General features: G+C 42.8%; 1 protein-coding gene across 1 annotated transcript; it reads left to right on the top strand.

Annotated features, from left to right (window-relative positions):
- Window positions 1–70446: 70446 nt before the first annotated feature.
- hs3st1 (heparan sulfate (glucosamine) 3-O-sulfotransferase 1) lies at window positions 70447–71394 on the top strand (the record flags this gene model as incomplete). The annotated part of the gene is made up of 1 exon (XM_080745778.1): window positions 70447–71394. The coding sequence occupies exon 1, from the start codon at window positions 70474–70476 to the stop codon at window positions 71392–71394; it is 921 nt and encodes a 306-aa protein (XP_080601904.1). The 5' UTR covers window positions 70447–70473.
- Between the last annotated feature and the right edge of the window lie 695 nt (window positions 71395–72089).

The following is a 72089-nucleotide window of genomic DNA, read 5'->3' as shown; positions in this document are numbered from 1 at the left end:
GGTTTTACACAGTGATACAAACCTTATCGCTGATCTGTCATTTCCACAAATGTATCATCTCAGCAACCCCAAACGGCCTCAGTGGTGGTGTCGGTTTTGACAAGATGAAGGATGAGTGTGATATCAGTCCTCCTTGCTGGCCCCAAAATGATTTGGACACTTTCAGGAAGATTTGCACTAGAAATAGATTTTTTTTTATATAGCAGCAGCCTGGCGTTTCAATCTTTAATTAGCAGTATTAGCCAAGTAAGGAATACAAAAAACAACTCCTTACCATAAAGCCATGGATCATATGGAAAGATGCTTCTGGTTGGGGCTAGTCCCAGTTGGGCGGTGTCCCAGTTGGGCGAACAGACTGTAAAGCAAGCGATTTTCATCCCATTCATGCGTTTATCGTGCGCATAAATATAACGATTGCATTCACCACGGCTTCGTAACTCGCGCGGCGCTCCGCCGGACGCGCGGCCCTGGCCAAGGTCCGCTGGCCTTCGCGCCGCTTGCAATGTCGTGGACAATAATTACAGTCTGTTCGCCCAACTGGGACACCGCCCAACTGGGATTTTCCCCTTCTGGTGATGGTGTCGACCAGCCTATTTAAATGAATAAACAGGGATTTAATATAGCTCAATGAAATAAACTCAGGTTTTTATTCAGCCTTGAGACACTTTTATGAGATAAAAATACAATTTGTTGTTTCAAAAGGCTTTAATGTACTATGAGATAGAATAAGCTAACTTGCATTACATCAGTACAATTACTAGCCTAGATAATTTATTTTTTCGTCAGATTAGTTAGTTTCACTCTCTGCCTCCAACTTGTTCAGAGGAACTGCGAAATTGAAAAAAGTGATTGATTTAAGAAACATCACATTCTTGAATAATAGACAAACTCTACTGCTATATATCTGCCATTCCTGTCCTCCAGAGATCATGCCATCTTGTGTGAGCATATGCATTGCATAGGAGCATAAGTGAGCAAGAGAGCTGTTACATTTTTAATTGGGCTGTGCATTAACTGTTCAGCGCTCTGCAGAACTATTCCACCTGTTACTGTATAACTGTTCCCCCATTGAAGCAGTTACTTTAAATAAGTGCTCTTATTTCCATTGCCTTAAAAACACTGAACAATACAGTGTTATAGACTGTTTTTATCACATGCAAATAGCTTCACTCAACATGAAACAGACTTCTGCGAAGTTGATCAGTTTGACTTGAGTCATATTGATTATAGTGAAGGAACTCAAGGCAGCATGCTCTCTGCTGTGATGATTAATGATGGAATACAGTAGATACAAAAACACATTTTCTGTTAAGGTTAGTTGTGGGAAGTTATATTTTATTGTATTTTTAAGAAACTTTGGTGTAGTAGTAAGGTGTCGTTGTAAAAATACAATATATTTGGAAAGGGAAAATGTTTGATTTATCCCATAATTAAACTAGCCAAGCTTTTGACTCAATATAATCAACAAAGTGTATGAAAAATGTAAGGTGGTGAAGTCTTCTGTATTATTCAAGTGTTGATTTTATCAGTGATATTTTGAGTAGACCATTTGAAAATTGTTTGTTCACACATTGATCTGATATGGCTTTCTGGCAAGCACTCTTCAAATTAGTTTAAGTTGTACACTAATTGTTGTGGGCTATTACACATTGACACCATGTCAGTGTTTTAATGACCGTGGTACTCATGAAAAACAGAAGTGCAACTGTTCCTCGGGTCAGTTGACAGACAACCACATTGATACAGTATGAGCAGTGTACATTTGAGAGTTCATTCATGCAAAAAAGTGATATGCTCAAATGAGTCATCTGTCACCATATTCTCGACAAGAAGAATCAACATCAAGAGAACAGTACACGCCTGAATACAGTACACGCCTGAACATTTCAGTTATGGGAGATATTAAAATGATGTGTTAGTTAGACAATGCTCCCTGTTAGAATGGTGTTCCATTACTCAGAGTTCTAGATGGGCGCATTGAAACTGTTATGGTGGCACATGGCGGCTGTGATTGAAGAGAAACCTGCACATTCTGCTCCAAATGAAATTTTATTGACAATGTTTGAGCACTAGCTCTTCATCTGGTCAAACTCTGCGTATTTTTCGATTTTTGGCACATGGCGGCTCAAAATGAGTCACTAGTTTAATATGAAAAATAAAGGCAATATACCGGTACGTTATGAAAAAATAAATGCACATCAAACTATAATGGAAAAATGACTCACAGAACTTATCAAGTTTTATTTTCAGTACACAGTTGACATTTAAGTTCCTGTACACAGTTGACATTTAAGTTCCTTATTTATTTTTCCCGGTTCACCTTTTGGCTCGAAACAAATATTCAGATGATTTGTAGTTTCTGGTTTGTCTGAAAGTGTCTTTCAAAGTTCTCTTTCTTTGCTTTCACGGCACAGTTTTCTTTTTTTCTTTCTTTTAAATAAAATTAATTGACAGTAATTGATCCAACTTCATGTACACTACAGTACATGAATACATCTTTTCAACAATATATTTATTGAGTTTATCTTTTTCCAAACAACTTACTACATTACAGTACAGAACATTACAGAAAAAAAATGAATATCAGCACGCCTGTGTTGCCGTTAATGGGACACTAAATGGGACAGATGCATGTTGATGACATGACTGTAGAGATACTGTGTACCGCTTTGTGGGATTTTAGGCCAAAATCTAGGAGCAGTGTCCAAAAATGTGTTTAGCAAGAATCGGCCTCATGGTGGCGCTAAAAGAGGGCCATGTGAGAAATTAAATGGAGGGTGGAGGTTGTGGTATGGCAGCCAAGGAGTGTGTGTGCAAAGTTTTGCATTGATAGGGGCAAAAGTGTGACGTGACGTGTGACGGACAGACTGACTGACAGACAGACTGACAGACTGACTGACAGCCGTTGGAGGTTTTGATAGTAACTGCGACCTAACGGTCGCAACAATACAAATTACAATAAAATCACACAAAAACAACAGATTATAATTTTTTATATATTGTATAAAACTAGAGGTTCGCGGCGCTACGCGCCGCTCACATCTACGCCCCCTCGCCTCGTTGTTGACGTGAAAAGCTCATATGGCTAAAAAAAAAAGTTTTTTGAAAAAAAAAAAGTTTTTTGAAAAAAAAAAGTTTTTTGAAAAAAAAAAGTTTTTTGAAAAAAAAAGTTTTTTGGGGGGGGGAACTATTGTGGCGGAACTATTGTGCCGCAGCACGTTTCCGGTCGGACATATTTGACGGCCGGACGCACTTCCGGTTAAGAACGAAAATTAAAAAGACTAACGTTACGTTGCTGTAATGGGATGTACATACATGAAGATTATGTAAATGTGATCGGGACTCGTGCCTAAATCATGGAATGTACTGGAATGTGGACAGTAGTGCTATTGACTATGCAAACGTGAGTACATCATTTGTTTAGCTAACTGTTAGCCTTGTGTTGACTTTACGTCTGCACGTATGGCGCTGGTGTGACGTGAGGACGTCGGCACGTGTGCCACGTGATCAGTCCTAGCCAATTGGACTGCATCCAGTGGTCGGTCGTTGAATGCACCGCTGGAGCCAGTTCTCGTTTGTATTAGTTAGGATAACCCCACATTTTCTGAAAAATAATTCATGTAATTTCTTCCAGTGGTAGACAGTTCCTTGAACCAGAAATACATACTGTATGGCTGAGATTTCCGTTCCTTCTTACTTTGTCTCAGCTAGAGAAGTCTTAAATTGTTTGTAATGAAGTGTCCAAGTTCCCGTTTTCCATTTGACATGACAACATTTTATTTGTCTTTCGTCTCTTGGCGTCTTTCCTAGAGTCATTCTACTGGTGTCTTGTCTCATTAGATGTGGTTGAAAAGTACTGTAGTAGTAGTAGTCTAGTACTAAACAAGTAAAAAACCCAGACAATTGATATGCTTCTAGGGTCATTCCACTGTGTGCTAATTCACACTGCACCACTCCCCTGTTATGATTTGAAGGGTTTCAGGGTTCCCATTCAAGGTAGAAAACCTGTGATTGGTCGATGATGGTATGAATGGGTGTTTTTGTCAGGATTGCTCCACGATTAACCAAAAAGCTCCTCTGGATCACCCGGTTGATGGTAAACACATGGTTACCTAATGCCTATATACCTCTCTATAACTGGTTGTCGGTGGCACATGGCAGGTCAGGAGAGTAAGACCTGATGTACGTATTTAAAGCAAACTTTGTCATCTCAGAGGTTCTTTACAGGTAGACCCTCTGTCCCCTTTTTGCACTGTACAAGGTGATACAGTCCTGTATGTCTTTGAGTGTGTTTAGTATTATTCCATTTAGCAGTTTCAATCTTTTTCCCTCACCAGTGTCTATCACAATGTTAACTTTAGCTGAAACAACCTAAATATAATATCATTAATCAAAGTATAAAAGATGTATAAGATACTAAGCTTTATTTACCACTTTAAAAGGTAACTTAAATTGAAAATACGGCTATACTGTACTTGGTCAAATAAAACCTATCCCACCTAACAAGTTGATACAATTGAAATGCTTTTATACGGTATTGGGACATGCATTGCTGCTGACTATATTGGTATACTAGCAAAAGCCTACTACAGCATGAAATGTTGAAATGTCACAGCCTGACACAATCATCACACAAATGATTGTGAGGGAATTGCCACTGTGATACTGAAGCAGAGACAACAAAATAGAAGTATGTCACTGCAATGCCATTGCTTTTACCCATCTACTGTGTCACTTTACACTTTACAGACTCCTTTGTAGCATATTTATAGTTTTTAGACTGGGAAGAAGGGGCGATAACAATCATAACATCCAGTATCAACTTGTGCAGTCACTGCTTTAACATGGGGCACGAGAGCACCGATATAACCATCAATCTAAACATTCCATGACATGTCTGTTCTTGATACCTCTGTCGCTATTGTAGGTGTGTCTGAAGCTGACATATTTTTGACATTTCAAGATTTTGTTCAAAAGCATTACGTCCAAAAAGAGATAACATCAATTTTAACACTGTGTGGTTTGTCACAGTTCTCATCAAAAACAAGTATGATGAGAGAAAACTATTTATTTTTGGTCGGGCAGAATTCCTTCTGGATGAAAAAGATGCCTTGATTTATTTGTCTTTTGCCCTCAGGCTAACATTAGAGCACAACAGGATCCCATTTCATAAACGCCTCTCTGCATCTTTAGAGACAACTTAAAATACCATCATTTGGAAGGAGGCGTTTTAAAGTGCCACTTTTAATGTGGCACCTGCAAGGCTGTAGATAACGAGATAAGGGGCCCAGCTTGCACATAAAGCAGAAACAAACATCAAGAGAAATGTTCTCTCTACAGCATGTAATATTAGCCTCAGGTCTGATGATAATCATCAAATTCTGTGTATTTTCTTTGTGATTATACAAGTTCAACTCTGACATGAACTAGAAGTTTAAAACTTTAGGCTGTGACTGCATTTCAGGCACCCTTAAGCCTAGTTCAGACCAGAAACTCACAAGACGGAACCCTTTAAGCCCGATTTATACTTTGTCATAGGATGGTATCGGGCACGAAAGATTGCTGGCAGGGGTGAGATGCCATGGGCTCGTGAGCCCACACTTATTTTGCTGCACGCACGCGCGCCTCATATGCACACACTAATTAACAATAAAAACACTAATTAACAACCAGTAAGACTCCCTAATCGGGAGATAAGCGACCGTAGGTCTCGCTAGAAGAGGGCCATGTGAGAAATGAGGGGTGGGGTCTCCGCGTTGCCTTGGCGGACGAATAGGTACCGGCCCCGGCTCTCCCGGACGCTCCTAGGCCGAGTTAGGGCATTTTATGTGAGCTGCAGTGGAGGGGGTCCTCCACTGGGGGCGCCACCACTTTTGCATCCGTTCTGGAGTAGCAGGAGTGGGTGGTCCCCGGGAATTCCCCGTGAGCAGCCCTGTGGGGGTGGTCATTTGGTCATTTTTGCACATTTGGTATTTTTTTTACACCTGGGGGTCCCTCAGGGACCTGGGGGTCCCTGGAACTCCGGGGGTGCTTGGAGGTTGTAGTTTGGCAGGTAAGGAGTGTGTGTGCAAAATCTGGCATGGATCGGGGCAACGGTTGCGGAGATATGAGCAGGGCAAAAGTGTGACGTCTGACGTGTGACGGACGGACTGACTGACGCACGGACACCTGGTGGAGCTTTCTGTAGTAAGTGCGACCTACGGTCGCAATAAAAACAGCGTGCGCGCATGACGTCATGAATTTAGAGGACCCACACTTCTAAAATCCATATCACACCACTGATTGCTGGTCTACAAGCTCACAATGTGTCACAAGTGGTGAGCTGAATTACCGAAGTGCCAGACCAACAAAATGTTTCAGTATATCTATAGACCGCCAGGCTTCTGGTTATAATCATTTTCGAGAACGGACGATTTAATTTTTTTTAAACAAACCAATGATTCTCTATGACCGCATGCACACCTGCTCCGAATTTGCCGTGCGGCCAGTGGCTGCGGCAGTGCGTATTTTTCCCAATCAAACCCAGTTCGATTTGTGCGTCTTTTCGCTTGCGGTAAAAACTCATTGACTCCTTTTCAGATCTGCAGTGAGGATTCTGCTCTACATTGCACACCAAATCCAATGCGTTTTAATCATGCAGCAAACGGAAAAACGCAACGGGCCTGTGTGCAAAGCCCTTTACTCTATCTAACATGACGTGCACACTGTGCACAGTAGCCTGACAGGCTGTTCAAATGCCCAAGTTTCGGCCTCAATTTCTTTTTTTTTTAAGCCAAGACATTTATTTTTGACTCATTGATGCATATTTGTGCTGCCTGCATTTACAGCTTCTTTCCCCCTGCTTGTCCTGTCACTCCACACATGACAAAAAAAAACATGTATTTCAGACCTTGAAAAGCTTTACACCATCACTTTTTTGCAGATGATCCGTGAGTCTGCATCTCTTTCATAGTGTTGACAGGGAGTCTACTTATGCAAATCAACATGAACAGACACACCCGCATCTGATTTAGGAACAGTTGGAATTCAACATCTGGTGCACCTGGGGCACAAAATCGAGGCTCTGCTTGTTTCATGCATCCCATGTTGGTTTTCATATCGTAGGCTCTTTTCTAAAGAACGAAAGTAAAAAAGAATACATGTTTTATCTTATTCGGCAAACTCTACCTATACTACAAATACGTTAAATAAACACAACACATCTTTTGATTCTGTTATACCGGGCACTGGTCAATATCTGTGAAGAACCTTACTGAAGATAAGACTGCAGCAGAGATGCTGATACAGCACTTCGGACACCCGCTAGACAGGAAAGGGAAGTATTGACAAGTCTCCACCACAAATCGAAACGTTGCTCGTTATGTCTCTTTTTGTGGAATAAATTACAGTTTTCCATTGTCTGTTTCCCATTCCAAACTGCACTGCTAGAGAAGGATAACGACCTACTGTATGAGTGGCAAAAAAACATCTTAAAAGAAAACAAGTCTCTGCCTCGAGGCAATACTGCTAGTCTGCTAGAATTATTGCATTCTTCCCCCCTTCAAAAGGAAATGTGTTGAATGACTTCTGGCACAGCAGGCTCCAATGTATCCAGATATTGGCTCTTTGAAAGGAAGAGAGACGTTTCTCCTTAACAGATTCATCTCTTTTATTTTCTTTTTTCTTTTTGTTCATCATTGCACCCTAATGGTATTTTAACAGTTTGTATTTTATAGCTGTAGTTGCAGGTGGACTAAAGGTGGTTGCACACTGCTGCGTTTTTCGGGCCGAATATCGGAGTGAATTTCGGAGCACGCAAATAAAAAAATCAACCTCACGTTATGTCAATCACGTTTGCACACTGCCGCCCGTTTCGCGCACCACTCGGTCCCTTGCTCTCTCTATCTCTCTCTCTCCTTGTCCTAAAAAATGCATTTCGCAACGAAAAACGCAATTCAGTAATTCAGTTCAGTTAGACCCCAAACCTTTACAGTAATTCCATGCTTTCCTTACCTTCAGATCTTACTATTATTGCCATTGCTGTGATGAAGTCGGAATCACCCGCCCCCCACCCCCCCCCCCCTCAATAAAGGTTTGTCTTATCTCATCTTGAGGTGGCCTTACTGTAGCTGAATGGGTACAGAGCCCATCTGGGAAGCAGAAGGTCCCAGGTTCAAGGCCCGTAATGCATCAGGCAAGACACTTGATCCCTGACTACCCCCCACCCAGCTGGGTGAAGCCGAAAATGTCCCACATGGGATGAAATGGGTAAAACTAGAAGCAGTGCTCTTCCGAGCACAGGTCTCAGCCAGGTCAGGTAGGTTAATGTGGCCCCCTGGTGGCGCTATAATTGTCAAAGGTTAAAAGGGTGCCATGTCATCTGCAGCCTGTCATGATTTGAGGCATTTTGTTCCAAAAATTTGTTTTGCAGAAATTGACCTGCTGGTGGCGCTATAACAGGCCAATGTGAAAAGGGTGGCATTTGTTCCTTGACACATTGGGAATGTGCGTGCAAAATTGCACGGAAATCGCAAACTGCATTTTTGATTTGAGGCTCTTTTTTTCCCCAAAACGGACAAATCCTGCAAACTTTGGAAGCCAGTGTAAGCCAAATAGGATCGAATATGAAATATCAAGACAGATCAGTTTTGATCACATGACTATAGAGATACTATGTACTGATTTGCTTTTTTTCTTTACAAATCTGAAGGAGTAATATCAAAAAATGTATTTTACATAAGTTGGCCTCCTGGTATAGCGCTATAAAAAGCAGATCTGAAAAATGCAGGGCAAAGGTTTTACACTGATTTTTAAGTGGCAATTCTTCCTCGGCCTAGTGGGAATGTGCATCCAAAATTTCATGGAAATCGCACCCTGTGTTCATGATTTGAGGCATTTGTTCAAAAGGGAGCACTCTTGCAAACTTTGGAAGCCAATCTTAGCCAATCAGAATGGAAAATCTGAAAGACCGGTTTCGTTAAATGACTATAGAGATACTGTGAACCGATTTTCGTGATTTTTGTACATCTGTAGGAGTACTGTCCAAAAATGTGTAACAGGTAACAGTAACAGGCCAAAATTGGGCAGAGGTTCTACTCTGACACCCAGGGAGTGTGCGTGTATGGTTTCACTGCCATCGTGCCAACGGTGGCGGAGATTAGCTGTCCGTGTCATGTGAATATATATTGCAGGTACAATAGTGTGTGTCTCTTTAAGAGACGGGGACTGTATTGGACGGTGCACGCAACGGAAGCTTGAGTTGGTTGCACGTACACAACGGGGCAACATGTGTCTGTGAGAGGAGCTATAATAAACAACCTTTGTAGTTAAAGTACGTTGTCAACAGTGAGTTATTATATCGGTCATAACCTGCACATGGTGTCAGAAGTCAAGCGGTGAAGATGGCCAAGTTTAACCCTCCCGACAACTTTGATTTTACCCGCCCGGATCAGTGGCCGGAGTGGCGGCAACGGTTCCAGCGCTACCGGCTAGCCACGAAGCTAAACCTGGAGGATGGAGTCGTACAGGTTAGCACTTTGCTGTATGCGCTCGGAAAGGAGGCTGAGCAAGTTTTCAACACGTTGCTTTTCGAGGTTGGGGAGGACAATGAGGACTATGAGACTGTGTTTGGAAAGCTGAATAATTACTTCATTCCTAAAGTGAACGTCATCCACGAACAGGCTCGTTTTTACCTCCGCTCACAGAAGAGGGGCGAGTCGGCGGAGGAATATATCCGGACGCTTTACGAGTTGGCCGAGACCTGTCAATTTGGAGCAGCAAAGATTGAAAATATTCGAGACAGGCTGGTGATCGGGATCCTGGATAAAGAGCTGTCAGAGAAGCTACAGTTAACAGCGGATCTAACGCTGGAGAAGGCTGTGGAGATGGTGAGACAGTCTGAGCAGATAAAAGGGCAAGTTAGTCAACAGGCTAATTCTGGCTCGGGTGATGCAACATTCCTGAGTGAGTTCGCTTGCACATGTAATTGTAACTGCGGGGCTGCGACGTCCCTGAGTGAAGTCAGACACAACGCACGCGCTGCACCTTTCCTACAACAAAGAGGACGGGGAAGGACACAAGGCAGCGGCGGTTTCCAGGGAGCAGCAGCGGCAGCAGCAGGGCATCGCGATGGGGGTGCCACAGAGACAAGGTGCTTCAGGTGTGGCCGGAACCACCCTAACAGCGTACAGTGTGCAGCCAGGCAGGCGAAATGTAGAAACTGCCAAAAGATTGGACATTTTGCTGCTGTCTGCCGCTCTGCGAGAGTGAATGAACTGACAACGATGGAGCAGCAGGATGACGGCTACGGAGAGATGCAGTTCATTGGTGAGATAAAAACGAAATACCTCTATGTGGCAGATTCTAATAGGCCTTGGACTGTTAAACTGAAGATCTGTGACACTCCTGTCACTTTCAAGATTGACACTGGTGCAGACGCCAGTGTGATTTCGGATGACACTTATCGCCAGCTCAAATACCCGCCCTTGTTATCTAGTGATCGCACAGCTTTTGATAGCCCCGGAGGTAGGCTTGACTGTCTAGGTCTGTTCACTGCTGTAACAAAGCGCAAGGGCAAGCAGTTTAAGTTCAACATCCATGTGATCAAGACGGCTCATGGCAGCAACCTGTTGGGCCGTGAAGTTGCAGTAGCCATGGGACTGGTGAAGAGATTGGAGGAGGTACAAAGCACATTTGGGGCGGATCTGGGCCTCTTAAAAATAAAGCCTGTGAAAATATGCCTGCGGGAGGATGCCGTCCCGTACAGTGTCACCACAGCAAGGAGGGTGTCGGCCCCTCTGTTTCCCAAAGTCAAGGCGGAGCTCGCAAGGATGCTCAAATGTGACGTCATAGAGGGATCACGGAACCAACTGAGTGGTGCGCCCCGATAGTTCCAGTCCCCAAGAAAAGCGGTGAGGTGAGGATCTGTGTTGATCTCAAGCGATTAAACACTGCTGTGAAAAGAGAGAGATTTGTTCTACCCACCATAGATGACATATTGCCAAAACTAGCAGAGTCTCGTGTGTTCTCCTTGCTCGATGCAGCGAGCGGTTTCTGTCAAATTCCACTAGAGAAAGAGACTGCTAAACTGACCACGAGTCGAGGTGTACATGGACGACATCCTAGTCCATGGAAGAGACGACATGGAGCACGAGCAGAGACTCCAGAATGTTCTGCGTATCCTCGGGAACGCGGGCCTGAAGCTCAACGACCAGAAGTGCTTCCTGCGCCAGAGGCAGCTGAACTACTTGGGACATCAAATCAACAGTGAGGGCATCCAGCCTGACCCCGCAAAGGTGAGCGCCATCACAGAGCTACAGCCACCAAGTGACGTGCCTGGCCTGAGGAGGTTCCTAGGTATGGTCCATTATCTCGGACGCTTCCTGCCTAACCTGTCAGAAGTGATAAAACCACTCAACGACCTGCTGAAGTTCGAGGCCGTGTGGATCTGGGATGCAGCACAAGACGAGGCATTCAATGAGGTAAAGCGAATCATCTCCACTGCACCTACACTAGCATTTTATGATGTAAGCAGACCTACAGTAGTGAGTGCAGACGCAAGCAGCTACGGGCTAGGCGGTGTACTGCTACAGAGACACTCAGATGGACTGAAACCAGTGGCATTCTGTTCAAGAACACTAACTGATGCTGAGAGGCGCTATGCGCAAATAGAGAAAGAGTGTCTGGCTGCTGTTTGGGCCTGTGAACGATTCTCCACTTACCTATATGGCCTGGATAGCTTCACAGTCCATACGGACCACAAACCACTGGTCCCTCTGATCAACAACAAAGACCTCGATAATGTTCCCCTGAGGTGCCAGCGGTTGCTCATGCGCATGATGAAGTACAACCCCATTGCAGAGTACGTACCTGGGAAGACGCTGACAGTAGCTGACACACTTTCCAGACAGCCATTACCTGTAATCCTGAGTGAAGTGTCAGAACTAACCTGTGATGTTTCAGCGTTCGAAGATGCAGCTCACACAGTGGCCGGTGTCACCATCCAAACTGGAGAAGATCAAGGAGGAGACGAGGATGGACACTGAGCTGCTGGTGGTGAGCAGACTGATTGCAGAAGGATGGCCGCAGTACGTGAACAGTGTACCGGCACAGGGGAGAGCATATCATCACTGCAGTAACAGCCTGTCAACATCGAAGGGTCTCGTGCTATACGGAGACCGCATCGTGATTCCTCACAGCATGAGAAAAGAGATACTCCAGCGGTTGCACGATGGACACCAGGGCATCACCAAGTGCAGAGAACGGGCACACATGAGTGTGTGGTGGCCCGGGTTGGAAAAGGAAATCCAAGAACTGGTAACTAAATGTCCCGAGTGCATGCGAGTCAGACCTACACAGAGAAAGGAGCCTCTGATTACAACCCCACTGCCACAAAGGCCCTGGCAGGTGATCGGTGCGGACATCTGTGAGTACGGGAAACAAAACTACTTGGTAGTTGTTGACTATTATTCTCGCTACATAGAAATAGCTCATCTGCCAGACATGAAGAGTGAGACCACAATTGCCCGTTTTAAGAATATCTTCTCCAGGTGGGGTTGCCCAGATGAGCTCCACACGGATAATGCAAAACAGTTTGTAAGCAAGGTATTTGACGGCTTCACTGTAATCTATGACTTTAAGCACATCACCTCTAGCCCTCACTATCCTCAGAGCAACGGCGAGGCTGAGAGGGCGGTACAGACAGCAAAGAAGATCCTGCGGCAGGATGATCCGTTTCTGGCTCTCATGAGCTACAGAGCTACCCCAATACAGGCCACGGGTGCCAGTCCTGCGCAGCTGATGATGGGCCGTCAGATCAAGACAACGGTTCCTACAATCGATAAAGTCCTGTTGCCTGAGTGGCCCAACTTCACAAGGGTGCGTGAGGCTGATGCCAAGGCAAAGAGCAGCTACAGACGTGCCTACAACCGACGCTACGGTGCCAGAGTGCTTCCACCTCTCCACCCAGGGCAGAGCGTGGCGGTGAAGCTCGACGGGGAGTCTGGCTGGACGACGGCGGCGACAGTTCAACAGCCACACTCAGCTCCGAGGTCCTATCTGGTCCAGACTGACTACGGGACCCTGCGGAGAAACAGGCACCTACGACCGACGTTCCCTCCTGGTGACGGGGGGGACACACAGGTGGGCGAGCAACAGTCACCACCCCAGCTTACACCTCCGAGTTCACCTGCCAGAGGGGCCGCGTCACCGGCGAGAGAGACTGTTTCCCCTGATCGAGAGCCTGCAGATCGTCTTCCAGATCGAGAGCCTGTCCAGGGGGAGCCTGAATGTCGTCTTCCAGAACCGGCCCGGGTGACTTCCAGGGGCAGAGTGGTCCGCCCGCCTGAAAGGTTTAATGACTTTGTGAGTTAATGACATATAGCTTGCCGCAATGGAGCAGAATAATCTCCGGCAGCTATAGAGGTGACTGGGTAGTCCACCCCATAACCTCAGTGTCATTGGTTTGTTCTGCTGTGCCTTTCCCTGTTAAAAAAAAAAAAAGACAGAGGGCGAGGAGTGTTTATTTATCACAGCACTTTTCTATTTCTAATTAATGTTTGAAGTTACAGAGAGGTTTTCTATTGGTAAATAAATGGTAAATGGTGCATTTATATAGCGCTTTTAATCCAAAGCGCTTTACATAGATTGTGCATTACATTCACACATTCATACACCGGTGGCGGAGGAAGCCATGCAAGGCAACAACCTACTCACCGGAGGCAACTAGGGGTTCAGAGTCTTGCCCAAGGACCCTTCGACATTAACTCAGGGGGAGCCCGGATTCGAACTGGGAACCCTTCGGGATTTATACCCTTCGTGCTCTAATACCAGTTTCTCTACCCCTGAGCTATGCCGCCCCATTGCACTGCTAATTCCGAGTCCATACTATTTGTGCACTAATTCTGTATTCAGCAGTATACATGGTCTCCGACTCAAAGGAGGGGAGATGTCATGTGAATATATATTGCAGGTACAATAGTGTGTGTCTCTTTAAGAGACAGGGACTGTATTGGACGGTGCACGCAACGGAAGCTTGAGTTGGTTGCACGTACACAACGGGGCAACATGTGTCTGTGAGAGGAGCTATAATAAACAACCTTTGTAGTTAAAGTACGTTGTCAACAGTGAGTTATTATATCGGTCATAACCTGCACAGTCCGCAAACAGATGGAAGGACATGCACACGGACAGATGGACAGGGGCGAAATCATAGTCTCGGCCATGCCTTTCGGCCTGGGGGAGACAATTATTATCTGATATTATCTTTCAAGATTATTGTTAAAAGCACACAAGCAGATGGCATTAAAGACACTTTGAAAACCGCATCTCTTTGTGCCTTTCTCTTAGCCCTCTTGAGTATAAATAACAGTGTGAAACGTAATGGTTTACAGTCTGGCACCATGGTAATCTGAGATACAATAATGTGGCTGCAAAGGTCTCTCCATTAGTAAAGATACTGTACCTTCTGCGGTGAAAAACTAGATGTGTCCACTTTACAGCGACTGGCTTGATGGACCTGTTGTTGCCTTGACCCCGCTATAAAGGACACTGCTTGAGGTACACCATAATCACTCATCTAGATTTGGGACAAAAGAAGAAAAAAAAAATAACATTGCTCTCCCCAGGATCTAGGGTTTTACTTAAAGCTCAGCTGGAGGGCAATAATTCATCCTATTTACAGAGGCTCAGCAGCTGAATGTTTGTGGTGACTGGAAACAAGATGGCTGAACGAGTGATGGGAAAGGACTTTCAGAATAACCTTTGATCCAGTTTACTACTTTAAACTGTAAACTGTGTTCAATGTTTCCCTCTGTGTACACACACACACATATATATATATATATATATATATATATATATATATATATATATATATATGTTACAGTCATGTTACAGTCAGTTTGGGTAACTCAGTGAGATTGGGGTAAGAGCGCTCGTTTTGTCGTTCACCACACACCCCTACCACCACCTGGATCAATTCACTTTGATAGTCTCTTATCAGCGCACCTGTGTAATTCTGCGTATTCACCATGAGATGGCGACAACAGCCATTCACTTGTGTAGTCGCTGACGTCACTCGTTTGCGACACCTCTTTCGTTGTTTATCTACTAGCCTAGCTCGGCTGTGTTTAGCCATTAGCTTACTATGCCTAACTCTAACCCTAACCCTAACCTTAACCTCTGTAAAACTATGCCTAACCCTAACCCTAACCCTAACCTCCGTGGGGTGAGGCGCTATCATTCCTGCCGACGCTACGTTGTTGTGGATCAAAGCGACCGCTTGTCCCACCACATACTGTACATACATACATGGTGGTGCAAGGAACAATGGTTTTACCTGGTTTCAACTTAACTCTGCGTGTTTGGAACGTGGCTAGCCATGTCCCGTAAGTGAGAGGAAACTGAAATATGAACAGGATAGGTGTTCTCTACTACAACATCCCCTGATGGATTCCAGCCAAAAGTAATCAAAACAACACTATAGGAACAATCAGAAACATTCTAGAATTGCTACTGTGGGTTTCCTGTGAACTGCTGGGAATGACAATTTTATGACCTGTAGACCAAATTCAATAGTCAGCAAACATTAAACTGAAAAATAATAAGAAAAGATGAGTGGCATATTTCTTAGAGTAGGTCCTGTTCCATTCTATTAACCCGTGTACTACACACTGCTCTCTAAATTCACCATGAGACTTTGTCAGGATATTTAAAGAGTTGTAACTGCTTTGCCCCAGCACATTTCTTAGACGTTGAACATGATTTAATTCTGGAATATTATACGGTGTATTGAAAACAGTAAAACATTGTAAGTGTTCGATCAGCATATTGTGTACTTAACGGGATGTACAACTACACAATGCAGGTGCAAAGTAATTGTACTTAATTGCACTGTAGGGTTACATTTGTACATATAGGTACAGAAACAATGTATTAGGAGTTATATAAAGAGACGGGATAAATACTGTGTGTACAGGTTTTGTGTGAAAGGGGAAAAGATTATGATTGTTTTGTACATACCTAGTTAAGTATACTGTTCAAAAAGTCAACATCTATCATGTCATGTGGCACACAGAATTTGAATTCATCATAGACTAAATACAATACATCGACTAAAACCTTTTATTCATGTCATTTGATCTACTCCTCAGATCTTTATCTGGTCCAACGGGGAGCCTTAATGTAATTACTAATGATTTCCCCGTTAAACACGAATTTCAAGACGGGCCTTTAAGCTTTAAGCTGCTGAATCATTTCCCTAATCTCTCATCCTTGTTAGCTGCTGAGGAAAACTCTCTCCACTCTTGTTATGATAAGTAGCTCATCTAAGGCAGTGCTTTTTGAACTGTTTGTGCCCAAGGCACACTAATGGGCAAGGCAAAATCTCAAGGCATATCTGTATTCATGATAAAAAATAGCCTATCTACAAGCTCACAATACATTGCATCGCAGCAAGTTAATTTTAAACAGCTGATTTCCTGTAGGGTTTAGGTTGTGGCTCCAAGAGGCTTTTTATCTGTCTGGACATAGGAATGACGTGCTCACAGAATTTTGTACATGTAGGTAAACTGTATTGCAGTGATTCAACCTTGACATGTCGTAGGGGGCGCTATGGAGCCATTTTGTCCATGCTTGAGACCCATAAAATATGTAATTTTCCATTACTTAGCAACTTTTTGAGCATGTTAAGGCCCTCAACAATGTGATTTATTTATGCATAGAATAATAATACGTATTTCCTTGTATTTTAGCTTCACACTGGTCCAGAGAGATGGCCCTAAAAATTAATAACTTTTTGTATAGCTATATATATTAATTTCACGACACACCTGGATTTCTGAAGCAATGAATAGGCATTGGTCATATAAATCATGCAATTTATGTTAAGGCGCAGACGAGGAATATGATCAATCCTGCTTATGAATCTTGATGAAACAACCTGATGAAACGGGCCTTTCCCCTGGATGTGCAAACCTTTTCCTTGTGAGTAGAAAGGTGTGTAATGATGAAAAATGTATAAATAAATATATATAATTTCTGCCCACTACTGTACCAGGGGCTATGTAATAATGAGCAGACGAGGTCAGACAACCTGCCTCACTGTTGTCTAAGAAATCACCAATTAAGTGTTGCCTTGCTTCACTCATTTTTATATAATGAGATGGTGGGGGTGGGAGGGGTGCACAATGAGGTGCAGCAAAGTATGTTTTCAAGGAAATGGAAATATGTCAGTATGAATAAACAGCATTGCATCTTAAATATAATGAGATTCAGTGTCTGAGCTGCACTTTCTAATATCCCTAAAGATACATACAAACACACCTCACTCGCGTATACCCACAAGAGCTATCTTCCCCCATACTCTCTCCAATATAAAATAATATAACATAAACATTTATTGATCCCTGGAGGTGTCATAGCAGTGACAGCAGCTGTGGTTGAAACACAGGAAAGGCACTGGTAAAAGAATATGGCACTATCCTCACTAAATATCTGCGATTGGCTTCTGAATGAATACTGTAACAGTCTATCAACAATTAATATGAGAATGGATATACAGTAGGTACAGTCTATCAGCAATTCACATATTAACAATGAATATATGTGCAGTCAATGTAGAGTTATTCTTAACAAGCATACCCATAAATGTTCTGCTTTATGTACATCCTGCCATATGCAAATCCCTTCAGAGAGCACTGTAGCCTGAAATGCAAAACAATTATAAACTGTGTCGCTCATGGCAGAAATATCAGCATTCCCACTTCCTTTATCTACTTACTTAGCCAACTAGTAAAGCACCATTATCAAAATACTTAGATGGAATATCATCAAATGCAGTTGGCAAATAAAATAATATGAAGCATTTATCATGTTTTCGTTCTAATCAACATTATTTAAATGATTCTGTGTGGTTAAAGATTACAATTGCACATACAATGTTGTATAGATATGACGTTCTAGGCAACTACGGTAACAGTACACAAGCACAGCTTGACTCGTTAACTTGCTGCTGAACAATGTCGACAATGGCCATTCCTGATGACTCCATCATAGCAGTAAATTGAATAGACTCAGAAGAACACACAAAACAAATCGATATCGCCTTGTGACACGTTTTGAGCTTGTACATGTAGAGGACAAAAAGGACTGGGCCAAAGATAGACTCCTGTTGGACCCCAGTCAACAGAGTATATAGAGTTTAAGGGATGGTTAGTAAAAGGATTCATCATTTTGGATTACTCAGTTAGTTAGTTGTAGTGTGAGCACAAGATATGGGTAATTTATTGTAGAATTGGAAATTAAAGATTTATTGAAGGATTGAGTGATTTGTTTGCCAATAAATAAAATGAACTCCAGTCTCCACGTGATAAACTGAAATACAGAAGTCAGAATATTCACGTTCTCAATACTCACAACTGCTTTGGTGTCAAAAAGAAAGAGCCTCACAGAATAGGCTGGCGGAGAGGGTGAAAGGGTGAGGAAATTAAAGCTTTTAGTATCAACATCTTGTCTTTGCCTAGAATAGATCTGGCTTATTGATCTACCGTAAGCTATTTTAAGATGTAAATATAGCTGCAAGCAGCGATAAAGTGGCCAAGGTAGAAAAAGTAGGAAAGCAAAAAAGCATCAAGGGAAAGCAAAGAAGAAATCAAAGAAAAACTGGAAGCAGTGTTCTTCCGAACAGGTCTCCGGCAGGTCAGGTGTTTTTTTTTTGGCCTAGTGGTGACTATAATAGGCCAAAGTCAAAAGGGTACCACGTGTTCTTTGGCCTTTCACGGCAATCGGACGCTGCATGCGGGATTTGAGGCATTTTGTTCCAAAAATGGGTTTTGCAAAAATTGACCCGCTGGTGGCGCTATAACAGGCCAATGTGAGAAGGGTGGCATCTGTTCCTTGGCCTAGTGGGAATGTGCGTGCAAAATCTCACACAAATAGCAGGCTGCGTTTGAGACATTTTGTTCAAAAAGGAGCAATCCTGCAAACCTTGGAATTCAATGTTAGCCAATTAGATAGAATATGATATTGGACAAATCCATCATGATTACATCACTGTAGAGATACTGTGTGCCCATTTGTGTGATTATCGGATAAAATCTGAAGGAGTAATATCGAAGAATGCGTTTTCGGCCTTCTGGTGGCGCTATAAATGAGACTCTGCCGATTTTACACTAATCGGCATAGTTATTGGTGAAAGCACAAATTGACCTCTACACAACATGTATGCAAAAGACTATATGCAACAGACATAAAATAGTTCCAAAGAACTCAAGGTTTTAACTCAATATCTTTATTTTCCAACTTTTTCATTAGTTGTCTTTGTTGAAGAGTTGGTCATCAGGTTGTAAACCTTCAAAACAGAGGGTTAACAACCTAGCCATTTTCAGGCATGTCTTTTAAATCACAATGTTTTCAAATAATTCAAGTAGTAAACGTCTTCAAATAAAGTTTTTAAACATTAAGTATTGTGAAGTCTGAACCCAAACCAGCACACGGAAACAGTTCTCAAGGTGAAAACGCAATAAGCGTTGTTTTATTCAATGGGGCGTTCCCCTAAAACATGAAATAAAGTTCTTTCCAAAACCGGGGCTTTTAACTCATTGAATGCCATTTCAAGATGGCCCCCAAGTACCAGACTGCCACTATCCTAGATTTCTAGTGCACGGATCAATTTTTAGTGCACGGATCGTGCACGCCCATGCACCATGTATGCATCATATGTGTAGTACTTTTTAACAGCTTTCAAACAAAAAAATCCGCTTGGAAATCCGTTCAGGCATTCATGAGATAGAAGCCTTCAAAGTCAGACAAAACAAACACTGCCACCTTCCAAATTTCTAGTGCACGGATCAATTTTTAGTGCACGGATCGTGCACGCCCATGCCTAGATCATGCACCATATGTGTAGTACCTTTTAACAGCTTTCAAACAAAAAAATCCGCTTGGAAATCCGTTCAGGCATTCATGAGATACAAGCCTTCAAAGTCAGACAAAACAGCCATTTTTGACATTTTGAAAGATGTGTTTGTTATGGGGCTAAACATGCAATTTCGCAATTGCGATCATGCCTAATACATTTGAGGCATTTTTAGAAATTTTTTTATAAAAAAAAATTTTGGAATTTTTTTTTTTTTTTTTTTTTTTCTTTTTCAAAATGGCTTCCAACTCGGGAAACTCGGGCTGTGGCAGCCTGGGAGTACTGTAATAACTCGTGAAACTCGTGCCTTGGCAGTCAATGAGTTAACACATCTTCAAATAAAGTTTTTAAACATTAAGTATTGTGAAGTCTGAACCCAAACCAGCACACGGAAACAGTTCTCAAGGTGAAAACGCAATAAGCGTTGTTTTATTCAATGGGGCGTTCCCCTAAAACATGAAATAAAGTTCTTCCCAAAACCGGGGCTTTTAACTCAAAATATGCTTCTTTCCAGAACTTAACAAACAGGGGTTACATTCGAAACACATGTTTCACAGTATGCCGTTGCTTCCATTAACACATGCCATTTCTCTTCCAAGATTCAGATGCAGCTCCTAATTTGCCTACAATGGGAACAGATAGAACCACCATTAGCAATGTGTCAAAATACAGAGCAAATGAACATAGTGGAGTTTTGCTTACTGCTCGCTGGAAGAGTCCCTTCGAGAGCCAGCTACACAGTGAAGCAGAGCTCGGTGGTTAAGAGCAAAAACATTTGGATTGCCTGACTCGGAGAAGCTGTGTTGCGGCCAGGTGCTGACAAATCAAACTGATTGCAACAAGCAGCCATCTTAGCTGCTGCATTCTGGGAAATGTAGTTTTTCTGAAAACCAAACAAAGCCATCAGTTAGATTCAGTTCACATGCAAAAAACAGGGCCTGGATAAAAAAAAGATATCAACTAATCAGCCGATCTACAAGGTTAAAACAAAATAAAGTCAACAGATCTGCTGATTTGGAGGTTGTGATTTGCCATCCAATTTGCGTGATTTTAGGCCAAAATCTGTAGGAGCAGTGTTGAAAAATGTTTTGCAAGAATCGGCCTCATGGTGGCGCTGGAGGGCCATATGAGAAATCAGGCAGCCAAGGAGTGTGTGCAAAGTTTGGCATGGATAGGGGCAATGGTAGCAGAGATATGAATAGGGCAAAAGTATGATGTCACACGGACAGAGTGACAGCCGGTGGAGGTTTCGATAGTAACTGCGACCTAACAGTCGCAATAATACTCACATCTCTTTAGTTAAATGCTTACATTAAAGAAAGAGATGAGGCCACACCCCAAACAATAGTGGACACAGGCAATCATCCACAACTAAACACTCCTGACAATATAAACTAATAAAAAAAAACTAATCAGCCGATCTACAAGCTTAAAACAAAATAAAGTCGACAAATCTGCTGATCTACAAGCTTGCAATTGAACTCAAAACACATCAATAATCAACTTAGCAGCTTATCTACAAGCAATAATTACATTCCCGAAATGAATCTTTTTACATTCCAATCCCAAAACCAGAAACAAACATTTCTGAGCCACATGTTCACTTACCAATTTATCTTCCAGCCAGGTGAGGTGAGCTGAGGTGAATGAATTAAACTGAATGAATGAATTAAAACTGTTAGAAATAGGAATAGTTGTTGAAATAATGAACAGTACAGATCTGCAGCAGCTCCAGTGATGTGCACCTCACTGAGCAAACTGCAGACTGACGGTTTTATACTGGGTGTGGTGATGATTGTCAATTGCTGCGCAGCTGTGTGACTGATTGTGACTTGGGGACCGGGACCAGGGGCGTCACAAGGGGTAGGAAAGTGGGACTGAGTTACTAGGGCCCAAGTTGGAGGGGCCCTAGTAACTTTAGCTATTGAAAAATAGCAGATATACAAGCTAACAGCGCGTCGGTGCCGCGCTGCGAGCTTGTAGATCTGCTATTTTTGAAAAGTCGTGAAAATGTGTGCAAATCTTTGAATATATGTGTTTTTTTAAGCGAACATTTGTAACTCAAATTTTGCTTCTGGGGTGTCCCTGGAACTAAATATTTTGAGATGGGGGTCCGTGGCTAAATACATATAATTTTGGGGGTCCTTCACATGAAAAAGTTTGAGCATCACTGACATGGAAACATATGTTTCTTGCACACATTTTCAATTTTTTTTCAAAAATAGCAGATCTACAAGCTCGCAGCGTGGCACTCGGTGCCGCGCTGTGAGCTTGTATATCTGCTATTTTTCAATAGTTAACATTCATGGGGGGCCCGCTGTGAATCCTTGTACCCAGGGCCCAGAATTTGGTGTGATCTACAAGCTCACAGCACGTCGCGATGCGACGCGTTGTGAGCTTGTAGATCTGCTATTTCCACTATTTCGGACATTTTTCAACTTTCACGATTATGACGATTATGACAAAATAATTGCGATAATGTCAAATAATCACGATTAGACGATTATGTAATAATTGTGACAGCCCTAGTAGTGTGTGAACAACACTGCCTAAATTGCAATAAAGTGTTCAGAGGGACACTTTATTTATTTTTTTGAAAAAAAAGAAGAAAAAAAAAGAAAAGGTTTTTACATGCCTAAATTATTAATTAGCCACCATATTACTTTCACATTAGTTTCACTTTTGTGCCTAAGCCCTTGGACAGTAGGAAATGCACAAGGTGTGACGCTTGATTGAGGGACCTGTCAAAGTGCCCTTGAGCAAGACAGTGAACCCATTACCTGCTCAAGCACTTTAATTGGCTCTGGATAATGTCAGCTATAGTAAATGCATTAAATATAATAGATAAATGTAATCTATACCAGCGATACCACGTGAAAGCACAGCATCAGGGAGTCATACAATCATTGCTGTGAAAGGAATGAAGATAAATTAGTTCATTATTTGGCTTCAGGTGATACCAGAGACAGTAAATGAAGTCTGAATTTGAAGTAGAAATGGTCCAAATTAGTGATTGATGGAGGAAACCCTGGCCTCACTAACTATGTAATAACAGGTTACAAAAATAGACTTTTACAGTTTGTAGCCCTTATAGCAAGAGGTCTTTGCAATGGTTTGCAAGCTTTCCAATGCTTTTTATTTATTTATTTCCACCCGGTGGTTAACATTTTCTTGAGAGTTTCACATATTGTTCTATGACAAAAATTACACCTTAATATCTCAACTGTGAGTTTTATAGCTATATGTTTTTCTTTGTCTTTTTTTGTTCTTTTTTTAACAAACTTGCAGTACAGTATATTCATTATATGAGGTTCAGTCTTAAAAGGTGTTGATCTTTTGGAGATTATTGTTCATAAGATGTATGAACTTTTCATTTTGACCAGGGAAGCTTTATTGGGTTGAATCTCATCTCAGTTGGTTGTGAGGCTAACCAATGAGCCATTGTGCCACCTGTCTTCAAAGGTCTCATGGTGCAACAAGGTTTACAAATAGAATACTGTAGTATGGAGTAGATATTGGTTGGATAATACAGAAGATGGACTGAGGTAGTCTAAAGGTTAGGGCATCAATCCCTAACAAGTTTGAATTCCCAGATCAACTGGGAAAATGTGGGCATTGAAAGTGAATGAGTAATGACCCCCTTCCACAGCTACTGTCAAGGTGTCCTTGAACAGTTCCCTTTACCCCACCAACTGCTCCAGTGATCTGCTTAAAAACCAGTAGCAGAGTACTGCCATTGCACTCAGGAGGTCCCAGATGTTAATGTAAACAAATAACTGTGTGAAACTGTGAATATGAAGGGTAGGGGTGGGGGTATGTGTGGGCTGGAGTGATAAATGGCATGCATGCTTCACAAAAGCCTTGAATTAAAAATTGATCTTATGGGGATCAACAAGCAAATGACATTAAAGGACCACTGCATGGTAGACTGCATGGGTCAGCCGTGAGGAGAATACTCTGTGCCCAATTTTGTCACATGGCATTCGTGGACAACTCTTAATTAGAGGCTTATACCTTGATGATTGCTTGGTCATGGAGCCTGGACCATAATGGCAAGGGGTCATTTCATCCGTTTCCACTCGAAAGTGCATATTGACCCCTTAAAGAAAGATGTCACCTGATGTGTGCTCTAAAGTAATGAGACTGGAAGTTAATCAGAGCTTTAACGGGAAGCGATTGGCGCGCCAAGTAATTCATTTTCAAAAGCAGGCAGGTAGGGAGGGTTACACCCCGCCATACCGACGCCCTGCCACTCCGACCATTGACTTCTATGGGTCGAAATGGCGGGGTGCTCCCTCTTTTCTATGCACATCGCCTTTACGACCCTAAACGTCTCGATTCAGAAATACCGCCATTTCGAATAAACCTGTCGGAATGGCAGGGTGTCCCCGTTTTGCTATAGACATCACCACTCCGACCCTAGGAAAGCCCTTCTATGCGCGGCCGCTGCTTCTATATAAGCGAACGATTCAACTGTGCGTAGAGCGGCAGTTCATAGGGGTGGAAGAAGAAAAAAAAAAAGGAATGAGTTTATGTGCGCATCTCCTCCCATCTCTCTCTCTCTCTTTCTTTCTTTCTCTCTCTCCCTCTCTTTCTCTCTCTCTCTCTCTCTCTTTTCCCCTCTCTTTCTCTTTCTCTTTCTCTCTCTCTCTCTCTCTCTTTCTCTTTCTCTCTCTCTCTCTCTCTCTCTCTCTCTCTCTCTCTCTCTCTCTCTCTCTCAACGCAATCTTGTAACGGGCTAGTATTATTTCTGTACTTCAAGCTTGATGGTTTGATGGAGGGACAATTAAAACATTTATATACACTGAACCGAGGCGGCGCCGACACCCAGGCAGCCCGGGGGTCCCCGGGCCCCGCGGACCACCGCCTGTCCCCCCGCCGTTCAGTGGGCACCTGGGCCAGCCTGCCTCCAGGACCACGGACAGCAACGACGTCATTCCCCATTAATGATTGAATAATATCCTACAGAACAGATGAAATCACGTAGCTGTAATGTAGGCTATAGGCCTATTGCTGGCTTAATTTGTTAATTATTAGGAGCAATAAATATAGTCTATACGCCTACTTGATTCAACAATAAATAGGCTCAAGAAAGTTGCCAAATTACAATGGGTCACTGTGACATGGCTTATTTAATCAAATCTAATCAATAGTATATGCCTTTGGGTAGCTCACCAGATCTGCAAACTCGCAAGCATGCATGTTGTGTAGTCTGTAGACACACCTCATTGTGAGCTTGTAGATCGGCAATTTTTCGCAGTTTGGCTGGGGTCTGTCTTGTTATCAAATGATATCGTCGGCCCAAAACTGATGGACATGGAATATACAGTATAGCTACTGACAAGGCGCACAGTTGTGCACGACGCTGTCTGTCTGTCGCGCTGTTGCATTAGTTTTCTGTCATTTACTCGAAATGCACTCCTCTTGGGTTATCGCGCCTCCTAGCGTGCGATACAGAGCTACACATATGCTCCCGAATGACAAAGTCGGAGGGTATGCCAGTCAAAACGCCCCGCCCCAACCGAGGGCATAAGGCGCGAGACTGGCATGTGTACTTCCTCTTCCGTTCCTCTGCACGCATGAGATACGGACGTCTACACATGTTACTCTACGACAAATAATTAATTCTTCAAGTTACTCAGTCTAAGATCAGTTCGAATTCAACTTTAGCCTTAGCGGTGAGTAGGACCATCACCCACGGGTTTCGTTCAACTTGGTCTGTTCTTCTCTGTTTTGTTCTTCGCTGTTTGCTGCTAACGATAACAAGCGGCTAGCCTAGGTTAGCTTAGCTTACCGTCGTCATGTCTAGCGAGGGTCTGTTTTCACCACCCCTCCCTCGACGCTGCGGGGATCCGGAGTGCAGCCGCTTCATTGCCGCTGAGGACCCGCATTCCATCTGCCTGGGCTGTCTGGAGCTACAACACGCTTGGCAAGGTTTCTACTTCCCAAACAGCTGCGTGTTCTGTGCGACGATGGACGCGGCCGTTCTTCACCAGCGTCTGCTGGTGGTCATGAACATGGACGCTACAAGGCCCAAACAAAGCCACGTCGCTCGGGGAGCTCAGATGGAACACGGCGCTCAGATCCCCGCCACGCCAGGACAAAGAAGCGGGCCTGTTTCCAGCACCGCAGCAAGGTTTGTCCAGGCGGCTCCTAGTGTTTGCGAACCTATCCGCAGTAGCTTCGCTCCGATGTACACTATTTCTACCACAGCGCACAGTGGTGGACCCGGCATGTTCGGCTCCACCCCGCGCTTCTCCTTCACGCCCGGTCCTGGTTTGACCAGCACCGGGCCTCTCCAGGCCTCCGCCGCCCTGCAGGCTAGCCTCCAGGGACCACTCCAGGCGGGGCCATTGTCTCCGGTCGCCGCCGAGGCGGCCACCAGTGGGACTCCTCACCCCACCAACCCGTTCCTGATGACTCCATCTTGCCTTTTCTACCATTAAAGGTTACTTGGCGGCGCTGTCAGCGTGCCATGTGGGCTTTGAGGGTAAGACGGTGGGTAGGCACCGTCTGGTGGCTCGGTTTTTAGCGGGTGTGCACCAGCTTAAACCGGTTACTAGGTCCCTTTTCCCATCGTGGGATTTGGGTGTGGTGTTGGACGGGCTGTGCCGTCCACCGTTTGAGCCTCTGGAGGCGGCGAGCTTAAAGCTTTTGAGTTTTAAGACTAGTCTTTTGTTGGCCTTGTCTACAGCCAAGAGAGTCAGTGATCTACATGCGTTATCGGTGGACCCGGTGTGCATGAGATTCTGTGAGGATGGCAAGAAGGTTCTGCTAAAACCCCATTTGGCGTTTGTCCCAAAGAACCGTGTGATTATACATGAGCCAACCGAGTTGGTGGCTTTTCATCCTCCTCCGTTTTCTTCGGAGGAGGATAGGCGTCTACATTGTCTTTGCCCGGTAAGATCCTTGAGGATTTACTGTGAGAAGACGAGGGCTATTAGAGCGTCAAACCAACTGTTTGTCACTTTTAAAAGTGGTCCTAGACGGAAAGCGGTGGCTAAAGCTTCACTTTCAAGGTGGATTGTGCAGGCCATAAAGATGGCCTACACTTGTGCTAAAGTCCCGGTTCCTGAGGGCCTAAGGGCTCATGACACTAGGGGAATGTCGACCTCCTGGGCTCTAGCCAGGGGTGTCTCGATCCAAGAGATCTGTTCGGCGGCTAACTGGTCGACTCCGTCGACTTTTGTGGTTTTTTACCATTTGGACGTGGCTCCATCTTCATTGGCGCATTCGGTCCTGGGTGTTGCCGCCTCCTCTAGTTAAAGACTTTTTCCCCCCTTTTTTATAGCTGAGACCAAGTCCCTTTGCTCTCGGTAAAAGGGGGGGACCCTGTTTCCTTATAAAACGGCTGCTAGTGGGCCTATTAGTGAGTAGGCGGGCTCCAGCCTGTCAGGGTTTTATGAGGCGGACCTGGTCGGCCTATTAGTTCATGAGGCGGATTTCGGTCTGTCAGGGTCTTTCTACTTTCTTCCGCTCTCGAGTCCGGTGGGCTCGGGGCTCCGTGGGGGAGGGGCCACGCCGGGGGTGTGGTCTCCTGTCAGGCGGAGAGGGCGGAATTTGAGGGTGTGCGCTTCCGGGGGTTTATGTGACCCAAGAGGAGTGCATTTCGAGTAAATGACAGAAAACGAAAGGTTTCGTACGAAACCATGGTTTTCTTAGTTTAGGAGAAATGCACTCCTCAAACGCCCCTTCGCGCGCATTTTGCGTGCAGAGGAACGGTGTTGTTAAGAGGAAGTACACATGCCAGTCTCGCGCCTTATGCCCTCGGTTGGGGCGGGGCGTTTTGACTGGCATACCCTCCGACTTTGTCATTCGGGAGCATATGTGTAGCTCTGTATCGCACGCTAGGAGGCGCGATAACCCAAGAGGAGTGCATTTCTCCTAAACTAAGAAAACCATGGTTTCGTACGAAACCTTTCGGCCTACGGTATATATCATTATCATCATCACATAAACAATCCATATTTGCGCGCCTGACGGCCCATAGGCCTATAAGATAGCCTAATAGGCTCCAATCGCTCCATGTACAAGTGCATTAAACGAACAAAAAGGCTTAAATACTTCTAAAATGGACAATTTATTATATCCCTTTACCCCAGTCCCCTTAATTTATCTGATGAAGGATATAGGATATTTTGCTGGTGGTTTCGTTATTCGTAGGCTATTTATGATCGCAAGCCAAGAAGACAATTAAGGTGGCGTTTCCAAAACGTTTCTGGACACACACGCACGCACACGCACACATTTGCGCTCTTACAGTAAGTTAATATGTAGGCCTATTGCTGCAACCAAATCGCCCCTCGGGGACAAACGAATATACATGTAGGCGGCAGCCTATTTGAACTTGAACTTTATGCATATGCACACATGGCTGGGAGTGGATCGATCGCTCTCTCACTCTCTCTCTTTCTGTCATTTGTTTCTTTTCCTAAATAAATAAGCAGCAGCAGTTAACGGCGCTGCAACTAAATGATCAGGTCGCTTTTGGCTGTATCCTCTAGGCCTATATATGAACCTCTCCCTCTCTCGATGAGTCGTTACTGGTATAGTCTGGTAACTGTCGTTTCCATTTTCCATTCTGTGTAGAGCAATGGTTGTATGCCAGGGACCACCAGGCTCTAAAAGTGATTCTCAAACGTTTTCATTTCTAGCCTAGGACCCCCAGGTTAACATGCATGAGTCCATCCTTCTTCCTTCCATCCATAGAGAGAGAGAGAGAGAGAGAGAGAGAGAGAGAGAGAGAGAGAGAGAGAGAGAGAGAGAGAGAGAGAGAGAACCTCGGCAAGCGCTGGCCGTCTGTCGCGCTGCCTGCCTGCCTGTCTGTCTGTCGCGCGCGCTCTGGATGGATAGATAAATACCGAGGGGGGGGGCAAGCGCCGCTGTGATGGACAGACAGACAGACAGACAGACAGACAGACAGACAGACAGACAGACAGACAGACAGACAGACAGACAGACAGACAGACGGACGCGTCGCGCTCCAGACAGACAGACGCGTCACGCTCCGTGCCATGCTATACCGTCAATTAATTTTACGCTTACAGTTAACGGGTGGGTCCATTTGGTTTCATTTTAGTTACAGATATAAGGTGGTCCACAACTCTTTAGCTGGGGACCACATGGGATCCCCAAGGACCACTGGTTGAAAAGCAGCCATAAAGAAATGTGTCCTCCGCTTAAGGCTGTATGATACAGTAACAGTCCATTGATGCCATTAATCCCTATACCCGTTTAATTAATTCATTGCATATATAGGCCTAAGCAAAATAGGCAGTAAAGCACTGGTGCAAAATGCATGTATGATTGAATAAAGCAAATAGCCTACTCCAAGAAAAAGGACAATGCGTTACTGTTGGCCAGCTCAATAACAGACCTACCCAGGGAGTGTGTGTGTGTGGTAGGCTTCTGTGGTTGGTACAGTAGGTCAAAGACGCACAGGAAAGTAGCCTATATAGGAGGGTCCAGTTCAGTCCCCACACGCACACACCTTTCTCTATCTCCTCTGAATCAGAGGAGATATAGAGCACGACGCTATAGCCTCTTATTCAGAGGCTCTGATTAATAAGAGCCTATAGCGTCGTGCGAAGGTGCGCCTTGTCAGTAGCCTATATTCCATGTCCTTCAGTTTTTGGCCGACGATTGATAACAAGACAGACTCCGTGCACGGCGTGCAGCCAGAACCCGCGGAGGGTCGGGATTGGTCGCCAAACAGCGAAAAATAGACGATCTACAAGCACACAATGCTTGCCGAGTTTGCAGATCTTTCGGTGAGCGACCCAAAGCCATAGCCTATATAAAGCTTTGATAAGATTTGATTAAATAAGCCATGTCACAGTGACCCATTGTAATTTTGCAACTTTCTTGAGCCTATTTATTGTTAAATCAAGTAGGCGTATAGACTATATTTATTGCTCCTAATAATTAACAAATTAAGCCAGCAATATAGCCTACATTACAGCTACGTGATTTCATCTGTTCTGTAGGATATTATTCAATCATTAATGGAGAATGGCGCGTCGTTGCTGTCCGTGGCTCCAGTAGGGCGTAGGGGGCTGCCCGGGGCTCCGGTGGGCCTGGCAGGCTGGCCCAGGTGCCCACTGAACGGCGGGGTGACAGGCGGTGGTCCGCGGGGCCCGGGGACCCCCGGAGGAAGCTCCGGGGCTGCCTGGGTGTTGGCGCCGCCTCGGTGGACGCACAAGGCCTTATTGCTCGGTCAATTCTCAAGGGATTTTTCGAATTTTAAGTACTGTATCTGTGAAGTGTCTGTATTCATTCAATGTATATAAATCATGTTTTAATTGTCTGGAGAGAGAGATGAGGGAGAGAGAGAGTATGAGAGCAGGAATTAGTCATTAGTAGCCTATATTATAGCAATTATAAAGAGAGAGAGAGAGAGAGAGAGAGAGAGAGAGAGAGAGATGGAGAGAGAGACTGCGGGATCCGTGGAGGTCGCTCGCACACCCCAGGTCGAAGTGGGGGGGGTGGGGGGGTCGGAATGGGGGGGGGTCGAAGTGGGGGGGTGGGGCGCGGTCGAAATGGGGGGGGGTCGAAGTGGGGGGGGGTCGAAGTGGGGGGGTGGGGCGCGGTCGAAATGGGGAGGGGTCGAAGTGGGGGGGGGGGTCGATTTGGGGGGGGGGTCGAAATGGGGGGGGGTCGAAATGGAAATCTGTCCCCGGTAGGGAGGCACGGGCAATCTGACGGGCGGAGTGCCAGTCGGTTGCATTCCTGTGAAACTCGCTTTTGAGTTTGTATCACAGACACGCCTGTCCTCGACAAGAGCTGGATTGTGGTTATCTTTTTTGTACGCGACGCGCACAGGACAATGATTTGACACAGCTAAAGCAGACATGGCTACATCGTCCGCTGTTTACTCGTGGAGTCGTGGGATAATTGTCTCTTTGTGTACATGAGTGTGACCCTGCTGATGCGAGTGAGAACGCAGGCGTTGTGTTGCTCCCTGTCTGAAAAGCCCTTTATGTGTGATGCTGAACCTGCTTTTGTTGCTTTGAGTTATTCGTCTTTGCAGTGAGCACAATCCTTTAAATGTGGAGTCCTGTTATGGTGATTATGGCAAAAACACAAAGCTTTTCTTTTAGGAGGGTTGAACCGCTGAGTTGAAATAAAAACAATAACCTGTAAACATTTAAATATTAGATGAGTGGCTGACAAAAATGGTTGGTTAGGTCAAATGTGGACCAATGTGACAATGTCAGTAAATAGATGGACACTTACAGCTGCACACATGATTGCACATAAACTATGTATAATCAAATATTTGTCAAAAAGTTTGTTAAACATAGATTCAGACTAGAAAAGTGTGCTCCTATTTAAAAAAAAAAGACTGGAGTTTCATAAAGTTCCTGTGGCGCATTGTTTTGGTTATGGAAAGGAACAACTACTGTTGTGTGAAAACACACACACACGCACACACACACACACACACACACACACACACACACACACACACACACACACACACACACACACACACACACATACTGTACACACACACACACGCACGCACGCACGCGCGCGCGCACACACACACACACACACACACACACACACACACACACACACACACACACACACACACATTTACAGGTGAACATGCATACGCACGCACATTTACAAACTCAGCACACCGAGGACCATTTTTACTGAGCTAGAATCAAAGTGATGAACATAATTGGTGCCAAATCACATCGCTGGTGTGAATTACAAACTGCTTCAGGGATTTTAAAGATTTCATTTGACTTGACAGTTTTCTTCCCTTATGCTGATCACACGCTTTAGCACCTTGAACGAGTTGATCTTATTTACTGCCGGTATATCTGAAAGAGGGTGCAGTAATGCTGCACAACACATTGTGCTTCAGCCTGTATCCCTAGTTGTTGCTCTTGTAGAAAAAAAACGTCTTTACTCATTAGTGTCCCAAAAAAGAAGACTCTTTTGACTCAAAAGAGTCTGATGCCTTGTGTCAAAATATTAGTCTTTGCATCGAGTGTATAAAAGAGATATGTGTGCTTGAACTTCCTGCTGCTGCTTATTCCTTTATACAATTTACACTATGTGTGTAAAATATATAAATGTATACATATTATATACTTACTTAACTGTATATACTGTATAGTGTACTCGCCCTCTCACACTCCATCTCTCTCTTTCTCTCCTCCGCCAACATTACACACACCAGAAACAGACAAACAAACAACAGACAACAACAAACAACATGGCGCGAGGGCACGCCATGTCTTGGCCATCTGGCCATTGATGTTTATCGCACCAGTTACCCACATGGAGACCCCTGGTACCCATGTATGGAGATCCATGTACTGTATATGGAGATATGCTGTGAGAGCCCAAACATGGCTTACTTACAGTTTACAGTTTACAGTTTAGGCATTTAGCAGACGCTTTTAATCCAAAGCAACTTACAATAAGCAAATAAACATCACAATAATAAACAAGATTAAGTGTCAGTACATCAACAGCAATATAACAAATGTGAATGAATATATATCTTGAAAAAAAAACTATATAATAAAGTAAAAAAAGGTTTCTAAAAACCTAAAAACAAATGCTAACTAGCTTCATGTATGGTCATTGATTTTTCCAGTAGTGCTAAGGGTTTAGGTGGAGTCTGAAAAGGTGAGTCTTCAGTCCTCGGCGAAAGCCAGCGAGTGAGTCTGTTGTTCTAAGTGCGACAGGGAGTTTATTCCACAACTTGGGGGCCAGGAGGGCAAACTGTCTCGGACGAGTGGATTTTTGCCCTGGGGTTTTTAGCGAGGGTTCTGTCAACATCCCTGTGTTGGTTGATCTAAGTGCACGGGTGGGGGTGTAGAGGTTGATCAGGTTTTGGAGGTATGGAGGAGCCATACCTTTGGCTGCTTTGAAGGTCAGCATCAGAGTTTTGTATTCCGTGCGGGCCGCAACCGGAAGCCAGTGGAGGCTGCGGAGAAGGGGAGAGACATGTGAGAACTTAGGCTGGTTGAAGACCAGTCGTGCTGCGGCATTTTGGATCAGTTGGAGAGGTTTAAGTGCACATGCCGGGAGACCAGTGAGGAGAGAGTTACAATAGTCAAGTTTTGATATGACAGATGTCTGGATGAGGAGCTGGGCTGCCTCCTGGGTGAGGAAAGGTCTGATTTTACGGATGTTATAGAGTGTGAACCTACAGGACCGTGTGACTGATGCAATGTGTGCCTTGTATGATAGCTGGCTGTCCAGGACCACCCCAAGGTTTCTAGCGGTAGGAACCGAAGTCACCAATGCGTTATCTATGGAAATAGTGAGATCTTGCCTGGGGCAAGACTTAGCTGGGAAGAAGAGTAGCTCCGTCTTGTCCGGGTTCAGCTTGAGGTGGTGGGCTGACATCCACTGTGAGATGTCGGCCAGACATGCAGCAATGCGTTCTTCCACCTGGGTGGCAGAAGGAGGGAAGGACACAAACAGTTGAGTGTCATCAGCATAGCAGTGATAGGATAGGTTGTGAGCAGAGATGACAGCACCAAGGGATTTAGTGTACAGGGAGAAAAGCAGAGGGCCAAGTACGGATCCCTGGGGGACTCCCGTTTGGAGGGTTCGGGGAGATGAAAGCAAACCTTTCCATGAGACCTGGTAGGTCCGGTCCGACAGGTAGGAGGCAAACCACTTTAGTGCCGTCCCGGTGATGCCTAGGTCAGCAAGGGTGTCCAGGAGCAGCTGATGGTTCACTGTGTCGAATGCTGCTGATAGATCCAGAAGTATCAGGACTGCAGAGTGGGAGGCAGCCTGGGCAGCATGGAGTGCTTCTGTGACAGCTAGGAGTGCCGTTTCTGTGGAATGAGCCGGTTTAAAACCTGACTGGTTGGGATCCAGCAGGTTGTTCTGTGAGAGATGGAGAGAAAGCTGGTTAGAGACCACACGTTCAAGGGTTTTTGAAAGAAAGGATAGGAGGGATACCGGTCTGTAGTTCTTGACGGTTGAGGGGTCAAGAGTTGATTTCTTGAGGAGTGGTGATACTCTGGCTGCCTTGAAGGCAGCTGGGACACAGCCTGAAGTTACAGAACTGTTGATGATGGCGGTTATGAAGGGGAGTAGGTCAGGTGCAATCGTCTGGAAGATTGGAGAAGGGATTGGGTCGAGAGCGCAGGTGGTAGGTCTCGAGGAGGTCACTAGTTTTAGGACATCATCTGCAGAGAGAGGGGAGAAGGAGGACATACATGTTATGTTGGGAATGCAATTGGATGTGTTAGACACTGTATTATGGGGGAGATGGGAGAAAGAACTACTGATATCATCAACCTTCTTTTCAAAGTAGGAGACAAAATCATCTGCTGAGAGAGATGAGGGTGGGGGGGGGGGGTGGAGGAGGTTTGAGGAGGGTCGAGAAAGTGCTAAACAGTTTCCTAGGGTTTGAGGTACATGATTGAATCTGTGTGTGGTAAAATGATGATTTTACTTACCAGCCACACAGATATAGGCTGTCTTGGCAATCTGTATTGGCCATATATGGATTCTATTAGTGTGGTACTGTATGTGGCTGATGTGGCCGATATGGCCTCCATATATGGGCATTCCCATATGAAGTCCTGTTAGATATGGGCTTAATATTGATGACATCAGGGAACTCCATATATGGGCATAAAAGGGATTCTGTTAGTGTGACATCACAGTGAAGCCAGAGCATGATTTCAGAGCGGAAAACCCATTCTGTTAGAGTGGTTCCCCTGATATCACAGTGATGTTTTTATCTAATTTGAGACATCCTTAGTTAGACATCCTTTATGTGAGTTACTGTATGTTTGAATGCAAGTGACATATTGTCCTCCAGTGCCATCGGCACCGTTGGAGGTGTGTCAGGCCCAAGGCCCAGCATCATCATCCTGTGAGAAATAATGAAGGTCTTAAATATTCCAATAGTAGAAAAAGCCCAAAACACAGAAATCCTGCACTTTGTTCTTATGAGGAATCGTCCAAGATCCAGTAGGATAGAAACACGAGTACTTCAAATATGAGGCTTAGCAAGAGCAGTGTGCAGGATTTTGCTCATTTGGATGATACTTATTTTGGAGGTGTAAATATCAATATTCTATTTAAAATAAATTGCCTGTCATAATGCACAGTTCCCAAGCATGTATGATATTATTTTCCTTCTGTAATTTGCAGGGAATCCTCACAAGGCACCCAGCCTCCTTCTCTTCACCTAGCGGGTGAATTGTCAGACCCAGCTCACTGTATGCCTTGGAAAGATGTCGCAATCCAAATAACACAGCCAGCAATCATTCCTATGCTGTAAAAGTTTACAGCCTAAAAGAGTTTAATCACCCAGACAGTGTTGCTCATAAACACACTGTTCGCTTCTGTGCATGAAAATTGTGGTTTTAAATCAGCACCGACATTAAATTGCCACAAATCCTCTCTACACCACCATATTTATGCACACCCTGATTTAAAACCTTCCCCTAGTCGTCCGTGACAATGGTGCCCCTGGTAAATGAAAGTGATTGTTCAACAAAAATATAAAAACTAATGAAGATACACGAGCCCCAGTATATTATGGGTTCAGCTGGTTATACTGCTGGTTGCTCTTGACTCAGAGGTTCCTGTTGTGGAGAAAATCACTCCCCCTACCTTTGTGTGGCTCCAGAAGCCCCCACCCTCCAAAAATATCCTTTGCCTAACAGTTAACAAAGAGGTACTCTGCAGTTACCTGACAATATCCAGTTATTCCATCTTGCCAAGCTTTTTGTTATCTAAGATGCATTGCTACAACAGATTACATGTTGTCTAATAGAACTACTGTAGGCATCCAGTCTCTGAATATGTGCATCTCATTCATTACCATACGGAGAACAGGTGGCCGTTTTTGTTCACTTATTAGGTATTTATTTTTCCCTTTTCCCTCGCTCCATTCCACTACTATGTTTTGTCTTGTAAAACATAATTGTGCTGTATATATGCAAACAGCTTGCGAGAACCACTTTAAAGCCATGATTAAATTGTTCTTGGTTTTGAGAAACAAGTTAGACATATCTGCAAGCAGCGTTTGCTCCAGCTTGTGTCTGTCATCAACAGATAATAAAAATAATTCAACAAGAATTCTCTCAGTTCATATTTTGAGGTCAGTGATGAATGCTGGGGTGTTAAAGTGTTGATGTGATGTTGGCAGGTCTGATAGAAAATGACTTCTAATAGCAGGACTTCCATTCCCAGGCACCTAAAGCACCATTCTGTGCATTATGCACATTTTCAGCACTTGTGGTGTCAAAGCAGATTCTCTTAAAAAATAAGCCATAATAGCACAATGCAGATAAAGGTATTTGTTTTATTATTGTTGCCTACACTGCTAAGTGAACTAGACCAAATCCCTCAGTGCATGCAGAAGGCTTTCTCTTCAGACCTGTCATTCATCCCTGGCTGGTGGCCAAATGTTGTAAACAGGAGTCCACAGATGTGGCACATGTTGAAAAGAGCTGCACACGATTTGATTCACAGTAATGAGAAGGATAGATGTACTGTAGTAGTAGTTCGTTTTAAAATGTACACCTGCACACAATAAGGCAGCAAAATTATACGGCTGAATGTCTGTTGCTGATGTTGTCTTTTCAACCAGAGTGGGGATGGCTCTCATACTGTAATATATTTCCCTCTTCCACTTTATTCCGCGTGCAGACAGAAGAAAATAATGAGGTTTAGGAAAGGATTTCGTTTTGACTTAACAAGCGGTTGGCCAGACAAGGAATGATGACCGGATATGATGGTGGTAACAGGTAATGATGATGCTGATGATAATGATGGTGGTGGTGGTGATAGTGGTAACGGTGTCGGTGATGATGTGGGTAATTGCAGGTGGTAGGGGTGACGGATGAAAGAAATGGCAGATGTTGGCAGTTGAAAGTGAGTTGTCAGTGATATTGAGTAAAGCTGACTTGATGCCTGTGGATGAGGCTGCAGCAGGAGGATGAAGTCAAAGCCTCTCACACAAACCATTTCTGAGAGTAAATGGGAGAGAAGAAAGTGAGAATAACAAAGATGAAAAGGAGTGGGTTTGGACGAGAGATCACAAAAACAAAGACTTTGAAGAAAAAAATAGAAAATGGAGAGAGAGAGAGAAATAAACTGCCACTGTTCCAAAATCCTCGTCTTTGATCTTCTTCCAAATATATCATGTAGCTATAAAACGATAGTCGCTCAGCGGCTTGCTCAACCCCCCATCCCTATCTTCGGGGCAACTTTTGCTAAATCCCAGCCAGGCTGGAGTGAAGGCCGACACACCCTCTTGTGTGAGCTGTGATTATTTGGCTGTGATTCTTTCCATATCACACCCAGGCTAGATAAAGATTGTCCGGAGAAAATGAACAGAGGGCTAAGTTACAAACCCACCCACCTATGCAAGGCAGAGATAGCAAACCCACAGCACCCCACCAGAGAACCCAGTGTGGAAGGGGAGGAAGCCCAAAACACTTTCAAACAATGAACCGCAACCCAGACTGAGAATTTAGCAGCTGGATCTAAATTCCCAGACAAGGTTATTTGCCTTATATTACCTTAATGGGGTTATTTAGACTTCCACTCTGTTGGAACACTAAGCATTGTTTTCTTCTGCTCCTCGTGTTTGAGCCACTATTCTAGTCTATACTAGTCTAATCAAGGTCCCTCACCTCATTCCTGTGAGTTCAAGGTAAGAAGCTCAGCCTTTTCCCATACTTAATGTGCATTCCACACATGTTTTCATCGTACACACCTGCACTGAGACTTATTTTGGAGGGGTAAATGTTTCCATAGGCTTTATTCAGTATTCCATTGAAAGTAACTGCCTGCCATACATAATATACAGTTATAAGCATGTACAGTACAATCAATCAGCATCATTCTGTATTACTTATGCACACTACCAACCGGCCAAGAACCTCAATTTCTTAATAGTTTTCAGATACGTTAACAATGTATTTGGTCATGTAATCATAGGCTAAGTCCTATTGTGAGCATAGATTTATGATGAAATATGATTTTAGTTTTCGTTTGATTTACAGTACATACAAGGATATAGTTTGTTTTTGTTATTTCGTCAGGTTCAGTTATCTATAATATAACCTTGCTCTGGGTTAAGCATTCTGGTCAGCCTCAGACTTAGAAAATGTGAGGGCGCACACGCCCGCAATACCGGCACGCACGCACGCACGCACGCACGCACGCACGCACGCACGCACGCACGCACGCACACGATGCATCAGTAAATATGCTCCATTTTCAGAGCACTCAGATGTTGACAATGTCATACAGCACTCTGATATCAGTTAATTTATCCACACTCAGAGTAGATACGCATTTTTCCACTTTTCTCTTCAAATGAATGTTGTGTAAACAAGATTATAACCTTTAGTTACACATGCTGTAGATGCATGTTGAATACTTTAAACCTGCGTCCTCAGACAGCAGACTCCAGTTCGGATGCAGACAGAACAAAGGGGCAAATTATAGAAAATGATTCATAATGTATTATTGAATTATCTGCATGATGTCACTGCGATGCAACAAGTCAAAGCTCTCTGTCGTCTCCACTACATGCAGTGCTCTGAATGTATGACTATTTTACTGTCTGTGATTTGGTGAGGCTGATACATGAGCACAATAAACATCCAGGTGACATACTTCATAATCATGGTAGACAAAGAACTTTGCTGCAACAGCATTTTTCCTATTGTTAGATTTTGTGTGACTCTATTATTATTTAAGATTAGTTTTGGCTTTTCTGCTTTTATTGATAGTTCAAGTGAAGATCGAGTGACAGAGAGAGATGGGGAGAGACACTCTGCAAAGGTCGTCGGGAATGAGACTCGAACCCGCGACACGCTGTCAGGCATTAGAGACTACGTGGTATGCACCTTGACCGCTAGGGCAGCAGGTGCCCCTGTGTAACTTTTACATTTTATTTAAAAGTATATAGTTAAATGCTGTGCACAAAAGTAAAATGTTAAAAGGGGAAATGTCCTGTGTGATCCATGGGACATGACATGCTGGTGTGATGAATTGTAATGTAAACTGTAATGTGTTGTTCGTCACATTTCCCACTGACAGTTTTCCAAAGTTATAATGAAATGGCAACACTTTAGCTGAAAGAACTACAGCATGCTCGCTGCATGACCTTTCACCCAAAGAGATGAAATAATCATTCATCTTCCACCAGCTTGGTGCATACAGCATTTTGTCACATCAGATATTCTTTACAAAATACTTTTCTGTAAACATCTAGAAAACATGTCATGTTCTGCAGCAAAATAAATAAAAGTAGAAATGACCTTTAGCTGACACAACAACAAATGTAGGAAAAGATTGAATATATCCTATACAAAGTATAGGCTAACACAACTAGCTGTGAGTTCATATGCTTGTATGGTAATGTCCTCTGGTAGTGGTTCCTTTGTAACTTCGTTTCATGGAATGCGTTTTTAATTCAAAGTAGGGCCTACTTGACGCAACCTCCAGGTGCTGAGATGGGATCAATGCAGAGGGAGCATTACCTCCAATCAAACACTGATTGCTTTTCTACTACATTGATTGCAATTGGCCATGATGTCAGTTAGTTTGTCAGGCTTGTTTGTTAGTTGTTAGTTTGTTTTTCTTGTTTAAAAGCAGAGGTTTCTTTGGATTTCAATCACCAGCGAAGTGAAATTGACCTTTATTTCACAGGCTAAATCAGTTTTAATGCATGATGTGTGAAATGTCACCACCACAGCTATTCATTTTCTTTGTTTCTTTCTACATTTAGAGAACCACATGACCCCTAACCCCGGCCCCTCTCCCCCCCTTCTCCAAATTACTTGCTTGCCATTTGCTCCACTAGCAATCAATTTATAAGCAGAACAAAATGGACTTAATTTGATATCTGGTTATATATATATGGCAGCTGGCTGTCATGAGTCATTATGGGAATAAACATCAATGTACAATTACTATTACAATTTGGCCAATTAGCAACGCTCTCCAGAGCGACTGACAAATACAAGATCAGAATAAGCATAGTAAGCATGAACTGAAGTCAATAAACAGGGCAAAGAAACACACAGTGTGCAGAGAGAACAAAGTGCCTCAAAGAAACTGGGATACTAGATAAGCAATGAATCTAGCATATGTCTAAACAACCACAACCTAACATCCTAGCTACATTTGGACTATAGGATAACTATTGGATAGCATGCAGGTCAACAGTGAACCTATCATCATATTTAAATCACATTCGTAAAGCTGCTTGTACAGTAACCTAAAACAAATTGCAATAGTAGCAAACTCAACTGATTCTGTATCCTCATTATGTCCTTAGTGAGGGAAAAAAAGTCCCAAGGAATCCCATCGGGGCAAAGTTTTGAAAACGACCTACCTACCTTCACTTACTATACACTACTACACTATAAAGGAAAAATTACTCCCAAAAAAATCTGCTTTAAGTGGGATGTGAGGGGTCAAACTAGGGGTTTTTAATTATTCTGAATCCATTGCAAGCATTTGTTTTGCATGAAAAACATTCCTTGGGCTAAAAACGGACCCCAAAAGACTGTGAAAATTGATGACTCATCACTAAACCATCATTTTGAGGGGCCATTTCTTGCCCAAGGAATGTTTTTCATGCAAAACAAATGCTTGCAATGGATTCAGAATAATTAAAAAATACAACCACCGCAATTGTATAATGTATGTACCATACTGGCTAAATTACTTTTATTAATTTACAAAAAGTTACATAGTGCTGCTTTAACATTTGTGGTCAAGAAAACAAATATACAAAACAAACATGAGCATCAATCGAAATAAAAAGTTGCAAGAAGGGATAGGCTACAGGGAGGGAGCGTGGTCAGAAAACCAAATCAAAGTATATTTAGATGGGTAAAGGAAGTCCCTAATTTCTGCACATTGAAAGGACATCCTGTCGTTATGCTGTCAATGAGGTAATATGGTCATGGTGGAAAAGGTAATGACATCGCAATATTGGTTTATATGAGACAGGTCTCTATTCTACAGGGAAAACACTAAGAGCATAGTAAGTACTGACTGTGAAGTCACATGGAGTCCCTGCTCTGTTTAGCCAGACAATGAGGTTAACAGTGGTTAGGCTTTGTGTATCAATATCAGAGATAAAATGCAACCAGCGCTTCCTGTGGTCCTCAAGGTGTCATGGTGTAGAGTGAAAACAGTGACAAACAAAGGGGGCGTGTAAGTGTATTCGTTTGCAGTGTCTTTAAAAACATCAATACTGAATTTATCAGGAAACAATATGTGACATAAATTACTGTCACAGTTTGTCCTTGCTCGATGAAAAGTCAACTTACCAAGCTAAACCGCTGTCCAACACCACACACAGCGTGCAAATGAATGTGTGCTCACACCACCCACTCACACAGACTGTTGCTCAGGCAGCTGGATACAATAACTACAATATTATTATGTTTTTGTTAGCACTCTGCAAATATTCGCACATACTGTACAGTGCATGCACGCTCACCCATGCACATGCATGCATGAAGTCATAGAAGGAGACAGGAGAAAGGTGTCAAACTCATCTATAAAAACAATAGGGATGCACCAGATATATTGTATAGGGTGGCTGTGGCTCAGGGGTAGAGTGGCCGGATGAGAACCTCGAGGTTCCCAGTTCGATCCCGGGCTCCCCCAGAGTGTCCTTGAGCAAGACTGTAACTTGTTTCCCTGGCACAAAAGTGGGAATGAGTTATTGTACTCATTTATTTTATGTTATTTTAAAATAACAAAATCTGTCAGAATTTCCCAATTGGTGCATTCCCTAAGAAGAATAACCAATCTATCGTAAATAGGAGGGGTCTCGCAACTGTCTCCCCCCGCACACACAAACGCACACACACACACGCATGCATGCACAGTGCACACACACAGGGTTCACAGCATTTTAGTCAGGTGGGATTAGATCCTGCTCGCTTCCCTCATTACTTGGTCTCACCATGTTCTAAGATCATACTAATCTTCTTGGACGCTCAGCCATATTAATCGTTTTCCCTCACAGAGCAGCTTGCGTGTGTCCCTCTGTGAACATGTCGATAGCAGAGCTCGACCGAGGCTAAGAAGAACTGATGACACCCTGAGCTGGTATTGTGCCGTGTGTGTTCAGTCTTCAGCTCCTGGTTCCAACTGTTTGAAGTGACACCTCTTACCCTGAGCAAATCACATCCTGGTGGCAACAGCATATTCTGCAAATTATAAAATTTTGGCCTGTCACCATCGGCTCAGAGGAACACTTTAATCTAAAGCGTATTATATTGTCATGCGGCAGAATGCATTTCTTATTAAATGGACATATATTTTTTGCCAGTACACCCTGCTGATGGAATTGTCTTATGTGCATAATTAAGCCCTTTTTATGATTTAGATAGCCATTGCCTTATGTGTGAGTATTCAAAGATAATGTTAGGAGTTCACCACATGCTTTATTGGTGCAAGGTGCTAATTAAACTCCACCAGGTATTGAAACCGTAAAGTAGCCTGTTTATGTGCATGGCCCTTTTCCTTTTGAGTTGACCTAGTATAGAGTAATTTTGGCACAAAGACTTCAATGGCTCTGATTTGATCTATACATTTGGAATTAATTTCTAAGATACGTTTTTGGTATTTATGCCTTTATTGATAGGACAGTGGGGGACTGACACGCAGCAAAGTTGGTCGGGTAGCCTGACAGCGACACGCTGTCAGTCTACACCGAGCCTGTGTGGTATGCGCCTGGATCGGTAGGCCAGCGGGCGCTCCCCATTTGGAATTCATATCTGCTAAGCTAATTGTGCAAGTCTCTGAAAAGGGGATAGGGAGAAGCATCGAGATTGTCGGGAGTCAGGGACCTACCCCTGGTGTGGAGCGAGCTCTCAGTTTTATTGGCCTTTATTCTTTACTTTAATTCTTTCTTGATTGGAACCACGATTGCGAACCTTTCCAGGGCTGGACACAGACAGCAAATATTTTCTTTCCAACAACGATAAACTCCTGATGGCATGCTGTGAAGTGTAGCTGTTGGCAGTTACTGAGACCTCGCCCACTCTGCCTCAGATGAGGAGAATTCAAGGAAACGACTGTTTCCTGGCATGCCTGGAGTTCAACAGGGTGGGCACATTTCCATTGATTTATTATTCATGTCAATGCAGTTAACTCAACAAACATGAGCTGAATGGCACTGTCTCTTAAATTATTCTATAATAATTCGTTCATTCATGTATATTTAATTTTATTTATTGCAACAATTTAGAAATAACAATTTGTTGAAAAGAAGACCACTAATTTCAGCAATGCTAGTCACAGTTTCCCTGTTCAAATCAAGTCAGGGATGTGAGCAACACAGATATTGTCCTTAATGCTTAACTATTTAATATTGTTGTTGTCGAGCAGAAACCTTTTATTTAAATGAATGCCCTACGTCATTATAAAAGTGTCATACAAAAGTATAGTGAAAATAGCAGATCTACAATCTCACAGCTTGTAGATCAGCTATTTTCACCATTCTATTTAATTGTTAAAAAAAGGAACAGTTTTGGACATACAAGGTTTCCAGCCGACAGCGCCGATATGTACAAGTCCATGGGTCTGTGATTGCTAGACCAGGATTTCTTAATTGAAAACACCAGCTCCCTGCCTAAGCTATCACGTTTCAACCAGCCATGTTGTGGGGTTGCCAGGTCAGGGCACACGAAAGCTCCCATGCATAATTTACGATGCTCTTACCTCAGATAATCCATACATATGAGCCATGAGGTTATAATGCTCCAGCCAGCCATACCCATCTGCAGCCAATTTCATCACAGTCCATTTGCACAGTCCACCTTAAATCACAGAGAGCGCTCTACAGACATATAGCTCTGGAAGGCCAAGCGAGTCCAGTTTCATTTGAATTCCCTTTGCATCCCCCTCCTTGTGGAATTAAAGGGGAAAGTGTCTGTGTGCATTAAGCACCTGAACCTGTGCTCCTTGCTTTAAAAGCCCCGCCTCCTCTGGCGTCTCCAGTGGCAGTAAATTGTGGAAAGGAATGCATCGCTATACCAGATCAATAAAACTCCTTTGCAATTTAACAAGAACAGATGTTAGCAGTCCTACCTTGCTCCATTTTAAGTCCGATCACTGTGGGTGTTTATTGTGTGTGTGTGTGTGTGTGTGTGTGTGTGTGTGTGTGTGTGTGTGTGTGTTGTGTGTGTGCGCGCGCGCACTTACTTGCGTGGACGTGTGTGTGCGTGTGTGTGTGCGTGCGTGACTGCGCCTAAAAAAAGGGCCTGTGTGTGTGTGTTTGAGTGAAAGAGAGGGATCGAGTGATAGAGAGACGGGCAGAGGACAGACACAGCAAGGCGAAGAGTGAGCTACTTGTGTAAGCAGCCCATTATCTCAGGCATCAAACGTGTGATCTCCTCTATCTGTGGAGATTATAGGGGCTTAATCACCGTGAAGATTAACTTTATCGCGAATTGCATTTCTCCACACAGTTTTATTTGCGAGGACAGACACGGTGAGTGAGAGGCATTGGAAATAGGGAAGCTTGATTGGTTCCAGTGTGCAGAATATGCCTGCTGGTTGATGTTGTTTTGTAAATGTCTTAAGAGCTTAATCACAGAATCTACTTTAAGGGTAAAACTACTCAGTTCAAAGGGGCCATTGCATCCATAAACATGTCCTATATTTGGTCCCTGCCTTTAGTCTAATTTATTCTCCGAGAGACGTAGACCCAAATTAGATATTTGAAAATACCATTGTTGGAGTAAACGCGAGGCTAGGGTAAATCAGCCACCTTCCGTCATCTTTTACAGGGGAGTTATGTCACAGAACCGGAACCCTGTGAAATCAGTGCCAGCATGGACGACTGGCTTTAGTGTTAGTGAACAAAAACAATGCTCTTGCATTAGGGAATATTATGGATTTTACCCAAGTACCAAAGGTGAAATATCAAAACGATCGATTTAATAACAATTACTCCTCGATTCAAATAATAGATGTGCTTGTTCTTGGCTACACTCGGTCACTTAGCTTTTTTAGCTTATTATTGGTAATGCCAACGGGACAACCTACGCACAGTTTTAATATAGCTGGGATGAGGTTGTTGTGTTGTTAGAACAGGTCAGTGCAAATTAATTCTGTCTTGGCCATTCATTTGCATCATTGTGATGTCAGAACAGGTCAGTGCAAGAGCATGATGTGTGACAAACAGACAACATGAACTGGAGGTTTTCTTACTAAGTAGCTAAGGTTGCAGTTATCTTTGCACTCAAGGGATTTAAATATCCATTGTAGCAATCACTGGATCATGTAGGTTTGCACCGTACAACATCCAGAGGATCAGAGCCTTCCTCCCCAGGCAGGGGTTTAGTGGTAGTGAGGCTATTGGTAATCAGAAGGTCACTGTACGTACCACAGTGTACCCGAGCAAGACACTTGACCCTTACCAAGGTCCATTATTTATCCAGCATTTGAGTCACAGACCACCATTTTGATGATATTTAGCGCCTCAGACCCAAAATGTAGTTGATTATGAGTTTGTGCTGTGTTGATGCTGGTTGGTACCTTAGGAGACATAACAGGCCAACGTTGATCAAAATATCAATTCTTCTACATTCTGTATTGTGTAGACCTCTTGTAAATTAAGTAATGCAGATGTTAATTTAACTCTTGAGAGCGTAAAATGAAACCAAATCGACCCATAATATAAGGGTTAATTTGTTACAGGCTTGTTTTTCATTGATGCCTTCCATGTACAGCACTTTGGGCAATGTCTATTGTTGTAAATGTGCAAATGTAAAAAGTAAATAAAGTTTGATTTGATTATATTTTAGAAAATATATTAACAGAAAATAAGAATATAAAAATGTAATGTAATATGACAGCTTTATCTTGCACAAGTAAGTCAATTACATTTCAATCGCGCATGTTGTGTGCATGGCTGCATGCATAATCATTTCTCAACAAACAAATGCATAATTAGTTTATTAGAACACATTTGATAATAATGAGCAATCGACTGCACAAAAATATGAACGTAATTGATGGGTTTTGGATTAATTCCCATATTTGTAATTCCTTTAGAAAGTTATCCTTTCACAGAAGAGTAAAACCACAGTCAGTCAGAGTCAAAGAATATCCCATAATGATTAAAGATTACTCCCACATAAAGGAGGCGACACACCAGTGCAAGTCCGTTTTTCTGTTAGTTGTATTGAAAGAATAGTGCAGAGTTCAACGTACAGTACAGCAATTCACCCATAGTGCCTTCTCTGGGCTAATAGACAGTTGACATGATTTTATATAGTTACTGTAAAACAGTAGGATGGGTCCTGTCGTGATGATGTAATATCGTGACCGTGGTCACCTCATCGGCTGACCTGACCTTTATCAGTGGTCAGAACACAACAGAGTTGTTGACATGGTGTAATCTTGTTGTTGACAGCTTAAAGATGGTTTACCAGTTGAATATCAGACACTTGTACAGTACAGTGTCAAGGCTGTTGGAATAACAGGGTTTGTTTTGGAACATAGAGTGGCAAACAGCAAATTAATAAATGATCTGTCATGTATAGTAGTTTGATCTTATGACAAATTGGTACAATAATATTAACCAAACTTTTCCAACAGTAATAATAATAACCCATGCTGGATTTGCCCTATTTCATTCCGATTTGATATGATTTACAAGTTAATATAAAAAAATCTATTTCACTTCCATCCATAAAAGGCAACACAAATGTTTGGCAACACAGTTTGTTGACAAAATTGCCTGGTGGAAACCTGCTGTCAGTGCTGGCCGGCCTCACACACAGGCGCTCACACAAACGCACACTCCCACAGTCTCACACCCATGCTTGGCATACCACACCATTCCAAACCAGAAACAAATCATAACCCAAAGATATGACCATAGTCATAACACCTGCGCACAGAGGAATGCACTTTTGTATTTTTTCCTTTGCATTTTACTTACATGGTACATGACCATTTAATAATTTTGCCTAGGGTTCTTGCCTCTGATATTGCACTAGTGAGTTACTCTGGAAAAGAGTACAATAAGATGTATCTCCTCCTTATTCAGTGTCCATAGTCCAAATTACTTTTCTATATCGTGAAGCCTATTCAAAAGTTCAAAAGTAAACACTATCAAATGAAGTGAGACATAGAAACAGACTCAGGCTAAGCCTTGTCTGACGGGATTATCATGGTCAATGCATGCAATGAGTGGCCACTATGCAAACAGTGCCAATGAATCCAAAGCTGATGCAGGCAGCTGTGAGCTGTTGGTTTGCATTTTAACAAAACTTTGGGTCCTGTAGGAGGAAGTAGAGAAAAATTCACTCACAGAGTTTTGCTCGCGCACACACGCACACGCACGCACTGCATGAGAGAGCAGACAAAGTTACCAGAGATCTGCTTCTGTTGCTAGGATACCAGTTCTTTGGGCTCCTAAGTGAATCAGGGTAACTGGTGGCACCAACTGCTGTGAAAAATTAACACAATGAAAAGGCCACAATGACAAAAAGAACAGTTACTTTCAACTTGCTATTAGATAAATTGCATTTACCAAATCAGTTGCCTTGGGATATTTATTTTATTGGAGAGGCATTGATTCTGTTTTAGACTTTATTATTTTTAGTTTGTTTTAGAGCGCAAAGTATTAGTCTTCTTTAATGGCAGTTAAACGGTGTGCCTGTATTCACTTACAAATACTCAAATACTGGGCCGGGTCTCCCTCCCCAGCTTGACTGCTGTAGAGCTGTTATGGCCATTGATTTTCTTTGCCTCCATTCAGCTGGCCTTTCTGTCCTGACTGGACCCCCATAACAGAGGTGCCCTCAATGGCAATTATAGGCTCTATGATTTTACCAATTTACCACACTACTCATTCCCACACTCTCCTCAGTGTATACAAAGAAATCATTTAATTTGACTACTCTGGAGCAGTGGTTTTCAACCCTTTTCATATCAAGGTCCAGACCTTGAATATTTTGTCCGATTTTGTCCACAATTCCATGCTGTATTGATGTGATACCATAGGAGAGATAACAGGCACACGTTGCTCAAGATAACAATTCAATTCACAAAGAAGTAATTCTATGTAGATGTTTAACAATAATTTAACTCTTCGAGAGTTAAAGATCTATAAGGGTCCATTTGGTTACCAACTCTCCATCATTTAGCTGGGGACCACCTGGAACCCCCTCAAGGACCACTGGTGGTCCCTGGACCACTGGTTGAGATGAGAACCACTGCTCTAGACCGATTTCCTGAGTGAGAGCCTGCAAAGGGCCATCTCTGCGGTGCAAACAGTAGTGTAAAGTAACATGTAGCTTACGTTTAGTTAAGTACTGTATTAAATGCAGTTTTGAGGATTTGTACTTTACTTGAGTATTTCCCATTTTTTATAATTTTACGTCTACTCCACCACACTGGCTGCGGTTTACACCGCAGAAATGGCGGCGGCGCTCTCTACCGGGGAGCGCCCAGGAAATCGGTCTATATTTCTGAAACATGTTATTGGCCAGTGGCCTTCAATGTATTTCAGGCCACGGACTCCTTAGCTGATAGAGAGACCAAGCAGGGACTCCCGCTAGGCCTATACATGAATATAGGCCTCTGTCGCTCATCTTATGATTCTTTTGTGTTTTTTGAAAGCCTTCCATTCTGTCATACAGCTTGATGGCATGTGTATTGTGGTCTTGCATAGAACTGTTAAAGGACGACATCACCCATTTTCTTTATATAATTGGTCCTCACTAATGCTCATGATAAAATGGTAAGAAACGTCGGTCTGTGTCTCAAAGGAGGGCTGTGGACACTTCAGAAACCTGCCTAACAGTGACATGATCATTCAAACAAGATACAAAATCACACCCGTGTGAACTGAGCGGTGGTCGTGGAGGCTGTGCAACAGCACTACTGGGTGGGTGCAGCGGGGTTAGTGTGCTTTTACAATGCTGTAGTTTCTTCACACACTCTAATTTATTTGACCCTAAAACATTCAGTTTGTTAATAATAATAATAATACTTGACCACACATGCTGACCCACCCTTCCCCCCTGTGTGTGTGTGTGTGTGTGTGTGTGTGTGTGTGTGTGTGTGTGTGTGTGTGTGTGTGTGTGTGTGAGAGAGAGAACAACAGCGCCCCTCCCTTAACATGTGTGGTCAGAAAAGGTACTGCAGGCTTGAGGCTACATACACGGACGGGCGGCCGGACGGACGGCCGGACGGCCGGACGGACGCATACACACACGGCCACGTATAGGAGACGGTGTGACCACCGCTCAAAAAAAGATTTCTATTAACAGAATTATGATTATAATTATGGCAGTTAACTGACATTATTTATGGAAACCTCTGGCTTCCTGAGTGTTAATTATAGCATCCTAACTTTCCAGGAATAGAAAGCTGTTTCTATTAACTTGGATCCACCATCGATGATGTCACTGGTAGGCAGGTTTCTGAACTGTCCACATCCCTCCTCCACGACACAAACCTAATAGACAAAAATGGCATTCGTGAGGACCAATTATATGAAGATAGATTGAAAATGGGTGAAATCTTCCTTTAGGTATGTTGAGCTCAGAAACTCGGCCAGATATGCACATTTTGAGACCCAGAGATCGTCACTGAAATTTGACTTTGGCATTGCAGGTGTGGACAGTGGGTGATTGCACTGCCGGCAGTGGTGGTACACAAAGTATACAACCTCATTACTTGAGTCAAAGTATAGATACCTACTCCTGATCAAATATTACTCCACTACAAGTGAAATGTGCAGAGGTTTTTGTTAGTTTTTTAATTGTTTGAAATAATTTCCCCCCTTCTTTTAGAGTAGCCAATAGTTTTACCCCCTTTTTTCCTCCCCAATTTAGTTGTTTAGTTGTTTAATTAACTCCTCCCTACACATAATGGTGTCACTGCTGTTGTAAGTCTTACTGGCTCACCTGTCAGTTGAGGAGCCCCCACCGGGAGGGCACTGCTCTTCCGTCCCCCCTTTTAACATTAGGCCTACCCGTTGTGCCAATGTAGGGCCATCATTTTCCCTTTCTTGAGCTGTATGAATCAATCCAGATGCACTAAAATGCAGGCAGCACTATGATTAACTTGAGCAAAAGGATGATCATAGCTATGTAGATGTAACAATGTCCACACGTGCGTCACACCGCCATCCACAATGCCACCGACTACAGGTTAGTCATTAAGTTAGGAGATTTGAATGCGCCCACTGTTGAAATCGGGTACTGTGAGTGTGGTTTCCTCCTGTGAAAATTATAGAGGTATGTTTTTATGACATTTTAAAAGCTTTTGCAAAACAGTTTGAAAAACAGGCCGGTTCGAAAGTGCTCCTTCAACACCTGCCCACTCAGTTTTTCTACATCTCAACCAGTAAGACTCCCTAATCGGGAGATAAGCAACCGTCACGTCACATACACAAACTTTAGAAGGCAATCGTAGCCAATCAGGAGGGAATATGGGAAATGGGAAAGATTGATGTCATGACTTTAGAGATACTGTGTACCGCTTTGCGTGATTCTAGGCCAAAATCTGTTGGAGCAGTGTCCAAAAATGTGTTTTGCAAGAATCGGCCTGATAGTGGCGCTGGAAGAGGGCCATGTGAGAAATCAGGGGCGGAGGTTGTGTTTTGCCATCCAAGGAGTGTGTGTGCATGGCATGGATAGGGGCAGCAATGGCGGAGATAAGAGTAGGGGCAAAAGTGTGACGTGACTTGACGGACAGACAGATAGACAGACAGACAGACAGACGGAGGGAGAGACAGCCGGTGGAGCTTTTCTTGCAACCTGACGGTCGCAACAAAAGCAAAGGACAGATCTCTCTCTTGTCACTGTGCCTTGGGTGCTTGAATGGCCATAAATTCCACTGTAGATGTCCATAATTCCAACATGCATGATATTACTGTTCCGTGTGAAAGCCTTGTTAAGTAGAGCAGCGTGTTCCTCTCCTGCACCACAGGCAATGGAGAATATGCAATGGACAATTTTGTCAATCTGACAACATCTGACAATTCAACACAAATACAGCACTTCTGGAGCATTATTTAAATATTTTCAGACATATATAAATAATGAAGAGCCCATAGGGTTCGGGTACCCCCTTTTGAATACCCAGAAACATTTGACTATGAATTGTTTTCTGACACGTAATCTAACTAAGATTATAGTTATTTAAAAAATCACACCTAGTGTGAAGTGAGCGGTGCTAGCCAATCACAGCGTGTCCTGCGAAGCTTGGCCAATGGGATCCTGGGCGTACAACAAACTTTGAGTCGGTTGTGCCAAGATGTATCTAGGCCAGAAAGTTCAAGAAAAGCAATAAAAGTAATATATAGAAGAGTAGGGTCAGAATAAGTGTGAGCAGCAGTGTGTACAGTATTGTAAGTGTATTTGTGATTACATAAGGCATGTATCTATCAACTATTGCACAGACCAGCTAGAAATGTATTGCACAGATAATACTTCAAGTATTGTATATAGTATTAGACATTGCACATACTGTATATGGTATACATTGCACTTCACATATTTTACATTGTCTTGTTTTTACAGTAACTAGAGCAGAAGTGTACAGCGAAGATGAAACAATATGTTATTCTTCAATCTGAAAACTCGCTGTTATTGGAGTTATTTGACCTTTGTCAGAACCACCCACGCAGTCATTCAAACCATAACCGAAAATAAATTACCTACCTGTCACTCCAATTCAGTTTGAAACGGCATTAAGATTCAGAGGACATTTTGCTGACAGACGTCTTTGTCAATCCGGAGGAACAAAATCCATCACAGTCAGTGGTGTTGCTTTTATATTACAGAAATTGTTTTCTAATGTACAGTCATTTAAAACTGCCAGTTTTTATGTTCCCAAGTAGCATTTGAGTCAAACTGCACAGTGTAGAAAATACCGTTTATGTTGCCTGTCATAAAACTTATTTTACTTGTGTTGTTCAGAGAGTAAAGCTAATGGACCTTTCTATCATTTCTGTTACCCGGAGGTCTGTCCTGATACCGCCCCAAAATAAGATGCCACAAGGGGTGATATTTACCTCCTGGACCTCTCCAGGGAATCACTTTGTGTCCTTTGTTGTTGAGCTTGTTATGCTATTCACTAGTAAGAGACCACACCTCTGCTCAAGTTTAACAGATTTTATTGAACAATAAATGGATGGATGAGGGAAGGATGGGGAGACTCAGGGTGGGGGTGTAGTCTCAGGAGAGGACAGCCATCGATGCTCGCTCGGGGAGCGGTCGTCTCTACTCCAACAGTGCCCCCGGGGTTCCTGGAAGAAATAGAGAAATAAAGATCCACAAAGCCATCTAATGTAGAATTGAAGTGTTATGACCCAAAAAGTAATATGCAAGTGTACGTCAAGAATGAGTCAGAGTACAGTATTTAAAGCTCATTAACTGGTGAAAATCGAGTGGCAAAGTGAGTGGCAAAGTGAGTTTAACGTCATTTAACGTTGTTTAATACAATCCGATAGGACTTTTATGATTGGATGTATGGGCTGTCAAGGCCAAAAAGTCGCTTTTTGCCACTCAGTAGGCGTTCCCATGTAACTTCTGGGTATGATGATGATGTCACGCGCATACATCATCATACTGTATGCCACTCAGCGCCACTCGAGTCGAGCCATCATAATGCCACTCAAGCGCTCGTTGGGAAACTCCTACTGACTTTTTTTTTTTGTCAAAAGGTAGGCGTTCCCGCATAACTTCCGGGTACAAAGATGTCACCCGCATACCCTCTATTATTATTAACCTTTTAGCTGTCACCATGGCGTCCCTCAGCACTGTGTTTATTTATGTTCTTTGCAAATGACAACTTAAAGCAGCAGCACTATTTAACTTTTTTCCATGAATAACATGTAATTTTGTCCAATCTGTATGGTGGAGTATGTTAATACAAAATAACTTAAACTAATCCTGTGATCCTGTGCCTAGGTGAGACATGACCTTTGACACGGAATTGAAAGATCATTACACATTTCAAATAAGGGGAAACGATAATTGTTTTAATAATTTATATATATATATATATATATATATATATATATATATATATATATATATATATAAGCACATTTTCGGAGAGTACTCCTACAGATTTTGTAAAAAAAAATCACGCAAATCGGTACACAGTATCTCTAGTCATGTGATCAACATGGAACTGTCCGATTTTCCATATTCCGTCCTGATTGGCTAAGATTGGCTTCCAAAGTTTGCAGGATTGGTCCGTTTTGAACAAAATGCCTCAAAACATGAACACAGTGTGCCATTTTGGTGAAATTGTGCACGCTCATTCCCGCTAGACCGAGGAAGAAATGCCACTTTTCAAATCATTTTCAAACATTTCAAATCAGCCTCATGATGGCGTAATTGGCCGATTTGTGTTTTACCCTATAACTCCACCGATCAGTGGAAAACTTTGTATGCTCACTCCCTAGAGGCCACGGAAAAACCATTGCCCTGCATTTTTCACATCTGCCTTTTATACCGCCACCAGGAGGCCGACTTGTGAAACACATTTATTTATATTACTCCTTCAGATTTTATCCGCAAATAACGCAAATCAGTACACAGTATCTCTATAGTTATGTGATCAAGACGGAATATTTCATATTTCATCCTAAGTTTGCAAGATTGGTCCGTTTTGAACAAAATGTCTCAAATCATGAATACCCGAAGCAAAAACATGCATGGACAATCTTTTTTATCAAGTTAACATCAGAGTGTGTGTACAAATGTGTACACACACTCTTCTGAGTTACAGACCCCTTATAGCGCCACCAGCAGGTTGACTTTTGCAAAACATGTTTGCAACAAAACTAGTCAAATCATGAATGCAGCGTCCGATTGCCGTGCAAGGCTGAAGAAGACATGGTACCCTTTTCACTTTGGTCTATTACAGCGCCACAAGGAGGCCACAAGACCTGTGCTCGGAAGAGCACTGCTTTTAGTTTAAGCATTAATGGTATTACTTAAGTAGATCACCGACTATTTACAAAGGCTAGTTGAAAATAGTCGGTAAGAAACTAAATTTGAATTACAGTACAGTATGTTTAGCCAACATTGTAAGAAGATTACATTTGTCAGTATCAAACTGAGCACAAAAAGACTGAGTTAATAGCCAGACACAACACTGTCTTAATTAAGGTGCAATTAAGGTACAGTACATTCACAAGTTCATTAACATTTTAATAGCTTTAGACATAATATAAACAAACACAATGTCTAATTAAAGCAATTAACAAGAAAATGGTCTATGTTTATGTATGATATACTGTATGGCCGAAGGTTTGAATACATAATGGCATTGACACAGGTATGGTCCTTTAATACAGCACTTTGAAGACAATATCTGCATTTCTGTGGTATGCTATTGAGCAGGCCTACAGTAAACAGAAGTGACGGCTATTGATTCTGGGATCAACCTGTAATATTGGGTGTCAATGTAAAGCTTACTGCAACCCACTGTACTTTACCTGTGTTGGATCAATAACAAAAAGCAATTGAATTGTGTTTACCTTGTGGCATTAAAGCATGTTAATGTGGAAAGCTTTCCGTCATGCCTGTTTGTGCTCCTGATACCAGTCATATCACAGCAAGTATGTTGTTTTTAGTTTTAGTTTTGTTTTTGCCATTAGAGGACCATGTTGGAAACAAGTATCCTCAATTTTTAAATGTTATCCCTTTTATTGTTGTCTTCTTATGGGGACAACCATAGCTGACTGCGGGTGTCGGCAGGTTATCGACTCACCAGTGTCAGGGTTACTGAGGTTAGGTTTGGGTTAGGTTTAGGCATAGAGGTTAACATTCACCACCGTCGAAATACTGGGATGTAGAACAAATGTTATGTCAAAATATCGACACGCTCCCGGTTTGCCTCCCTTCAAGTGTCACTGAGCAAGACACAGCTAGTGCTATGCCCATGCCCCGAGTGTTCTGAGCAGCCATCAGCTGGCTGAAGCTGAAATTTAATTCCCCACCATGTGACTACAATGGCCCCCCTTTCGTATTTAAAAAAAGATCAATCAGAAATTATCTTTTTGGCACTTATGGGGCATACAACAATGAATTTACTCTGGCGAGTGATGCATTAACAATCACCAGAGGACTATTGACAAAACATCTATCCATTTCAAAATAAAATTCCAAACCTGTTGTGTCACATCTGTTGCTCAATGCTAGTTGACTACACAACATAAAGTCATCCACCAGCATTGCTACAAGTCTGAGTTACCCAGACACAACACTGTCTTAATTAAGGTGCAATTAAGGTACAGTACATTCACAAGTTCATTAACATTTTAGTAGCTTTAGACATAATATAAACAAACACAATGTCTAAATAAAGCAATTAACAAGAAAATGGTCTATGTTTATGCATGATATACTGTATGGCCGAAGGTTTGAATACATAATGGCATGTATTGACGCAGGTATGGTCCTTTAATACAGCACTTTGAAGAAAATGTCTGCATTTCAGTGTGTGGTATGCTATTGAGCAGGCCTACAGTAAACAGAAGTGACGGCTATTGATTCTGGGATCAACCTGTAATAGTGGGTGTCAATGTAAAGCTCACTGCAACCCACTGTACTCTACCTGTGTGCGATCAATAACAAAAAGCAATAGAATTGTGTTTACCTTGTGGCATTAAAGCATGTTAATGTGGAAACTGGAAAGCTTTCCGTCATGCCTGTTTGTGCTCCTGATACCAGTCATACCAGTCATAAACGTTTTGCCATAGAGGACCATGTTGGAAACAAGCGTTCTCAATTTTTTAATGTTATCCCTTTTATTGTTGTCTTCTTATGGGGACAACCATAGCTGAATGAGTCTAGGAAACAGAAGGCCCCCGGTTTGCCTCGGGAAATCTCGCTATTTCTACATCCCATTATTGACCACGGGTGTCGGCAGTTTATCTATCTCAGAGGACTATTGACAAAACATCTATCCATTTCAAAATAAAATTCCAAACCTGTTGTGTCACATCTGTTGCTCAATGCTAGTTGATTACACCAGCATTGCTACAAATCTTGTCACTATACCTCCGTAAACTTGTTGACATTGTTTTCGGAGAGGATTTGGATCAGAATGCCTTTTTATTGACGGTGCAACATACAAATTAAGACTAATGTTTCGATGTGTACAGCTTCATCAGAGTCAATGTTTCAGACATTTTACTTTTTACTACAATAAAAAGGCATTTAAAGAAGTCCAAGCTGCTCCAGTGCCTTCTTCCTTAAGGCCTCTCCATACTTCGACCGAAATATTCGGTGAGTTGTGTTTTCCGACGTGCAAATTTCCGAACTCTCGTTCGGTTCAATGCTTTTCAGAAGTCCCGAGGGATATAATTTTATGGTAGAAAAGGACCTTTTGACCGAAAACGGCGGTTTCGGTCGAAGTATGGATAGGCCTTTACCTTTCTGTGATGCACAGGACCTGCCGATACCTGGCTGATGAGCAATGGTTCCTGATCTGGAACATGTCCCTGTTGACATCGTCTGGAACTGATTTGGCAGTCCAGAAGTTGGCCTCTCTCACATTTACTACCTCTTCCCTTACTGTCCTTTGTATTTATTGTTGGTATCAGGAAAATGGCAGTATGATCTGACTTGCCGAAAGGTGGGGGATGGGTGGCACTATAACCTTCCTTGAACGGAGTGTAGTGTAGTAGTGTTTTGGTAACACTTAAAGGTCGCCTCTATAATACTGCATTTGTAACGCATTATAATGTGCTTAAGTTATAGGGCATTATAACACTTGTTATAAATGTTTATAATCTTGTATGATAACGTTTATAATGTACTTTATTAGCCAGAACCTTTCTAAGGTATGAATTGTTATTAATGAGGAAAGGGCCAGAAGGCTTTATCAGTGGAATGTACAGCCTTAGAGATTACTCAACAAAACTCTTCAGGAGGTTAGAATGAACACATGATCGTCAGATGTTCCATGACATACTACAGTACACTCACAGCCACCTCTATTCCTTTTGGACTCGAACCCGAACCCCGAATTTAACACTGCATAGCATCCATGTCATTTTCCAAAGATGGAAAGCAGGATACCAGACAAAGGTCGTCAGTGGTCGCACCATTTTGGGATAATACAAAGCTAATGTGTGCGTTCAACAACACATTTTACATGGCAGAAATACTTACATACTGTACATTTTTCAGAATTTTTTAAAAGGCAGATTGATTGATTTGATTGGAAGGCTCAGTGGTAAAGTACCTGCCCACCACCGTGGAGTCAAAGGGTTCTAATCCACTGCGGTGCATCCGGCTTAGTCTATCACAAATACAATTGGTCTGTGATTGGAGAGGCAAGCCTGGTACTGCACATACTCCTACAGGCTGGGGCGGCACATGTCAGTGGGGGGAGGGTTGGATGGTAGGAGTTGGACGGAGGGGCTGTGGCCTCCCGGTGGGGGCTCCTCACTGTCAGGAGGGGGTCGTGCAGTTCAGTCATCTGTGAGAGACTCGGAGAAGCACTGTGCCTTTGCGTAGAGAGGACCTATTTGAGGTGGTTCTAGGATACCTCTTGGGCAGGAATTCCATGGCTATAGGGTGCGTCTCAGGTCCTGCAATCTTGCATCCTTTCCTTGCATGTTATTCCCCTCCCACTGACAAAGCATGTAGGAAACAAGTAGAGGAGAGAGGAAAGGAGGACATTTTGTGTGGGACGCAAATTCCTCTGTTGTGCAACGTCCATTTATGTTGACAACAACAAAGGTGACACACCCCCGCCCATGTAGGGGCGTTATATTGCCAGCGGTAGGGGCGGGGTCGTCACGCATCATGCAGTTCAGCTTTGAAATTCGTCCTGGTAGCATTTGTGTTTCCTACCCCTCACCTCCTCAGTGATGCTTAATCCTATTTCCTATGTCCTTTGAGCAGAGAAAGGTTGTTAAAGGTGGACATAAGCAGCGTGTCCCATATGCGATATGCTGTCTTGCTCCAAAGCACTGACATCTTACAATAATGACAGGACATGCTCGGTGTGAAAACATCTGCTGGTCGCTCAAGTTCAGTTTTACATCCTGTGTGAAATTTTTATGAGCCCCATTTTTCCTCCAAAGCATGTTTTTACTATTTGGGAGGGGGGTGTTATTGCTTTACTATCACCACCCTCACAGATGCAGGTACACATTAGTGTATACTGCTTGGATGCATATATTGTGTATTATGTTTCTTTCCAGTGATTTACAGTGGGACACCTTCAGTGCATGCAAATTTCCGGTTTCCTCATAAACACGTTTTCCCAGCAAATAGCATCTAATGCCCCAATGATGCAGCCACTCAGCCCACTCACATTATGTGGAAGGTGTGTGTGTGTGTGTGTGTGTGTGTGTGTGTGTGTGTGTGTGTGTGTGTGTGTGTGTGTGTGTGTGTGTGTGTGTGTGTGTGTGGATAAACAAAACTGGTGACACTCAAAACTGTGTCATTACTGTAAATGTGCTGCTTTATTTTAAAGTGCAGCAAAATACTAAAAATGATTTAACGGTATAATCAGGGTATACATATAACTAAAGCTGAAAACAATAAATATAAATCAGGGATATGCAATAAATATAAATCACAGCTACAGTACACAGCCTTTCAGCTAGCTTCTCCTGCACCTCACTCTCCCAGTCACCAATAAATAGAGCGCGCACGGCACATGCTTCTCTATGCAGCCGACATGCAAGATTAACGTGTGTGTGTGTGTGTGTGTGTGTGTGTGTGTGTGTGTGTGTGTGTGTGTGTGTGTGTGTGTTGCGTGTGCGTGTGCGTGTGCGTGTGCGTGTGCGTGTGTGTGCGTGTGAGAGAGAGAGAGAGAGAGAGAGAGAGAGAGGGAGAAAGTTGGCACATCCCTTATGAATAGAGTTTAACAGGTAATGAAAATGTATATGGCAATGTTATATAGGGTCTACCGTTGAACATAAAATAACCTAGAATGCTTAAAATGGCCTGTGTTGTGTGTATCTTGTCCATCTAAAAGACTGCACTAACATGGTAGAGAGGCTAATTAACAGAGTTAATCCACCTTGCAGTTAGGAGAAAGAGCAGAGGGAGGTGAGGCTCCTTTCATGCTTAAAAAAATGTATTCAAATTAGCTAAACTACCACAGAGCTATTATATGTGAGATATACTTAAGCGGAGAAAACATGACGAAAGAATGTGAAAAACCTTCAACAAAAAGATACTTGTACATACTCGTGCGCACACATACTGTCAAGCATCCAATTCCCTTTTGAGGTAGATGTAGAGGTAAGGGATGTCTGTGGCGTCGTGGAACATTTCAGCTGGAGCTGATATGTCAGAGCTTTTTCTCGCATTTCTGTGTGTGGGGAAACTAAATATCTGTGTCTGAGGCCTGTCACACAGCGTCGCATCACAGGATGATCAAAACCGCCTTTGGCAAGCTCTTGCATTGTGTGAGAGAGGAGCTTCTTTATAGAGAAGCAAGGATGGTAAAGCAGAGGGAGGGAGGTGGAGTGGAGGCAGAATAAGCGAGTGTTGGAAGGAGAGGTGTGTGTGTGTGTAGGGGTGGAGGTGTTGATGCCACATTGTCATTATTCTCACTTCATAGCCATGGCTGTGCAGGCTTTTTGAGGCACCATTAAGGACGATTTGAACATTGGAGCACAGTCTCTGAATTTTGCTGTAATTTACAGTTCCATAAAGGGGGGATTCCTATTAACTCTAAAACATTATCCATAATCCAGTACAATTCTTTGCCTTGGGTGAAGGAGTGATAAAGGATCAAGGAAAATATCATGCTGATTGGTCAGCTGCCATATTATTATCCTTATTAGGAACACTTTATATTATTATTTTATAACTTGGTGACGAACTTGGTACTTTGTACCATGTCGATGGACAAAACCAGACAGCAAACATGGTTGCAACATCTTGTCTCTCCTCCACTATGGCCTCCACTCCCATCTTCTGTCTCAGCTCTGCACTGGTCTTTCTGTCCCTCAGTGACACACCGCACATCCATCTGATCATCCTCATCTCTGCTCTGTTCAGCTTCTCTTCATGCTCCACCTTCAAGGCCCATGTCTCGCTTCCATTCATCATGCCACTTCTGACGCAGGCTGAGCATACATTGTCTGTAGAATGAATAAGGCATAGCTATGTGGTAAACTATAGGTCTTTATTGATCCCTGGAAGGAGAGGTACAGGGAGGAGTAAAGCCTGAAACATAATCCACATAAGCTTTGTACGTGAATTCAAATGACAAGCCAAACATATTTCTCCAGTGAACATACAGTTGCTCTTATGCACTGGTTGGTGGTGTTAATAAGCCCACATTGTGAGTTACATTTGATAGCCTGCTTATGAAAGATCCAAGAAGATAGCTTAATTATGTTGTTGCTTGGTATAGAAACTCTCCCTGCAAACACATCATGCTTGCGTTGCATTGAAGTGTCCGCATTTGCGAACTTGCGTGGAGTACGTAAGAGTTAAGAAACAAACTAAGAAGATAAATACAAATACAGTACGGTACAATAATTAACTGAGATTCTTGCACTAGATATCTACTCTGGGTTTGTACACCAGTAAGACTCCCTAATCGGGAGATAAGCGACCGTCAGGTGACAAATCCATGTTGATGACATTAAGAGATCCTGTGTATCGCTTTGCGTGATTTTAGCTAGAAGAGGGCCATGTGAGAAATGAGTGGTGGAGGTTGTGGTTTTGGTTTTGGCAGCCAAGGAGTGGGTGTGCAAAGTTTGGCATGGATAGGGGCAACGGTGGCGGAGATATGAGTAGGGCAAAATTGTGACGTGACATGTGATGGACAGGCTGACTGACAGACAGACAGCCGGTGGAGGTTTTGATAGTAACTGCGACCTGACGGTCGCAATGAATGTATGTGAACAGTATGTGCCTACACTCAGATATTTTATGCTTGGGCAATCACAAATGAAATTGATAATCAATGTATCTGTCAAAAAGAGGACATCATCAGCTGGTTGAGAGAACAGAAATGACATTTTGTTTCAGCTCATGATTGATAATATTTTATCAGGACAATACTCCTGTTTCCTTGTCCATTTACTGAACAAATGTAAATGACTGATAGGGTGTATTAGTCTGAGCTCATCTGATTTCAAATCCAATTTATAAATATATATTTTTGGCACTGATTTGTTTGTACAAATAAAAATATCCTGGAAATATAATATTCAGTAAATAAACTAATATAATGCCAACGGTGATGCTCTGCAGTGTGTGTGTGTGTGTGTGTGTGTGTGTGTGTGTGTGTGTGTGTGTGTGTGTGTGTGTGTGTGTGTGTGTGTGTGTGTGTGTGTGTGTGTGTGTGTGTAGATTATCTGTCTCTGTGTTATCATGTCTTCGCTTGGGTGTGTGTGTGCGTGTGCGTGTGCGTGTGCGTGTGCGTGTGCGTGTGCGTGCGTGCGTAGGACCCTGTGAACATGAAAGGATGAGGAAGGAAGAGATATTGTATTTCTTTCCGTCAGTCATCGTGGGCAATAACTTCAACCTATGTTGTGATCCAACCTGTCAGTCCAGAGGCATTCCTCAACATAGATAGACACGGTGAGCTAAAGCTTAAAAAAAAGGAAAAAGAAAATAATTCAAAACTGTGGGAAAAGTCTGCGTACCTCCCTTTTACATCTGAATAAGAGCGTTTATTTCATTTAATGGACCATCACCAAATGTAAACACCTGCCATGCAAAATATTGCATTATTTTGTTGTTTCTGCAGTCTCTACATGTGCTGTTCAAATGTAACATGTAATAACTTGTCATTCTAACATGCTGGGACAAGGAGATTCTGTTAGGATTGGCTCTAATCCATTACTACCCAGGTGACCTGTGGCAGGTGAGTCATAATGATGCATGTATTCTCATTTCCCACGTTCAACTACACTCACTTTCCCATCAATGAACAATCTAGTATCTCATCACAGAGCAGGCCAGGACTTGACAGGCCAATCCAAGCATACGCCCACTATCCTTATCTTCCAGTGTCCTCTTTATCACTTTGTCTTGCACAGCCTCCTGCTTCGATTCCATTGAAGTCCCCATTCCCATTGCACTCTTCTGTATAGCAATTATTATTATTATCATTTTTATTACGTTTTTGGAGCATTTTCTTATTGTAGCAAAATCCTTCTCCGGCCAACATGTATTTCTGGAGATACTTAAGTCACTGCTTCCCTACTTTCAAATAGTAGCATAATTTCATAATCTATTAACCATGAAATAGTAGTACAGTATAATTAGGGCGTGGCAAGTTTGTTTGAGTAGCTCATTTCAGACACTAATGCTTCATATTTTATAAGGTGTTCAAAAAGACATAAACATATGGGACTGAAATACCACACCACCAGGGGGACTCAAAACCACTTCACCTTTATTTTTGCTCCCTGTGGTGATGCTGTGAAATTATGTTTGTATTCAGATTAATGATTGGGCCTTTAATCAAAAGATTTTTGCGGGCTTGTGGTGTGGCGCCCCCAAACTTTTATCACAGCTTGAATTTTTCAACTTCCAGTATTGCTATTCTGGACCATGTAAACAACTATTCCAGTGTGAAACTAGTTATCCCTAGCATCACCCCTGCTTATAGCCAATCTTCTGTAACACTCAAATCATTAAATGTGCCATCTTTTCCATCAAAATACAAAACAGGAGCCTTATCACTTAAATTGTCAATAATCAACTGAGCCTTTGGTTTAAGAAAGTGTTAACATAGTGTTTTGTTATTCTTTCAATATATCTTGATATGTCCATTGAGTGGTGTCCAGGGGCATTCTTTCCACCTTGTCATTTCATCCATATTAATAACCCATGTCGTGATTGTCCAATTAAAAAACACAGTAACGGGTCAATAACTTCAATTTTGGTTGTCATGTGCCATCATTTGTTATTCCAGCACTGTGAAAATGCCTGGTAATGAAATGACCCATACCGTGCACCTGTTAATACCAATGGATTCAAATATAGAATGTTGTTTGCCAATGACAATACAAGCCACAATGGACATACAGGGCTGTGTTATTTAGGCTACTCTTGTTACAAAGAATGAATGAAGATTCATTGCCCATGTAATTAAACTGTTAAATTAGGGCATAAAAATAATAGCCATTGAACAGAAACATAATTTTACCCCAGCCCCTGTTGATTTGAATGACAAAGAATCATACCATGTTTTCCCCTTCAGAAAATTAATAACTGCACATATATTAGATGGATTTCTAATTTTCAAATATATAAATAAGAATGTTCATTTACAAAATGGCTGGTGGACAACATTTGCATTTGTAGCCTCGGGGTAGTAACACACAGTAATATGCTGTATCAAAACCTTATAATCGAAAAACAAGAATGATTTGGGGAGCAAAATGAAAAAGGGAGGGAGTGAAAAGTACAATAGCTTAATGTTACATCAGGCACAGGGCCTGCGGGGATATTTAAATACATCTATAAGCCGTACCTCTCCGCCCTGTGCAAAAGATAATCAACAGTGCATGCTCTTTTATTCAACAGAAATATTTGAAGCATGAAGTCACCATTACGTTATTTGTTATTCCTCAAGCATGGACTCATGGCTTCTGCATAGTAATATGTTACAGTATACTGTGTAGCAATGAGCTGATAGTATATGAAAATACCATTCTGCACTAATTGGCTTTGCTCAAGCGTATACAAGCATCATTATTTATCTTAACAGCTTCACAGCCTTCTTTGTACTAGTCTTTAAGCATCATTTACCAGAAACCCGCATTTTATTGAGTATCTATTGCAAAATATTTGACAATAGAGACCTAGAGACCCAGGTGTTAAGTGTATTTAATGCCAAGTCACCTACATGCACGTACACAGAATTTGTCGTCTGCATTAAATATATACTGTGTTGTATGACACGTTGTGAGCTTGTAGATCTGCTATTTTAGATTTTTCTTTTTCTTTTTAAGGACAATCTAGTATTTCCTTGGAATTGACTGGAATTTATTTCGAGATTTTTGGGGAAATATATTGCCTATGATGACCTGCTCAAGTCGTTAACCCATGATCCAACCATAGGAGCAATAGGAGTGGGATAAGAAACTCTACCTAAGGGGATGGTGTTAAGTTGGGGTCGATCCCAGTTGAATAGGGAGCCAGCTTTGTGTAGGAAATCAAACTGGAAAAATATATGAGTTATATGAAGACATTTCACCTGAGTGTGTTGATGTTCTCGCTTCAAGAAAACCGAGGCCTGACATTTTTCAAATTTAATATAGATGTGACTTGTGTAAGTCTCAATGTCGTCCTCTCCCTCCAATATACACCTGCCATCAAAACCAGCAGAATAAGGAGAGAGATGTGATTTCACACTGTTCATACGATTCTGTGACATCTTGCCAAAACATGACAGCAGTGAATAAATAAATGTTTTACGCGCATGCCATGAGGAGTAAAGGATGCGTACGTTTTGAGAGTCTATTCCACAGCGTTCATGCTTGTGGGTCAGACAGTGCATTGCCCTGGTTCAAAGAGTTGACGCCATTGGGGTGGCGTTAAAGGACATATTTATGGTCCATGAATGTGTTCCATTGTAATGATAATATGGACGGCTGAGTGATTTTGATGATCCCTAAAGTAGGATTATATGGTTCTATTTGGCTCCATAACTTTGCTGAATCTACACTATTAGGAAGGGGGGTGTGTAAGGATTACTGACCTGCACATAAAAATCAATGCAGGAAAAACTGCCGGCCATATCAGCACTTAAAATGGGTACACCGAGGTAGCAAACTCCAGGCGTCTGCATTCTGCACAGGAAACGAATACCTTAAAGGGGACTTGATCAGTTCTTCAGACATGACCTTGTGCTACCAAGTAGGTTGTAGGCTTATGCCTACAGCCTAATGTTCAGTCACTTCTGTTTAATGTGCAGCATAATAGTGCTCAATATTGTAGAATTCAACAAAGCAGAGATTTCAGCGATATAGGTACAATTAGATAATGCCTATAGGTACATTTATTCAATAGGGTAGTCTCACATTTACCACAAAATCACAATTGAGCTGAAGACAATTATGCGATATAGCCTACAGTCCAATACCAAATTCAACAAGGCCTATTCTACTAATATGTTTTGGGTAGGGCAAATTAACTGCAACATTTGCTTCAATGGCACTTACTCATGCTTGCACATTCCCACGCGAAGTGAGTGACACACAATAAACCAAATGACTCAGAGATGAGAGATTTGAGGTTTAATGATGAAAAGCTTAAATCTCAATAAATCTAAGTATTTGTTTTCCCCGTTGGTTTGCTTTAGAATGGGGCCAGGTGTGTTTTATAATTCTAAGCCAAGCCCCCTAGGTCTAAGCCACCTCAGTGCAAATGCATGGTTCTAAACAAGTTTATGCTATATCATTTTATCACTGCTGATAGATTCATCTAAATGGGCAAACTAACCCGCTTTCCACTCCATGTGGGCGGATTTGCTAAAAGAACACTGTGTAGCCTGTAGTGATGGAAGGATTTGTAAGATTCCAAAAGTTAGCCTAGGCTACCCAACCCAACAGGTGGTGGTGAGATTGTGCAACTCGGACAAGGCAGTGCACACATGCACTTTCTTTTTTCTTTTTTTCTTCTTCTTTTCTTTCTTTTTTTTCCTTTTTTTTTTTCTTTTTTTTTTTTGAGAAAAGAATGAGCATGCAACAGAAAAGGATGAAAGTGGTCTGCCTCTGAAGGCAGCTGTGGGAGACTCGGAGCTCCCATGCATCATTGTTTCCTTTCAATCCAAATCCTTAATAGTAGTGGCCTGGCAACTCAATTGATATATAGTTCATATTTGGGTTATAGACTATAATAGGCTACCTATAGACATTATTTTTCTTCTCCGTTTTATCACAAATAGCCTATAGCCTAAGGGGGGAAAGAATAGGCTTATATGTGCTTTGTATGTCACCAGAAGTAAAGTACATTTAGGCTACTTAAGTAATATACTTCAGTAAAACCAGAGTTCGAGTTATGTGGGAGCCAGTGGGGTCTTAGCTCCCATAGTTAAAGTCTTTTTTTATGTTCCATTGGAAGAATTTATATTATTTATGTTAACTAGATATACTAAATAAACATGTTAGACAGTAAGACTGAACAATGACATCACACCGTTTAATCCTACTATTAATTTTATTATTATAAATCAGGCGCATTTAATGTGGGGTGTGAGTCTTCCTTTACCGTCCGGGTTATAACACACTCGCTGCAATGGTTCCTACCTTTCTGGATGCAGACCTACCCAGCTGCGTGGTCTCGCCATGGCCTGGGCATAGGCTAAGCTAGGAACCACTGCATCGAGTCTTTGCACTTCTAGCCACGGCCCGGACGGCAAAGGAAGGCGGACACGCCGGAGAGCAACAAAACAACCAAACAAAACAACGCTGTCTTAGCAAGACCATACCCGAGGGATGTAGGGGTGCTGGGGGTGCGGCCGCACCCCCTCCCCCACGTCCCACCGCACCCCCTAAAGGGGGGTTGGGGGGAAAATATTGCCGATCGGCAAGTAGAGGCTCTGACATCAGTGGCGTGAAGTAGGAGCTATTGGCTACTTCTATTTCCAGTACAATTTCAAAATAAACATGTGTTGAATGATCGATTGTATAGACAAAAAAAAAAAAGAAAGGCTCTTGTTTTGAAATGTGCTTCTGGGCACTGTTCAGAGAGGAAATGGCTTTCAAAGGACTTCCCTTTTAACTTGTCTGAACGTCTGTCTCTCGACTCCGTGCGTAACTGATGCGTCATGGACTCGGTGGATTATAACAATACGGCCATAAAGGAATATACAGAACACCAAGACAACACAACCTAGGCTATGAAGGGATTAAACATCGCCCTCTGCTAGCCCTGGCGTCCTCACTGGTGAGTCGTGGGCTCGTGGCTATAGACTTGTAATGATGAATGAATGCTATGTTATGCTGCTGTGCTGCCTGGCTAGGCTAACGTTTGGGCTAGCTAGTGGCTAATGGCTATGGTGTACCAGAACCATCGCCAATGAAGCCTGGGTTTCCGAGGCTAGCTGTTTCCTAACACTGGGGTCTGGACCGATGTGGCGGACACGTTGTATGGGTCACAACGCACTGAACACAGTGCGAAGCAACTCGTTGTGAGCTTGTACATCTGCTATTTTCACTACTTGTTTGGTACAAGGTAGTAATGTCTCTTGGTTCACGGGCTAAAAAGTTTGGGAACCATCATACTTGCTGTTGTAGACAGGTTCACGGGCTAAAATGTTTGCTTGCTGTTGTAGACAGTGGTGTAAAGTAACTAAGTAGATTAACTGAAAAGCTCTGGGAACTGAATGATTTTATGAAACTGGCACTTGTTGTCTGACTGTTGGTACCAAGAAATCCAGACTATATACCGAAAAATACCTGATTTAATATGATTTAATATAGGAAAATACTCGTTTTAGCCGACTTTATACCCGAAAAATAGGGCCCCCATAACTATGGGGGCCACCCCCATAACTATGGGGGCCCTATTTTTCGGCGGCGCCATCGGCGCCGCTAGAGGGACCCCATAGCTCTCGGAGTATAACTCGAACTCTGAGTAAAACTTTGAGGTATTTGTAGCCTACTTTACTTGAATATTTCCAATTTCCAATAATTTTACTTCTACTCCACTACTGCAGCTCGGATCCAAATAATGTAGGTCTATTTTTACTCCACTATGTATTTGAAAACTTTATTTAGCCTAGTTACTTTGCAGATATAAATTATAATATAGCGAGCCCTATTTCATACCTAGGCTTGCTTGTAGATTTCCAAACATTTTGTATTTTTACTTTTTGTACTTTAAGTAGCCTACATTTTGATGCCAACACTTTCATACTTTTACTCAAGTAGCATAGGCCTACATTTTAAATTCCGTTTTTTTTGGGGGTTTAAACAAAGTAGGCCTAATCTATTTCTATATAAGTATTTATACTATGGGAGTAGTTTTTCCACCACTGTATGTAGTCCGGGAAAAAAAGGGTGATTTTTGGCTGAACGTGGATTCGCCTGTAAAAGTTTTTCTCTCAACTGATTCTCGTAGCTTGGGGTCACCTCTTAAGGATTCAAGAGGATGACCAGTGATATCCATTGAGCATTTTTTATTATTAACCCCTTAATGCCTGAAACATGGGCTCCCATTGACTTTCTGTACAGGAGGAAAATACCCAGAAAAAGATAATTTTTCGGGGTATTTAAGGCGGATCTGAGGGGTCTAACTAGGGGTTTGTCATGATGCTGAATCCATTGCAGGCATTTGTTTTGCACAAAAAACATTCCGTGGGTTAGAAATAGCCTCAGAAAACAATACACGTATGGGTGAGTATTCATGTTAGTCGGAGGCCTTAGGGTTTTTTTTTTCAGTCTAAAAGTGCAAAATTTTGCACAGATGTTGCTCAGGGCAATCTCTAATGATTTAGCTAGGTCGGCGACCTTCGGGGTCACCACAACACCCACAAAACTCTGAAAAGTGATGACTCATCACTTTTCATCACTAAAGTCGATGGGAGCCCAACTTGATTTGGCCGCTGTGGCGACCCCGAATGTCGTAGACTCGGGCGCCCTAGCTAAATCATTAGAGCAAGCCCTGAGCTATACATCTGTGCAAAATTCTGCACTTTTAGACTGATAGCACGAGAAAAAAAACCCTAAGGCCTCCGACTAACATGAATACTCACCCATACGTTTATTGTTTTCTGAGGCTATTTCTAACCCACAGAATGTTTTTTGTGCAAAACAAATGCCTGCAATGGATTCAGCATCATGACAAACCCCTAGTTAGACCCCTCAGATCCTCCTTAAATACCCCGAAAAATAATCTTTTTCTGGGTATTTTCCTCCTGTATAGAAAGTCAATGGGAGCCCATGTTTCAGGCATTAAGGGGTTAATAATAAAAAATGCTCAATGGATATCACTGGTCATCCTCTTGAATCCTTAAGAGGTGACCCCAACCTACAAGAATCAGTTGAGAAAAAAACTTTTACAGGCGAATCCACGTTCAGCCCCATTTTTCCCGGACTAATGTCACTTTGACTTAATGTCACCGTTTGAATCGCATTGTCAATCAATCCCACATAATGAGCAGCATCCCGTTAGTCATTATGAATCACAGTATCACACTGTAACACTGAGCATTATCTCTGCTCTGCCAATGCATCGTGAGTCAGGGTGGGAGTGTCCTGCTGCCAGCGTAACCTAAAGTAGGCGGACGCACACACACTACACGACACTCCAAACTGTGCTGAAGCCAAGGCACTCAGTGTGTGAGGCACCGGCTCTCCAACACAACACCAGAGGACTGGCTCTGGACAAGTTGTCCGCCGATTGGAGGCGACTTTATTCTGCGCGTCTGGAACAGCTGGCAGCTACAGACAGCGGTGGATCATATCTGGACATTTTGGACTTTCAATCCAGAGCTCCAGACGGGGGCATTTCTATCTATCAAGAAATGAAATCTTCTGTTACACCGTTATTATTAGGCTAACAGGTAAGAAGAATAGCCTACTTTCTGAATGTGTTGCTGAAACGTAGTTCTACTGAAACACGAGGCTGAAGAGCTAGTATTTTTGCATTTTTCACATGCCTGTTAAACGAGCCACTACACGTACATCTTATCTGTCCTCTTGCATTTATCCTCCAATACGATGTTTAGTTTTTTCTCTGCGATTTTGCAATGCCAATTAGGCTACTACACATGTGTTGTAATTGTCAGTTAGATAGATAGATACCTTTATTATCCCAAGGGGGAAATTCGTTTGTATAGGGGGCTATAGGTTTAAGCTATTAAACCTATAGCCTATGTGACAAATCAAAAAACGTAGCTTATCTTTATTTTTGTTATTTACAGTGTTAAGGAGGAGTATGTTAAGGAGGATGGACAGATTATCCTCATCCTCCATATGTTTTGCTCTGTAGCTTTCATTGCTTTTTAAGTTGATTGTGATTTGTAGTCCTATAAATAGGCTAGTTGATATTTAAATAAAAATATGTTAAAGAAAATATTTATTGTAATTTTTCCGCCCATGTGCCATAGAGAATATTGAAATTATGTTAGATACTCTTGTAGATGTACAGTGGTAACCACAGTCAACTGCTTTATCATCCAAGTTAAAAACCTTTCAATGAGCACCTGTGCACTTGAATTAAATAATATTAATAGCATAACAACAACAACAACAACAATAATGACTAACTTATCTGTATCAATAAAATCACTTTTTTTATAGATTTTCATTGGGTCCTACTTTCAGATATTTAGACATAGCTTATAATCGAAAACATAAAATACTCACAAAGTGCTTTGTTTTTGCTTACCTCACCTGCACAAAGTGGTACTGTAGGTTGTAGGCTAATCATTTACATTCTAATTTATTTGTAATTTTGTGCCAGTTTTAACTCTTTACCTGTACTGTATATTTTACGATACATGTTGTGTTTCATTGCAGGTACCATATACTGCTGACAGCATCTTCCACTGGATCCTTGTCTTCAGGCAGCTGTTCTTTCAATGTGGGATAAAGTATTGCTGTTCTCGCCAGGCTGAAATCCTCCCAGCTCAGGACCTCTGTCATGGCGGTCTTGCTCTTTGGGCTGCTGCTGTTCGCTATACAGTCCCCCCCTGTCCCCTCTAGACCCACGGCTGAAAGCAGGGGGTCCCCGCTCCTCCCCACTCTGGCGCCCGGCGACACCAGGCCCACCGGCCATCCAAACGGAACCCTCCAGCAGCTCCCTCAGATCATCATCATCGGGGTGAGGAAGGGGGGCACGCGGGCACTCATTGAGATGCTGAGCTTGCACAGCTCGGTTGCAGCCGCGGAGAACGAGGTCCACTTCTTTGACTGGGAGAGCCACTTCCAGAAGGGCCTGCCCTGGTACCTCAGCCAGATGCCCTATGCCTATCCCGACCAGCTGACCGTGGAGAAAACCCCGGCCTACTTCACCTCCAGCAAGGTCCCCAAACGCATCCACCAGATGAACCCCGATATAAAGCTCCTGCTCATCCTCAGGGACCCCACGGAGCGCGTGCTGTCAGACTACACCCAGGTGTTCTACAACCGCCTCCAGAAACACAAGCGCTACCAGCCCATAGAGTCGGTTCTGGTGAAGGACGGCGAGATCAACCTGGAATACAAGGCTCTCAATCGCAGCCTCTACTTTATGCACATGCAGAACTGGCTGCGCTACTTCCCTCGGGAGAGCGTCCACGTTGTGGACGGGGACGCGCTGATCAGGAACCCCTTCCCCGAGATGAAGCGCGTGGAGAGGTTCCTGAAGCTGGAGCCCCAGATCAACGCCTCAAACTTTTACTTTAACAAGACAAAAGGATTCTACTGTTTGCGGGACCACGGGCGAGAGCGCTGTTTACACGACTCAAAGGGCAGGGCTCACCCGCACGTAGCCCCGATCATCCTCCACAAACTTTACCAGTTCTTTCACGAACCCAACAAGAAATTCTTTGAGCTGGTGGGGAGGACTTTCGACTGGAAATGAACTGTCAGTATGTCGCCGTGTGTTTGGTTAAATACAGAGGCGGGGCTGGTGTCAAATACTGCCCTTTTCATTCTAACAAACTGGAAGAAGTGTAACGTAAAAATGAATTTCAAGCTAAATCTATTTTTGTATCGGCAAAGGTATTGCAGCATTATGATCAAAACATCGGGGCAGACTTGGATATCTGGCTTGATGAAATGAGGCATTGCATGGCTTAAACCCCTGTTATCTATTCAGTTAGGGCTTTACCAACCACATACTTATTTTATTACCTCTCTATGGAAGTGCTGTTTAGCTGCTAGTCCGCCCAGAGCAGGTGACTTATCAGTTAAAATAACATTCAAAGGTTATTCCATGTTAATGTATCACATGGGGGTAAGTAGTGAATCACTATAATATTCCTGCCCTATCCTTTACATTTATTTTGCCATACATAATGATCATCATCTAACTGCATTTAATGCTCTTGAAGGACCGTTACCTGCTGCTATGTTTTCTCAGTCACTTTCACTGTTCTTTTTGTTATGATAAGGAATAACAAAGAGTTATGTAAGAGTCAAATATTATAAGCTATGTATCCATCATATATTACTGTAAATATTATAGATTTTGTTTTTTAAGTGAAGGATTAACACCATAATAAAGATGTATTTTTTATTTTTAGTTGCCTTATGTTTCGCCTTTTTTAACCCCTA

The sequence above is a fragment of the Nannobrachium achirus genome (genome assembly GCF_963921795.1).
Source record: "Nannobrachium achirus genome assembly, chromosome: 17".
NCBI lineage: Eukaryota > Metazoa > Chordata > Actinopteri > Myctophiformes > Myctophidae > Nannobrachium > Nannobrachium achirus.
The sequence above is the reverse complement of the archived record's forward strand: the minus strand, read 5'-3'. Positions and strand labels throughout refer to the sequence as shown.